This window comes from Phytophthora infestans, genomic scaffold, assembly GCF_000142945.1.
Source record: "Phytophthora infestans T30-4 supercont1.22 genomic scaffold, whole genome shotgun sequence".
Taxonomy (NCBI): domain Eukaryota; phylum Oomycota; class Peronosporomycetes; order Peronosporales; family Peronosporaceae; genus Phytophthora; species Phytophthora infestans.
Window position 1 is genome coordinate 960,846 of NW_003303737.1, and position 70,713 is coordinate 1,031,558.

Below are 70,713 nucleotides of genomic sequence, written 5' to 3' on the forward strand. Positions count from 1 at the left end.
TCAAGGCACCAGAGAGCTGGCGGAAATGATGGCACCCAGACTGGTGAAAGACTATCAAACATACATGGGAGGTGTGGACGTACACGACCAGCTACGTCTACAGAGGTAAGTGTTGTTATTGAATATGTACGGTTTAACATGGAATGCTTATCGTGTCCTATACGTAATCTGTATTTAGATACTCACTGCAGCTTTCGCGTCGATACAAGAAGTATTACAAGTCACTCTTCCTTGGTCTTATTGACCTGGTCATAATCAACGCGTACATTCTTTTCAATTGTCGCTGGACTTACGATGGAAAGTCAAAGGTGTCGCACGTGTACTTCCTTAAAATGCTTCACCTGGAGCTGTGCCAACTACAAACGGACGATTGGAAGCAAATGCTACGTCATCGCGGCATGCAGCCCACCCCCACCAAGTCCAGAGAAACTGCCAACAGTCACGTTCCGGTGCAAACGGATGCGTGGCGTAAAGGTAACACAACGGATACCAGAAAACGCCGCCAACGCGCCTGTAAGGTCTGTTCAGTACTGAAGTCAGCCAGTGAATCGCGTGGAGGTGAAAGTACGTTTTTCTGTGGTGGGTGTAAGCTGAAATCGTCGTCCAAGCACCAACAAGCGGCGCGAGTCTTCCTGTGCAACAAAGTCAAGCACACAAGCAACGGGCAGGCACTCTCGTGCTTCGAAATCTGGCACAGACACTGGAAAAATGGTACACGCATCCCTCAGGCGCGCGCGAAGCGCCATATTCGTGCGCGTAAGCCAGCGCAAAGCAATACGGGAGACGGCAGTGATTGCAGCGACGAAGGTGACGTCAGCGACAATGGAAATGAAGCTCCAAGCAGCCTTCGCCAGCGAAAGCGTGCGCGCGCTGGTGATCACGGCAGCTAGAATCGTCTGACTATCTTCTGGCTCTTGTTTTTGACTTGTTTTAAATATACATGTATATCAGCTGTCTACAAACTCTAAATTTCAGCAAATATGTGACCCGTCTTGCACCTACTACTGCGCTGTCTGTGCACTACACGGACACGTTATTGTAAATATCCTGTATCGTGCAGACACATTTACCGGATGGGTACATTGCTATACACGATACGAAAGTAATCAAGGCGTGGGGTTTGGGGTGTGCCCTGGCTGTGGCCAAGACATGATAACTAGCTTAACTATGTGTTCCCATCTTTGAGATAAATAGTCTCGTGTATGGGGTTTCGGGAAATGGGCGCAGCCAGAAGCTCTCGCGTTGGGGGGGGTTAACAACTCTTAGAAAACAATGGTTTACAGCAGTAACACATATGAGTTCATTTTATTCAATCCAAAACTATCTATTTATCTTTATATATCAAGTGACAATGTTTATTTGCGGCGTTTTGTTCTTACGGCCAGCTTCTGTTGTACATGTACTACGATTTGGCAGCTCAGTCAGTTACCTCACTCTCAGATAATTTATTAATATTTCTACAACAAAAGAGCTGTAGTTGTTATAGTCATTGTAACTTGCAGAAACTATTAAGTGCAGAGTATATATTTTAGTATAACCTCGAAAACACGCACGCTAAGCACCTTGCAGCTTAGGAAGCGTCTTCAGGGGCTACTTCATTTGAGAATAAGAAGCTCTGTCTGTTTAGCACTTAATATTTAACGCAACATGCATTATTTATAAAAAAAAATTAATACTTCGTAATATTAAAATGATGCCGCCTTCGGATAATGGATAGTCTTGTGCAAATCTCCATATGTGCTCTGTGAACCACATGAATTCACTGATGTAAGCTACATAATTCTGTTTAACGAATCGAAGCCACCTTCGATCCGCTCGGCAGCCCATGGGAAGGCTAAAAAATCTGAGCGTTTCGTGTGACGGACGGACGGACACCGTGCTAGCATTGATACTTTAGACTAGCCGTTCGCCGTCGCTACGCGGCGGAGTGGCATGGTTTGTTGGAGCTGTGGTTTTCAGTTTTAAGTGCTTCGTGGTGTCGCGTGTTTTGTGAGAGTCGCTCACCCCAGTAGATCTTGGCTTCGTGTACTTAATCACTTACCAGCCCGTTGTCTCATCTGAACCCGTATAATATCCTTGTTTGGTACGCTTCCGTTACCCCGTTCTACAGGTTGGATGTCGTGTTCTACAGTGGCCGGCGCTTTCCGTGATCTTCCTGGCTTCGTGGTTCCCTGCTCACCCGTGGCCCACGCTGCTTAGTGATTGTCCTGGATTTGTGGACTCATTCTCTCACAGTGCTTAGTGGTTGTGTGCTAGCCTTTTTGGTCTCATGCGCTTCCGTAGTACGACCCTCTTTCGTGGCTGCTAGATATTCCGTGTTCTCAAGGGTTTACGTGGATTCCACAGGCTTCGTGTCAATAATCATTCATGGTCGCGTTCCATTTCTGGTACACTCGCCAATGAGTGATCTTCCGAAATTTTCTGTCACCTGTGTGCCGCGCACCCCTGTGGTGGCTCCACCTACCGCGTTATCGCGCCATCGTGCAATCGCAATGTGGTTATGCTGTCTATGCTATCGTGATCGCATAATATATATGTTTTGCCAAAGTTATCGCGTTCTACCATGGCTCCGTGCTCCGCGTTGTGCAATCGTGGTCTCCAGAAGCGTTTCCCCGCGATTTGTCGGCCGTTCGGGTAAACGTGTTTTAATGAAGTATCGTCCTCAGTGGCCCGGCGATCTCAAGTTCTACAGTGCTATCGTGCTCAGTGATTTCCCGTGGCTGTTTGTTCTCCCATGTATTAGTGGCTGTCCCATCGTCCATGCTATCGTGCTATCTCTTGGTGTCGCGGTTGGTCTGTCGTCCAAGCTTTCGCTATCTACAGTAGTATTGCGCTCCCCACTGAGCTCCGGTTCTACCCTGGTATCGTGTTTCAATACTCGACAACCTCCCGTTAATGGTCTTCCGCGGCTTCATATTTGGTCGGTCGAATGTGCTCCGTGTTCAACAGTGGTGCTATGGGAGAATTTCCGTCCGCGCACTCTTACCGTTACGTGTTCTACCGTGGCTTCGAGCGTGCGTGCTCTTTCGTAGCCCGTGCATTTCGGCATGCTGGGGTGTCTACGTAGTAAGTTCCCTTCTGTGACCCGTACGTTTAGCTCCCGTCATATTCTTGTCCTTCTGTCCTTTTCATGGCTACGTGCACTTCCATCTTTCACGCTACGTAAAACACTTCGTGGTATGCATCGGCTAAGTCTTCTATCTTTCGTGCTTCGTGTTGCTCTTCTATCCCATCGTCTACACAGGGTGGGTCGATGTTCCTTCGGGCTTCGTGTTCTTGCTTAGTCACGTGCCTCCGCGCTAACTTAAACACAATAGCTGTTCCCATTTTGTTTGATGTATGCTACATATATTGTTGGAAAGTTTGCAGAATATCTGAAGGTCGCACACTACGCGCGCAAATACAAAGGAAGATGACACTTTTTCCCGGAGGCAGTGTGGGGTGCAGGGGTGTAAGCCACAATAGTCATATTTTTTAGCTTTTTCACATTAATAATAATAGTAGCAAAATTGTAATTCATTATCTAGCGCTGATCTAATTATTATGTGTACTACTACTACAAATGACTGCAAGCAAATATATGAAATTTCTTTAGAATAGTACTACGCAAAACAGTATTGTAAGTTTTAATATTAGAAAGTACTACGACGGCTAAAATATCATTATAAATCCAATAAGTACTAAAGTTTCGATTGAGGCCGAAATATAAGTCACCAAAGCCTACAATTGTTTGTAACAGCTCCTACGACGATATAGTACGTGTGTGCTCATCGGCGCCTTTTAATTATGCTAACTAACGCGCACACAGGTAGCGCCCTTTGCGTGGCCTTGCAGACCGCAGCGGAAAATAAAATTTAGGCGGTGCGTTTAAGTACGATGTGTAGTCCACATAATGTGTGTACAAAACACAATACCGATTTTAGCCAATGGGGCCGCCTTCGCTGCGCTCGGCAGCTTTTTAGCGAATCGAGGCCGCCTTCGCTGCGCTCGGCAGCCAGTAGAACGCCCGCATTTGCGTTACATGAATTAACCCTAGCCGCGAACGGAATGACGGACGCAGACCACACTCCACTAGAGAGGTAAGACTAGCCGTTCGCCGCCGCTACGCGGCGGAGTGGCATGGTTTGTAGCTGTGGTTTTCAGTTTTAAGTGCTTCGTGGTGTCGCGTGTTTTGTGAGCGTCGTTCACCCCAGTAGATCTTGGCTTCGTGTACTTCATCACTTACGAGTCCGTTGTCTCATCTGAACTCGTATAATATCCTTGTTTGGTACGCTTCCGTTACCCCGTTCTACAGGTTGGATGTCGTGTTCTACAGTGGCCGGCGCTTTCCGTGATCTTCCTGGCTTCGTGGTTCCCTGCTCACCCGTGGCCCACGCTGCTTAGTGATTGTCCTGGATTTGTGGACTCATTCTCTCACAGTGCTTAGTGGTTGTGTGCTAGCCTTTTTGGTCTCATGCGCTTCCGTAGTACGACCCTCTTTCGTGGCTGCTAGATATTCCGTGTTCTCAAGGGTTTACGTGGATTCCACAGGCTTCGTGTCAATAATCATTCATGGTCGCGTTCCATTTCTGGTACACTCGCCAATGAGTGATCTTCCGAAATTTTCTGTCACCTGTGTGCCGCGCACCCCTGTGGTGGCTCCACCTACCGCGTTATCGCGCCATCGTGCAATCGCAATGTGGTTATGCTGTCTATGCTATCGTGATCGCATAATATATATGTTTTGCCAAAGTTATCGCGTTCTACCATGGCTCCGTGCTCCGCGTTGTGCAATCGTGGTCTCCAGAAGCGTTTCCCCGCGATTTGTCGGCCGTTCGGGTAAACGTGTTTTAATGAAGTATTGTCCTCAGTGGCCCGGCGATCTCAAGTTCTACAGTGCTATCGTGCTCAGTGATTTCCCGTGGCTGTTTGTTCTCCCATGTATTAGTGGCTGTCCCATCGTCCATGCTATCGTGCTATCTCTTGGTGTCGCGGTTGGTCTGTCGTCCAAGCTTTCGCTATCTACAGTAGTATTGCGCTCCCCACTGAGCTCCGGTTCTACCCTGGTATCGTGTTTCAATACTCGACAACCTCCCGTTAATGGTCTTCCGCGGCTTCATATTTGGTCGGTCGAATGTGCTCCGTGTTCAACAGTGGTGCTATGGGAGAATTTCCGTCCGCGCACTCTTACCGTTACGTGTTCTACCGTGGCTTCGAGCGTGCGTGCTCTTTCGTAGCCCGTGCATTTCGGCATGCTGGGGTGTCTACGTAGTAAGTTCCCTTCTGTGACCCGTACGTTTAGCTCCCGTCATATTCTTGTCCTTCTGTCCTTTTCATGGCTACGTGCACTTCCATCTTTCACGCTACGTAAAACACTTCGTGGTTTGCATCGGCTAAGTCTTCTATCTTTCGTGCTTCGTGTTGCTCTTCTATCCCATCGTCTACACAGGGTGGGTCGATGTTCCTTCGGGCTTCGTGTTCTTGCTTAGTCACGTGCCTCCGCGCTAACTTAAACACAATAGCTGTTCCCATTTTGTTTGATGTATGCTACATATATTGTTGGAAAGTTTGCAGAATATCTGAAGGTCGCACACTACGCGCGCAAATACAAAGGAAGATGACACTTTTTCCCGGAGGCAGTGTGGGGTGCAGGGGTGTAAGCCACAATAGTCATATTTTTTAGCTTTTTCACATTAATAATAATAGTAGCAAAATTGTAATTCATTATCTAGCGCTGATCTAATTATTATGTGTACTACTACTACAAATGACTGCAAGCAAATATATGAAATTTCTTTAGAATAGTACTACGCAAAACAGTATTGTAAGTTTTAATATTAGAAAGTACTACGACGGCTAAAATATCATTATAAATCCAATAAGTACTAAAGTTTCGATTGAGGCCGAAATATAAGTCACCAAAGCCTACAATTGTTTGTAACAGCTCCTACGACGATATAGTACGTGTGTGCTCATCGGCGCCTTTTAATTATGCTAACTAACGCGCACACAGGTAGCGCCCTTTGCGTGGCCTTGCAGACCGCAGCGGAAAATGAAATTTAGGCGGTGCGTTTAAGTACGATGTGTAGTCCACATACTGTGTGTACAAAACACAATACCGATTTTAGCCAATGGGGGCCGCCTTCGCTGCGCTCGGCAGCTTTTTAGCGAATCGAGGCCGCCTTCGCTGCGCTCGGCAGCCAGTAGAACGCCCGCATTTGCGTTACATGAATTAACCCTAGCCGCGAACGGAATGACGGACGCAGACCACACTCCACTAGAGAGGTAAGACTAGCCGTTCGCCGCCGCTACGCGGCGGCGTGGCATGGTTTGTAGCTGTGGTTTTCAGTTTTAAGTGCTTCGTGGTGTCGCGTGTTTTGTGAGCGTCGTTCACCCCAGTAGATCTTGGCTTCGTGTACTTCATCACTTACGAGTCCGTTGTCTCATCTGAACTCGTATAATATCCTTGTTTGGTACGCTTCCGTTACCCCGTTCTACAGGTTGGATGTCGTGTTCTACAGTGGCCGGCGCTTTCCGTGATCTTCCTGGCTTCGTGGTTCCCTGCTCACCCGTGGCCCACGCTGCTTAATGATTGTCCTGGATTTGTGGACTCATTCTCTCACAGTGCTTAGTGGTTGTGTGCTAGCCTTTTTGGTCTCATGCGCTTCCGTAGTACGATCCTCTTTCGTGGCTGCTAGATATTCCGTGTTCTCAAGGGTTTACGTGGATTCCACAGGTTTCGTGTCAATAATCATTCATGGTCGCGTTCCATTTCTGGTACACTCGCCAATGAGTGATCTTCCGAAATTTTCTGTCACCTGTGTGCCGCGCACCCCTGTGGTGGCTCCACCTACCGCGTTATCGCGCCATCGTGCAATCGCAATGTGGTTATGCTGTCTATGCTATCGTGATCGCATAATATATATGTTTTGCCAAAGTTATCGCGTTCTACCATGGCTCCGTGCTCCGCGTTGTGCAATCGTGGTCTCCAGAAGCGTTTCCCCGCGATTTGTCGGCCGTTCGGGTAAACGTGTTTTAATGAAGTATTGTCCTCAGTGGCCCGGCGATCTCAAGTTCTACAGTGCTATCGTGCTCAGTGATTTCCCGTGGCTGTTTGTTCTCCCATGTATTAGTGGCTGTCCCATCGTCCATGCTATCGTGCTATCTCTTGGTGTCGCGGTTGGTCTGTCGTCCAAGCTTTCGCTATCTACAGTAGTATTGCGCTCCCCACTGAGCTCCGGTTCTACCCTGGTATCGTGTTTCAATACTCGACAACCTCCCGTTAATGGTCTTCCGCGGCTTCATATTTGGTCGGTCGAATGTGCTCCGTGTTCAACAGTGGTGCTATGGGAGAATTTCCGTCCGCGCACTCTTACCGTTACGTGTTCTACCGTGGCTTCGAGCGTGCGTGCTCTTTCGTAGCCCGTGCATTTCGGCATGCTGGGGTGTCTACGTAGTAAGTTCCCTTCTGTGACCCGTACGTTTAGCTCCCGTCATATTCTTGTCCTTCTGTCCTTTTCATGGCTACGTGCACTTCCATCTTTCACGCTACGTAAAACACTTCGTGGTTTGCATCGGCTAAGTCTTCTATCTTTCGTGCTTCGTGTTGCTCTTCTATCCCATCGTCTACACAGGGTGGGTCGATGTTCCTTCGGGCTTCGTGTTCTTGCTTAGTCACGTGCCTCCGCGCTAACTTAAACACAATAGCTGTTCCCATTTTGTTTGATGTACGCAACATATATTGTTGGAAAGCTCACGTAATATCTTAAGGTCACACACTACGCGCGTAAATACAAAGGAAGGTGATATTTCTCCTGGAGGCGGTGTGGGGTGCAGGGGTGTAAGCCACAATAGTCATATTCTAAAGTTTTCACATTATTATTAATAGTAATACAATTGCTATTTATTATTAAACGCTGATATAATTATTATGTGTACTACTACTACAAATGACTGCAAGCCAAAATATGAAATGCCTTGATAATAGTACTAAGAAAAATAATATTGTAAGCTAAATTAGTACAGCAGTACTACGAAGCCTAAAACATCATTGTATGTCCAATAAGTACTAAAGTTTCGATTGAGGCCGAAATATAAGTCACCAAAGCCTACACTGTTTTTCAGCAGCTCCTACGACGATATAGTACGTGTGTGCTAATCGGCGCCTTTTAACTGTGCTAAATAACGCGTACACAGGCAGCTCCCTTTGCGGGCCTTGCATACCGCAGCTGAAAATGAGAGCAAAATGAAATTTAAGTGGCGCTTTTAAGTACGATGCGTAGTCCACATATAGTGTGTAGACCACATAATGCGATTTTAGCCAATCGACGCCGCCTTCGCTGCGCTCGGCAGCCAGTAGAACGCCCGCATTTGCGTTACAGTAATTAACCCTAGCCGTGGACGGACTGACGGACAACACACTCCACTAGATGGGGTAGACTAGCCGTTCGCCGCCGCTACGCGGCGGAGTGAAATGGTTTGTTGGAGAAGAGGTGGCCGCAAATTTAGCGCTCTTGGCTTCGCGTGCTTTGTCAGCGTCGTTCACCCAGTAGATCTTGGATTCGTGTACTTAACCGCTTACCTTTCCGTAGTCTCATCCGGCCCCGAATAATATCGTGGTTTGGTACGTTTCCGTTACCCCGTACTACAGGTTGGATGTTGTGGCCCATGCTCTTCCGTGCTCTTTCTGGCTTCGTGGTTCCCTGCTCACCCGTGGCACACGCAGCTTACTGGGTTATCGCCCTCTCTTTTGGGATCATGCTCTTTAGTGCGGCCTTTTTGGTGGCTGCCAGATATTCCCTGTTCTCAAACGTTTACGTGGGCTGCACGGGTTTTGTGGTACGTAGTCTTTCGTGGCCATTGGCCTCCCATCGCCGGTACTCTAGCCGAAGGGTGCTCTTCCGTGGTTTAGTGTCTCCACGCAGTCGTGTTATTCCGTCGCCCGTGTATCGTGCTTGCCTGGTGAGGCTCCATCGACCGCGTTATCACGCCGTCGTGCAATTGCGGTGTGGTAGTGATATTTATGGTATTGTGCTCGCGTAGTGCATCTGCGTTGCCCGTGTTATCGTGCTCTACAATGGCATCGTGCTCCACAGTGTGCAGTCGTGGTCACCCCAAGCGCCCCCTCCCCGTTTATTTCGTGGCTGGCCCGCCGTTCGTGCAATTTAGTTCTAATGTAGTACTGTCCTCCGTGGCTCGGTAAGCTCAGGTTCAGCACTGGTATCGCTCTCCGCGGCTCGACGATTTTCTGACTATAGCTCCGCGGCTGCGTTCTCCCATGGCATAGTGGCCCAGCCCATGCTATCTAGTTATCTTGTGGTGTCCCGGTTGATCTGCCGTTTGTGCTTCGTATTTTACCGTGCTTCGTGGTCTACCGTGTTGTATCGTAGGTGAGTTTATTTCCGTGCTCTGTAGCAGCTACGTGTTCTAGCCCGGAAATTCTAACAGAGTCCGTGACTCTTAGTGCTTTCATAGATTTACATGTTAATTGCATCGGCCCGCTTCCGTGCTTTGTAGCTCTGTGTCCATATTTGTTTCTCCTCCATCGTACATACTGTTTCTTACTGCCCTACAAATCCAGTTCGATAAGCTCGCACCTTCTCCTAGGCTCACGCCCTGTCCTAAGCTCCCATACAACGCACCTAAACACGAAAGCAATTGTGACCAATGGAAAACGTTTATTTTTAGCCAATCAGTTTTTCTGGTGATTACGCGGATGTTTGTTGCGCTGGCGAGGCTTCCAGCGACGGCGGCGGCGATTAATGCGCTCCTGGACAACACGCCGCGGCGGTTGTGGGGGGGGGCATAGCGGCGGCAACTAAGGCCAGGCTTTGTTGGCGCAAATCAGTGGCTGGCTTCGGTTCTGGTGTGCGTGGGCGGTGCCAAAACGCCTGGCTGTATGCACCTGCGGGCACCCGCTCGAGCCTCGCCCTGTGCGAATGCATCCCATGCTAAGAATTGTTCGCAACAGGCGCACAGCCGGAGCTGCAGCCCGAGACCGTCTGGCTCGAGCGGGGGGTGCACAATGACCGCCTGGCACGTCGATCACATGGGAGGTAAACGTTCCATTGGAGAAATGTTTTATTAGAAACGTTTTTATTAAATTAGTAATATTATTTTTTAAGTATTAAACTAAGTATTTCGAAGTGTTGAATTACTACTTTGCTAAAATGCGATCCAGTGGTGTCGCCAGGGTCTAAAAAAATCAACAGCGCCTACGACGATATAATAGTACTGGTGTGCACGTCGGCGAAGCCTACCAATGCAAATTAACCCGCACACACGCAGCGCCCTTTGCGTGAGGTGGCGCTCCAGCGCTAAAAACGGGGGCAAAATGAAATTTGAACGGTGCATTTAAGTACGATGTGTTGACCACATACAGTGTGTACACCACATATTGCAATTGTAGCGAATCGAGGCCGCCTTCGCTGCGCTCGGCAGCCAGTAGAATGCCCGCATTTGCGTTACATTAATTAACCCTAGCCCGTGACAGACAGACGGACAGACAACACACTCCACTAGAGAGGTAAGATTGTTCATTAGCAGAATCGAGTAAATGAATCGGCCAAAGTATTGTTTCATCCTGTCTTGATCTCCAGGGAGTCGGCAAGTTAGTATCTAGTATTATTTATTGAAATGCAAAACCGTTTTGTTTGCAACCTAATACGGCATTTTATTTGAATGTGATTTTTTTTATTATAGATTTCTGTGATGGAATGAGTCTCAGCTATCACTGGCTCCGAGAGCCGACACCTCGACCAGAACGATGAAAAGAGCCGTTCATTTCCTGATGTGATGCGTTGAGCCCATGCCGCGAAAACGCGCGCTCGCAGAAGATCAACCTGCTAGAAAGCAGCGGCCCCAGCGGGGCAAAGCCCTCAGCGACGACACTGCCAAATTGTCATCGACGCTGGATATTAATGGTGTGTGGAGAGAGCTAAATGCAGAACGGAACGCCAAAGCGGAGGAAAAAGGAAGTGGGAACGCGATGAGTGCCCACGGTTGGTCTGGTGAGGGACACGACAGTGAGACAAGGGAAGAAGGTGGGGGGGTGGTCGTCTCCACTACTGTCCGAGTCACTATTCCAAGCCGAGACCTACGAAGAAGACAAGCGCGCGCCTGGTATCGCCGGTGGCGGTGACCAAGAAGATGCCTGCGTTAGAAGAAGTAGATGCTTTCCCGCGGAAACTGGAACGCCTCGCTCAGCCGATTCGGGAGAATGGAGCGACGCTGAAAGGGAAACACCTAGCTACGAAGCAAATGTACTGGGGTTAGTGAAAGAAGCCCTGTCAGAACCTGAGACGCCTGGGTAACGAGAGTGGTTGGGTGCCGTCTTGGAGCATTTCGCTCGGCGACCTGGCCAGAGTGAGAAGCTGAAAGCGCTCGTGTCGGGGGCGCATCGAGATATGGCGCTCTCGTTCGACCCGTCGCGCTCTGGACTGACGCCCCTCAGGAATGCTGGGAGTACAAGGGAGGCAGTCACTCCGACGAACGTGACAGCGGAAGTAAGGCTCACAGGGGGAAGGACGACCCCGGGAACGGCTACACACCTTTCGGAACGGCCTGATGGTCAGGTAGTAGCACCAGATCGATCAGCGACAACGTCTGCGAGGTCGTTGTCCACACCAGCCCGATCGGGAGCAACACCGGCTCGGTCAGTGGCGACGCCTGCCTGATCGATGACGGCGTCGGCAAGGTCTATGACCGCACCTGCAAAGTCTGTGTCGACGCCTGCCAAGTCTGTATCGACACCTGCTCGATCGATAGCAGCGTCCGCCTGGTCTGGAACGCCGTCCAACGACTCGAGACCGCAGGAGCTGGAACGCCATGCTCACGCGTGGCGGGACCAGAAGCACGCTTCACGCCTGGGTCGACCCGACTAGAACGTACGAAGCTGGAACGGCCTTCGAGCGCTCATCGAATTGAGTACCAGAGGCCTCCGATTCCTTGAGCCCCGACGCCAGCTAACGCTTTCGTGGTCAAACGCGGCATTTTGCCGCGTTCTACAAAATCCACACCTTGTTTTGTTTTAGCCAGTCAAAGCTTCGGATTACGGCTTCTGATGGGTCCTTCTGTGTCGACTGGGGAAACTGAGTTGTGAATATCGCGAGAGCGCGTTTGTTTTTCGGCCAGCATTGCGTCATATTTGCGGTTCGGCTGGTAGCCGCATGAAACGCAAGGGAAAAAGGTGTTGTAAACAAGGCTAGCAGATCCTAAAACCTATCATGAAAATTTGGTCGAGGCCTCAGCCCCAGAGCCACTAATCGTGCTGGTTTCAGCTATAGTATTCCTAGGCTACCTGCATGCCTTCTCTCTCAGTATGTTTTGCTATGCGGGCCAACTTCACAAACGCACAAGACAAACGAATTGTAGCGCTTGCACTCGAGTATGAATCCCAACACAAGCGAGTAGAGTGGAAAGAGGTGGTACGGGCCATGAGGAGTACACATTCTGTCCAAGCGCTTGGGAGCCGGCTGCGTGTTCTGAAGCGCACGTATGGACGTGATCTATCTAGATTTCCACGTCGACGCCAACATTCTCTCACAAGCAGCATCTTCGTCGTCTAGAACCGAGCCAAGCAGAAGGAGCTATTTGGAGTGGTATCGCAAGACGCTGGCCTCGACGGGCGCGGGTTGCGGGTTTTCTTCGAGGTGTTCATTGTTTGCTAGCGGATGCACCAAGGCTGCTATTACTCCACAACGTGTTTTTGAGCCAAGGAGACGTTTTTGATACGCGACTTTCGTCGCGCTTACCATTTCAGCGTGCATCAATAGTTTTTCTAAACGATTTCCTATTTGATGAATTAGCAAAGCAGGCCGTACAAGAGCAGCTGTATATGATGCCGAGAGTACATTTGATCGTTTCTACGTCTCGCTATTGTCCTCGCCATCGCGATTCCTGCCGAAGAAGTCTTTGCTCCAAGTGGAGGTTCGCGAGAACCACGTATGGACGGAGTAGCTGGAAGTCTCCTCCAATCCCGATCTACATGTACACGACTGTCCAGTAACTGGAGATTATAGTGCGTTGATGCTGGGGCGGTCATTGAGGCAAGTATCACGGGGACAAGGCAGGCAAGTGGCCGAAGACGAGCGAGGACGTGGCCTTCTTCACGCTGTCGGTCAAGTTTAACAAGGCACTGGACAGCAAGGGCAAAGACATGTTCCTGTCTTACCTAGACCAGCACGAGACGAAGGTGGCCTATGGCAGCTCGTACGTGAAGCTGTTTTCCGCGAACATGGGCAACGTGTATGCCAAGCTGCCACCCGCGGGCGTGGACCACGCGTACAGCAAGCGGCTCCCCGCGGGCGTAGAGCCCGCATACACAGGCGGCGAGTCGCCGTAGGTGGTCACGTTCGAGCTGGTCATCTGCGGCAGCACCCAGCGCCTGCGCTCGCTCGTGCTCGGGAAGGTCAGCACGCACGGGTCCAAGACCGACGGCAAGAGCGTCACTGAATGAGTGCTGGTCAAGCAAGGCCCGGTCCTTCCTACCGAAGAAGCAAGTCAAGAACCTCAACCTGTTCGAGACCAAGGACAGGGTGGACGCCAATCACGTCCCAGGCCCGCAGGACAAGAAGCCCGCGGACTACGACGACACCCCAAGACCATCTCGGACCTGGTCGATGAGAAGCCCGAGGACTGGTACGATTAGGACGACGGCGAGGGGAGCCCACCATGATCGAGAATCTCGCGTACAAGAGCGAGTGAAAGCCAAGCTGCACCATGTTCGACGACAGCCTGATCATGGACAGCGAGAACAACTTCAAGGCCCACGCCATGACGAAACCATTGGGGAGCGAAATGCCACAGCAGCTGGCATAATACAGTTTATCTAGAACAGAGACAACGGCGGCAATAGCTTAATCAAGATATATTCACGTTTACGCAAAATTTTGCCGTGTGACTCTACTCTGATGGTTCGGTGGGCTCTGCTGAGGTTGTTATCTGCTTTCACTTTGTTGCCCTGGTGTCCGGTGCTAATACAGAGTATCTAGAATAGAGACAACGGCGGCAATAGTTTGTTCAAGATATATTCACGTTTACTCGAAAATTTGTCGTAAGACTCTAGGGATACGGAGTATCTAGAACAGAGACAACGGCGGCAATAGTTTAACCAAGATATATTCACGCTTACACTAAAATTTGTCTTGCGACTCTAGTCTGTTGGATCGGTGGGCTCAGCTGAGGTTGCTGTCTGCTCTCACTTTGTTGCCCTGGTGAACGGGGCTCATCTAATAGGCTGCGTTGACTCGCTAGATCGTCTCCGCCTGGTTTGGTAGCGCATTTGCATTCTACGTTGAGCTTGGCCAACGTTGAGGACCTACGCAGACTCCCTTTTTTTGTTGAAAAGGCCACTTTGAAGATAGAAGCGGTGAAACTTGTCCCAGCAGGTCCAAGTGCTCTGTGGGCAGTTTCAGCGTCACCGTGCACAACTCGGCAAAGGCACGCGGTATTAATTATACAGTAATCAGTTACCTCAGTCGCGTCTCTTCCTTCATAGCGACAGACAACGCACCCGCGCTTCCTCCTGCTCTTATTCCTGTATATTTGCTTTGACGATATCGCCTCACACGCTTCTGTGGCAACGCTGCTGCCGAACTGCATTCGTTTGTCACTGAGCGCTTCTCGCCATCGATCCGAAATGAGCTCTGATACCAAATCCGTAACAAACATCCTGTGGGGGTCCCGATCTCTTGACGTATCGATTGCCATCCGCCGAGTCAAGTACGCGTTGGAACGTGCGATATCCACGAGTGCTAAGGCCAATTTTTTGTGTCAACGTTTGTAGGAATGACCATCAGCGATTGAGAATCTAGCACGTATCTGGTCAAAACGGTCAACACCTTGCATGTGTTGATTGTATTTTAAAATACAGGTGGGAGCAGGAAATGCACAACTTGAAGCTCCAATTCGTCGTGTCACCATAGTGGCGGTAGATGAATCAGCATTGGTGACCATGGTGACAATGTTGCCGTCGCACCATGACGCCGCCAGCATGTTATGGTTGACAGCCACTGACGGCTGATAATTACATCGAGAGCACTCCTCTTTTTGCAGAACGGTGTGCTTAGGATAACGTTTGCTTCTGCCCCGCACTGTTCCTCGCCCGTACAATCCCTTCAGCTCTAAATCCAGCAGCAGTTGGGCGCTTGTGTAGTAGTTAGCTATGTTTATAATCCGTCGAGAAAAAAAGTATGGTCCCACCAATTCAAGTACATATTTGCGTACTTGTTGGACATCATCTGGCTCCTCACGGAGTTGTTGCATCTCCTCTTGGCTCACCACGTTCTGCAAAAGATCGGCAATTTCGCTATTGCTGCAATGCAGACGGTAATTTAAAGCAATCCATGTGGTCGAGCAGCAAACTACATACATTCGAAAGTGATACTTTCCACCAGGCTTTTTTGGATTGAGCACAATGAGGTGACGGCCGTGACGTGACCGGCAAGCAACGCTGGCTTCATCCAATGCAAGGTCACGGCCTACTTCGACGTAGCGGCCTCTGGTACACTTAAGCAAATTCAGCAAGGGTCGGATACGGGCGGCTGGATCTCTACCCATGGGCGACCCCGGTTCAGCGCGAAAGCTAAAACACCGACGAATCAACTTGAACCGACGTAAACTCATCACGTTGGCCAAACTTGTAGATGCTCCGCCAAAAATCGCGTCTTCAGTCTGGGCTCCCCAATAGTTAGAGTATTCACCTTTGTCCGTGAGCGTCATGTAGAACATGATTCCCAAAAAGACCATGAGCTTGTCCATAGTGATGGGTGTGATGATCAGAATCTGCTTGACAGCGGCATACCTGTTTGACTCCAGGACTACTTGTTTCCAAAAGTAGACGGGAATGTAGGCAAAGAAGCTCGAGCTAGCGGAATGGGCAAACAGATGATCATAAGCTGGCAATAATCGCGTCTCAGTAGTACTATCATCTGGGTGCTCGTACAGATCAGCCGGGGCTTCCATATCCGTGACGGGCTCGAATCGCATATTCTTCACTGCTTCTATCTCTGCAAGACTCACTGGCAAAACTTGCTCGGGATCGTACGTCTCGTACTCTCCTTCGGTCGACGCCACTTCAAGTTCTTCAAGTGGTGCGCCCAAATTCAACTCCTCTTCAGTGCCCTTGTCGGTCAAATCTTGCCATGCCGCTTGATTAGGTACACGCACTAGAGCTGGATGGTTCTCGATACCCCGCTGCACAGCCGTCACAGTGACGGCTTCCACCGCGTTTTGAAACTGACTATCAAGCCACATCAATTAGAGAATAACTCCATTTTTGGGGTCTTGATACGACGACATACTCGACCAACGATGTAGGCCGCTCCTACACATCTGTATACCTTATGTGTCATCCACGGCTCTTTCGACGGCAAAAAAAACGCCACCAATTTCTTGAAATAAAGCTGTTTAATCGTTGGTGTACCTAGGATACGACTGCGGGAAGTGCTGGTTCTTGGGGTGTTGGTGCCTGCTTCCGGAGTCGCAATACTTTGATTGGTGCGGCTGAGATCCTGCCGACTTGATTCATCAAATACACGGCTTAAACGGGCAAGACGCGCTGGGGGTCGTCGCCGTCTGCCACCTCCACTGACCGATCCACTGTCTTGGCTACTCACAATGTCCACGGCATCAGCGCTGCCAGGCCGTCGTCTTTGTAAGGTAGCAATCTGCCCACGTCCACCATTATCTTCTGTGTCTGCAGCGCCACCATTGCCTTCACCACAGCTTGCTTCCACATCCACACCACACGTTACCACGCCACAACCATCGTGATCGGCAGCTCGGTGGGGGCCAACACCAGCTCCAGGAGCAGATAGTTCAGCGACAGAGTACTGAATGGTAGTAACGGCTTGGTCGAGGTCACGAAAAGCTCCGGTCTGTACACCTTCAGTACCACCACCATCGTCATTCCCACCAACGCCACCATCTTGTATGGCTACTTGTTCTTCGCTGCCGTGCAACCCCCGGCGCACACGAAGACCACCTCTAGTTTGGTGCTCCTTCTGGCTGCTTGTTGTGGACTTACCACGGTCACTATAAGCACCAATGGCACGACGGACGTGGTCTCTTGGAGCTACAGATAAAATATACATTGAGTACACACATCAACACAGCGTACTCTGCAAAGCTACTGGTCATACTCATACCACGAGTGAGGGATGCACCACCAATGTTTTTGTTTTCCGAGCGTGCGACTAAGCTCTACGCGTTGTCAGCTACAGCCGCTACTACGGCTCCATCTCTGCACCATTCGTCGTGGTCGGCATTGACTGCAGTCACTTGAGCAGTGTGAGAAGCATGGCCATCTGCGTGTTCGTGTCCGCCGACAACTTGTACGACACCAGGGTTACCTACAACAACGGTGGAGGGTTTAATTAGCGCGCAAGGGGGCTCAAAGTGGCTCCGGAGTTGATCAGGTTACGATTAGGCCAAGCTACCAGAGGGGACGCTACGGAACGTGTCGCTGCGTTGACCGACGTGAGGACTGGGGATACACTCGAGATATCATTAGCAGCCGGTGTATGTACAGGTTGACCCAGTACCGGTGTTGCCGCTGGAGACGTCGAAGCTGGAAATGCCGGCTTGTCGGCAGCTTCTTCCCCACCCAGCGTGGATACACACAGTGCTGTGGGATGGCCCACGGCGAGGAGAGCAAGGACAGGCGGGTGTCGCGCGTTGTTAATGAAGAAGGGCGTCAGCTCAGTCGACGCGTGTACCGCGTTGTTCAGCGCGAGCTCGACCAGAGGCAGTAACGAGCTCTAGCTGGAGAACGACGTCGTGTAGCTTGTATTCGAGGACGCGATTTACGCTCCGTCTGGCCGTCCGTTTCCGGATGGGCTGCCGTGGACATCAACAGCTTCGAGCCCAGTAACTCGAAGGGCTTTGACCAGAAGGCCGACGTGAAGCGCGGGTCGCGGTCGGAGACGTTGGATTCAGGAAGGCCATGATGGCGGAAGACCGCATTGATGAAGTGCATCGCGGTATCTGCCGCGGTGATCGAATCCGACACCGGAATCAGGTGAAGCATCTTGCTAAAGCGGTCGACGAGCACCAAGATACCTGAACGTCCTTTAGCATCGGGTGGGAGCCCGAAGATGAAGTCCATCGACACCGAGCGCCAGGCCTCAGTGGCCACTGGTAGAGGACGCAGGGGGGCCTGCGACGGCGAAGCGCTTTGCCTCCCTCATAGTAGAAGATGTCATCCTGATTGACTGTCACGATTACATGCCCCCAAAACCACGTCAGTTCACATTCGATTGAGAGGATCGAAGACAAGCGAGAAGGGTGAGCCGACACTTCGAATACTGAATCGCTCGGGTCACGACTTTCTCTTCCCGTTTTTGGTGCTCTATGTCTGCTCAAGGCAAGACACTCTCTGCCGGCAAACATCCCGAATGTCTGTTTGTACGGCCATCCAGACTACGTGACGTCATCCGTGATAACAAAGGTGACCCTCCAGGCAGTGGTGGAGCGGGGCGACAATCCAGCAGACTTTAATACGCACTAGCCGAGGGCGGCGGAACGACACACATGTACTGAGAGACTATTCTCACTATCCAGTTCTACGGGCGGTGGGCGTCCGGTACCTTCAAACCGAGATCACATGTATGATGGTCAGGTGAAGTGTTTGTCTCTGATATATGTATCTCTAATAGAGTATAGAATATCGGAATGCACCAGAAAAAAAACAAAGCAAAACACCGTTTTTATTTGTCTTTAACCTGTAAAAATTAAGGAAGACTATCACAGGCGCAGAAGCCGCAAAAGTGCCGGGGCGGTTTTGCCGGAGCAGTGATACCCTTAATGAAACATTTTAAAACCGCGAGCACCATGTCACCACAGGCTGCAACGTTTGGTTAAAGTGTCTTTGTTGCTTTCTTGGTATCCATGGTAAGGCACATTTCGCCAAATAGTCCTTTAGTAACGTCACGTGTGTCTTGTAGTACTTGGATGTTTGATTATGCACTGGGTCGAACGCCGTGATGCACTTCGTCTCAGGGCCAAAATCAAACGCGATCCCGCAACAGTGGTTGTTGTTCTCACGCAGTACATCAGCACCAATTCGTTGTCAGCGTTGAAGGGGCCTTCCTAAAACAACGCGATGTTTGACATTTCTCCCGCGGAATCGATCAAAGGTGGGATCAATAATTCCGACCTTGTGGTTTTCAGTATACAGCAGCGTCATCACAAGACACATAGAGGAATCGCCCAGTCATTCGTTTTGACGTAGGGTCAGAAGCGAAATATAGGGTAATGTCTCAAACAACGTAGCTCAGCTACCACGTAACAGTGTTCGCTTGGTTTCCCCTTCACGCTCCTGCGCGCTGTCACTTACTCAATAAGAAGGCTCTGCTGGAACGACAGTGCGCTTGCTACTCGTGTTGACGTCCCCCATTAATCGCAGCTACAACTTTCTCGACGCTCGTTCAAGAACGGTGCCAACGATCCAGAACATCGAAGTCCCTGAGCTGGTAAACTGGTAGGAGAGAATGCGTCCTACTAGGTGTCCTAAAGTGTCCTATTGTCCTAAAACCTGGGATAAAAAACTGGCAATCGGTTCATAAACGATCCAATATTTAGGACACCACAATGTGCTTTAGGACGAAACAAGCCAGGCTCCGTGTGTCCTAATAGGACACTCAACAACTCGACACTTATTATGTCCTATTAGGACACACAGCAACTCAGACTACTGTCCTATTAGGACAACATCAAACCCAACATGCACTGTCCTATTAAGACAACGTTACTAGTTTTCTACTGTCTTATCAATATAATTCAATTATTCATCTATAATTCACAAGAGCATTGGTTGAAAGGTTTGGGTACCACCGAAAAGGTGCCGTCTATGAAAAGGGTAATCTTCGGATACCGCAGTATCAGACCCAAATCAGGGTGCCCAAAACCGATCATGCGATGAATTCCGGTGGTCGTCTGTGTGGGGTACGCCACACTAAACTGTAGAAAGGACCTGGGGTCCTTGTCGCTTACACAGCGTACTGATTGAGAAAGTATGGCCTCGTACACATCACCGCCCGTACACTCCTTGCGTGTCTGCTTCACTATAGAGACGGCAGGTGCGCATGGAATGATAGTGAGCGTGGCGTCGTCGGCAGCATGGCGGCGCTTGATCCCGTCGTACACCTCTTGCCAGACAACTGGTGGAGGGGTAGCCATGTTGCTGACGCTGCGTCGCTGTAGCTCTAGGCGCATTTCGCTGCGCACATCAATGACTTGTGGCACCGCCTCGTCGCACGTATGTAGAACCCCGTCTGCTACAACTGCACCTGATCGGACAGTTATCTTAGCCTTGCATCCTTTGCGGAACCGCTTGCAGACGTAGTAAACCGTGCTTGTTTCAGGACACGAGCGCTTGATGCAGAAGGAGTAGCCGCGATGGTCCATGGTGCTTAGCTGCCGTGGTGGAGATTGATAAATGGTTGGTAGTGTGCCTTAGGACAGTAAGTAACGCTAATGTGTGTATTAAGTAACGCTTATGTAATTTTAAGTAGAAGGTCCAGAAGAAAGTTAATATTTGAGTTTTAGGACAATATGGAGGACACAAATTATAATATTCTGTAGCGAAGGATTAGTCGCTTTTTAGGAAAATCTCCCTGTAAAATTTAGGACAAATAGGACACTTTAGGACGTGTCTTAGGACGCATTATCCTACACCGGTAAACTCCAACACGTACACTTACCTAGCTACCGTCAGCACAATTGACCAAAAGTGTGGAGCTGCACGATATCTGTTTGCGTTTTTATCACAAGCCACTGCAGGGAAAACGTCGATTTCACACTTTGGGGGAGTAAATATTCCAGCAACAGCTTTTTTGGACAGTGGGATCAATCTTTCCGATAGTGCCTGCATTGCTCTATGTATACCCAAGCAGCTGTGGTCTCGTTTGAATCCTTCACGAGATTGGAAAGGCTAGGTACCCGGTGTCAGTGTTTCTTGTACAGACTTTGTTTCCCTTTTCTTTTCACGAGAAGTTCGACTCTTCTTCTCCGCCACTTTTTGATGCTTCCTCATTTTAGGACGACCATGACGCTTTGTGATTTTGCTGATGGTGAAGACCGCAGAGTGAGATGTGTTCAAGCTTTCACCAGCTGATCCCGTTGGACTTCGCTTGGTCGGCACACTTGCTTCCTCAGGTTCGTCAAACATAGATCCCATGCTGGTATCTCCAATCACCACGTCCGTATCCGCGATCACCGCTTTAGTATCTCCAGGCACCGGGCAGCCATCTCTAGGCACCACTGTGAGCTGTGTTTGTGGAACTTCATCGGTCGGGGGTATTCTGCAAGATCGAAGGCAGGTTCGGAATGGCTATGATGCTTGCTAGCCACAACGGACACCTCCCCATCCTTGATCGTCTCCTCGAAGCTGCCTAACGCACCCAGCATCTTGCTGGAAACTGAAGTCCAATTCCTGCTCAGGATATCTCCGTTCGATGTCTCTCGGTGAGTAGCCGTATTCAAAATTCGTGGTACCGTCGTGAATTCGATGTCGGCTTGCCACCGCCGGAAATTCTTGAATCTAAAACGATTTGGGGGGGGGGCGTCATATTTACCTGTCAGCTGGCTCAGCTTCCACGACAATCTCCACCTTTGCGCAATGTATCGAATAGGTTTTTGCCAACGCAGACTTACACGTCGTAAACCATGATCGAGAATACCTTGTACTTCGATTCATTCATGTTATGAGGGATGTCTACAAAACGCACCTCCGGAAACGCCTTGAATCAATGCCACATCTGGCGCATCTGTATCGTGATCGTCTGATTCAATCATTTATCGTCGACAAACACGGCAGCCCGATTTCCACGCCTCTCACAAAATCCTCGCAGGCTGTTTTCCAGTCGTTGCTCTACAGTGCCACTACCTCGGCGGTTCTCTCGCGTATTTTCCACCATATTGTGAGCGCCTCGAAGCGTCACATGCTGGCCTGTAGTCAGCGATGTTTCAAAACAAGTCACGTACAATTTAATTGTAATTAATATACACTTGACCTGTCCTTTCGCGCAGAAAGTGCATGTTCGTTTGAATTAGAACCATACGACTGCATCACGTTTACGAAGGCCAAGAGCATAGGGTCATCAACATGCCGGGCAGCGGGATGGTTCTCGTAAACAACCCGGTCTACGCGATGGTTATGCTTTGTACTGTAGCCGGTAACTCGAATAATATACCTGCGTTTGTCTGTATTTCACGTTGCGGGGGCCTTGATGTCAGCTGTACACGCTGTTGACTTGCCGAAGCAGCTCTTGCGCTGGCCTGTACTCCGACGCTTTCGCCGCCACCCGATCTTCATCCAATATGTCTTGAACTTCTCAGGGATAAGTGACGGAGCCGAATCTGAAGCATCAATAGGTGCCACGATGGTGCCAAATTGATTGGCGAGGTCCTCGCTTTGTCGACGCCCAGAGGTCGAGCTGCGAAGACGAAAGAGCTGGTGTGTATCTACCTGATACCCTTCCAGGTAGGCGTTGAAGCCCTTTCAGGTTTTGTGCCATTCCTCGGTGACTGGCGAAGCTTCCCAAACGCTGGTTGTAGGTACGTGCGCCTCTTCCGAACGTGGCCCTTTACATATTTAGTATAAAATACGGAAGTATTTCATACAGCATTTCTGTAGCCTAGATATAGCATATCAAGTCGGAGATGCCTACGTTAGCACTTCGCAGCTGAATGTTTGCCGTTTTGCATGTTGCTTGAGTACGCTATACTTCTATGGTCCGGAAAATAAATACCGAGTTCTCTAAATTCGCGACAACTTCTGCTGTACAGCTTCAATGAAAGCGTGGTTGACCTTCGTTCGCAGCAGCTATAAAAACTAGCATTTTTTATTGTGGTCACTACAGTTCTTCAAATGTGATCAAAATTGGCCAATCAACGCAGCTTGCCGAGCCGCGTCGATTCCTTTAAAAATCGGACCAAAATTGACTCGTCGGCGAAAAAAACCGCCCTGGTGGGGTAACACTAACTATAAGAACAAAAAACGCCTTTTGCGCTTTCTATCGGCTATAGGCGTTTGTTCCAAGCTGTTTCCATGCAGTAGTTTTTCCCAAAGCCAGGTGCACTAACCGACGCAGTTAAACGTAATTCGACGCACTAGATGAAAAGTGAGCGCCCCGAATGCTTCATATAGAAATTGGCTCGAGAACGCACATTGACTCTCTAAGACTTTCCTGGCAGCGATAAAGTAACTAGAAAGCAACTACGTTGGTAGTACGCTACGACTAGAGTCTGGCTAGCGTCTTACACCATTCTCTCGTAAAAACATGGTTTTGGCGCGCAACTTACAACTCGAGCCAAGCGTACCACTGTTTTATACGAAGTACTTGCTTATCGTTTTGAATGACGTTGATCAGAGAGTAAAACATGAATAGAGCCGCCCTTGGGTAGATACCTGTACTCTATCGCATTTAATCACTCTCAGAGCGCAGCCGACAGACATTGCAAGCACTAGGTACTTGTTATTTTACCTAGAACCAATTTTTATGAGTAGAATACTCCAGCGAACCGAATGTATCCGGGTTTCCGAGCCAACGTCTATATGAAGAACATGGAGCGCTCACTCTTCTTTTAGTGCACCGATTTTTAATACGTTAAACTGCAATAATTGACATTTTTAACTTTATAAAAGAGCAATGCATGCCAAGAGCAGGAGCGATCGCCTTTTGCCGAGTAAAAACGCAAATGTACGCCTCTGCAGCTTCGTCAGTTCGGCTCCGATTTTGACCACCACTGGATTTGTATTATTAGCTGCGATTATTGGCCAATTTTCAGAGCTTGGGGGCGTGATTGGTGCACATTCTGTGTTGGGGTTGCCAGGGCAGTATTTTACTAACGTTACCGTCGTACCCAGGTGTTCCGATAAAAACATTGCAATAATATTATCACAGCCCTTAGAAATAAGATATTGCTCTTCTGAAATCAACAGCGAAAATAAATAATTGCAGCCTAAATAAGCCTTCCATATAAAAAGGATTTTTAGTTAAAAACACGGAAAAGGATACGAAAAACAAAAATGGAAACGATAAATAATTATTAGTGATATCTAGCATTTTAAAAAATAAATAATTTATTGTTTAAAATTGTATTGAAATTCCAATACAATGATTATTGGCCGATGCTACAGTCCATGCGTCGACTCCGGTTATTGTCCCCAAGTAATGTCCATGTGTCAAAAAAAAATTACTTACCACGTTTTTTAAATCCATAGTGAATTGAAGTTGTTAGACCTAAGCAGACGGAAGCCCTCTAGCATCTCTCGTAGAAATACAGAAGTCAGAAGGTCAACCTTACGCACGAGCATTAGACGGATCGATATCAGTTTCTATGGAAATGAGATTGTATTGAGTTGTATTATGGCTTGCTTCCGTGAAGCACAATGTGAAGGATGTGAAAGCGTAACAGCGTTAGACCAATCGGAGTTACGTCCAGCGACACACTCTTGTCTACATATCGCCAATACCTCAACATTACGTAGAATCCGCAGTTGTATCCGTTTGTCTGGATCGGTGCGTTGACAGACACAACTTTGGAGTCATCGCTGAGTGTAGTAGCCAGATCCCACGACAGTCGGTCCAGTACGCTCTTGTACGTCTTCAGGTTCATTAAGTCATAGTACAGGACATTGTTCTGCTTGCCATCCACGATAATTGCACAACAATGCATATTCCCAAAGTTTACAGGAATGAGCAGTACATCCGCTTCAGTGAGTAGCTCCTGGACCTTTGTCTTCATTTCCCTCTCATAGTTTTCTTCTTGTTTGACGCAGAGGCTGCCTCGACCCCGACGACGCGAACGCCGGTACCCGTCCTGTACAATCTCGCGCAAAAAGCCAAAATCAGCGCATCATTAGCCCAATGAGGCGGCTTGAGACGGTATAGCATCGCGTAGTGGTAATCGTTGCCGTCAATGGAGATGGTATCTTGGGGGGAGGCGCGTGCAATGGGGTCTGCGATGCTCTGAAACGTCGATTGTTGTGTCGCTGGTATGGCGCTGGCTGCGTCCTGTGCTAACCATTTGGAGAACACCACTCCTTCTTCACACGAACGCTTCACGTTTGCTAAGTATGCCATGGCCTCGATCTGCTCGCGTGCAAATGTTCCGATACCCGCGATGTAGACACAGTCGATCTCTGGGTTTTGTCCAGGTATTGTAGACATTTCTTCGTCTTCCTGTGTAGTTTGATTCTGGGTGAACACATCGATGGCTGATTCCTTGGTGCTACTCACACGCAGCACGGCAACACACGTGTCCAACTGTTTGGGTTGGAGTAGGTAGAGCGCATTTTCATCGAGCAGAGGCGCACTCTCCCGAGTGTACTTGGGTATCTTGCTACCCGCGTTCTTGTACTTGGTTTGGAGGGGCAGAACACGACTTAGAGTGTCTTGAAGTGGAGGCTTCTCATGTTGAAGACAGCGCGCAAGATGTACCAGCGTCACCTCTCCAAGACGTCGACTATGGGCTTCTGACTCATTGAACACCGCTTGTTTCTTCTTGTCGTCTGCTTCACTCTCCGTTCTGCTCAAAGCGGGCCTACCAGACTTCGCGGCCTTGGGACTCAGACGGATGCGCAAACCAATATCGGTATTATTCTCTTCATATTCACCAGGTGTGAGTCCAAGCGCAAGCTGCTCCAGTTCGGGCATGCTCCCGGTTCGATTTCGGTTGGTTGTCACAGGAGAGGTCACTTCATTTATTTCTGTAGCTTCTTTCGTGACTGGGGCCTTCGTTCTTTCAACCTTTACACGTTTGCGCTGCCTAATGTTCCTCCATTGCTGGACGACGAAGTCCAAATGCTCAAGGTATTCGTCGTCGTCGGAGATATCGGCTAGCGCGCTGCATATAGGCTGGAACGCGCTGACTGCCTCCTTGTACTTAACATTAGCGTTAAGTACATCGCGTTTCGCCTCCCCTGGTTTGAGCTCATTAAGCACAAAAGGCCGCGGAGTAATTGGCTGTTCAGCAGGATGTAACCACGTTGCACGAGCTGCACCACAAATCGAAATGGCCTCGGACGAAGTGCTTGATTCGCAATCCGCTGCTCCTGTCCTTCGCTGGCCAACCATGCGTGCAGATGTATGTGCGTTGGTAAGCACCCCTACGTACGGAACGTCCATTCCCTGCTTTGCTGCCGCTGTTTGACCTAGCCGCTTGTTTCTCAATACGCAACTAAGCGTTGAATGGATGCGCGTGGCCGGGCGGGGTTTTACCGGGTACCTCTTCAAAAACTCATTCCACGCCGACTAGCTGGGATACATCACGTCTGCGGGGCGCTCCACAAGCGAGGGAGAATCTATAACCTGGACAATACATGGGCGCTTGAAATCGTCCGTGTCAGGGGAGGCGTCATCCGAGCTTGCAGCCGTGCAGGAGGCTGCACAAGCCGTAGTGTCGATATCCGAAGAAGGCCCCGTATATACAAGTAGATAAGGCACGGTTAGAAACACGCTCACAGAGACCACAAACAGCAAGATAACGCTCTTCAGGCGTCGCGGAAGCGGACAGAGTCAGCGACATGGCCGGTGCAGGCAGCAACGGTTAATCTCGTGACGTAGGCTACTGCGGCTAGCAGGTAACGAAGCGGCGGTGGCGGCAACGCTCGAAGGAGGGGCGAGTTTGTGTTTGAAAAGCAAATGAAAGGCTGGTGTTTTTGGTAAAACTACCGGTATAAAGATCTGTATCGGTACCTATTACATGGATACATGGATAGAACTTCGTGGGCAATACACGGATGAGAGCCGGTAAATGCACTCAACGACTGGATTTGTTATAAATTACCGAATGTAAATATTTTACAATCATGGACATTACATGGAGCATGACATAGACAATAACCGGAGTCGACGCACGGACTGTAGCATTTCCGATGATTATTTCGGAACACCTGGTCGTACCGGTACTTGGATATTAGCATCGACATTGTCAAGAATTGGTTTTGGACTCATAAACCTTCGATGGTATTTAGCTCTTGTAACAGCTAAAAAAACTGAAGAGCTAATCGAATAATACCCGTACTTAATAATGACGCTTGCAAGCGTTATAATACGAGCACTCGGATATGCAAACCGTGCTCACAAGTGACGCTTACGCAGAAATGCAAGAGGGTTCATCTCCGGCACGGTCGGAAAGGCTACGTGAACAGCGTCGATCTTGGCCTTCACTTCTGGCGTGATCTTGTCCACAAAGTCAATTGCTTTAAGGTTTTCTTCCAGCTGTTCAGGGCGGCTCGCACCAACGAGAACGGTTGATACGTGCTCGTTGGAAACACACCAAGCTGTTGCAAGCTGAGGCAACGAGCATCCCAACTCCTTTGCAATCGGTTTGAGCTTCTCAGCAATCTCCACACGCTCGCCATAAGTAGGTACCATCGCACGGCCCGCAAACGCTGGCTTCGTGAAACGTGAGCCCTCCGGTTGGCCGCCACTGTATTTTCCAGTCAGAGTTCCGTAGGCTAGCGGAGAGAAGATTGTGAGTCCCAGCTTGTATTTCTTGTACAGATCCACGTACTCGAACTCGACCTTGTCTCGGGTGAAGTGGTTGTACTGGGATTGCTCCACAATAGGGCGAATCAAGCCAAGACGGTCTGCAATCTCACACGCCTCACGAATATCCGAGGCCAACCACTCACTGGTGCCCCAGTAGAAGGCCCAGCCTTGGTTGATCACGTGGTTCATCGCACGTACAGTCTCTTCGATAGGCGTGTAGGGTGGCAAAAAATGACGTCCACGTAGTCCAGTTGCATACGACGCAGCGAGGCACGCGCGCCTTCGATGATGTGCTTACGACTTAAACCTTGATCGTTTGGACCGGACTCCGTGAAACCCTTGTAGCCCGCGAAGAGTTTGGTGGTGACCACGAGGTCTTCGCGGGTCCACACACCGTCTTCAATGCCCTTCACGATGGCACCGCCCATATTTTCTTCAGCCTGACCATTGCCGTAGATCTCAGCGTTGTCAAACAAGTTGACTCCAAACTTGAAGGCAGTCTTCATCATCTCGTACCAGGCGTCCACTGTGTGGTACTCTTCACGGTACATCCAGCTTTCGACAGCCAGCTTGGATACCAGTAGACCCGTGTTGCCAAGGAAACGATAAGTCATCTTGGCGGGGGTAGCGAGGGCCATCGTAATTCTGTTAGAGTGTTGTACGTGATTCAAAGCAAATTGAAAAGTGGGCTTACGCAGACTCCAATGTGTTTAATACAGGGCATCACTTATATTTCATACATGTATTAACCCCCTACTTAAGTACTGGAGAGATTTAGATTTATAATGGTCGGTGTAATCAAACGAACTGCACAATCAATCGTTTGGAGTGACCAATGAAATTCAGGATTTCTAGCTTTTATTATCTTCATTCTTTTTAGATTCAGCCACCCAGCAATGATGGCGAAATCTCTGACGACACAACCGGGATGTGACACCGATCATATACTGCATAAACCACTTTGATCCTCACGGGACTGGATTCAGCCTTCTTCCTCACTTGCTAGAAATAGTGCTCAGAATTTAGTGGTTTAAACATCAACATAAAGCGTTTGGGGAAGATCTAACTTGTTATAGAGAGCTCATTTCAACATTGTAAACGCGTTTCGCGGCCACCTGGTGAGTTCGCGAATTTTGGCAGAGAATGATAGTATTAATACAGTATTAGCTGCTTGCTTCTCTTACTACTGATATTAGCGGATATCGATAATATGCTCGATATCCGCTCATATCAGTAGTAAGACAAGCAGCAAAAATTAAAACTATCAATCTCTGTCCATTTGCAAATGTACAGTTGCACAGAGTAGCAAAATAATAATGCCGGTATTAGCTGATACCAATATTATAATATCGCGAATTTTTTTTTTGGTATTATGTTCTTCGAGGTAGTTTTATTAGCTGATGTTTGTGGGTGAAGTAGTTATATTAGCAGATGTTCTGAGCGAGTATAGTACTATAATACTCAGAGTCTTTAACCCTTCTACTACGACATTACGGATAATCCGGAATCTAATTTATAGAGGTGAAATTGTTCCGAGATGTCCGCAACAACATTCGAGGAACGACAATTCGGCATATTGAATTTTGTATGCGATAAATTTAAACGGGTTAAGTGTAAGCTGCACACCACATGCGACACGGGATTGTCAGGAAGCGGTTAGGTTTACAGATATAAGGAGTCAAGAGACTCTCCCAGCCCTCCATTTGGAAATCAGCGCCGGAGAAGAGACCATCACTCCTAAAGATGTTCACCTTCGAGAAATCATTCAACCAGATATGGCGCGAATTGAAGAAGAAAGGCTGGCTGTATCGAAAATCCTCTGGCCTCAGCAACGCCCCCCGCTACCTCCCCCCCCGGTGGCAACCTCGCGGGATCGGAAGGCGTGGACTACTTTGAAGGTAAGACTACCGATGCGAATGTGCTGTTTCGGCAACAAACCGTGTACGCTTGTCAGGCGAGATGAGTCTGCTTCGCTACTGCCGCCGTAAAGGATGGCTTGCCTTCGAGCCAGCTCCACCTGCTTCGACGCCGACCATCGCCGAGCCCGAGCAGCCCAAAAATGCTCCTGGTCCGTCCGAGACTACGTCAGCACTGTCTGAAGAGAATCCCGCGCGGTCAGAAGGAGATTCCGAAGCGGTGCCTGCGCCGTCCGAGCCTGGATTAGCTGCACCCGTTGCCGCACAGAAGGAAGATGCTGCGAAGAACACTTCGATTGCTTTGCCGAGGGCTGCTGCCAAAGCCACTGCCCCAGCGAGAGCGTCGACTATCTCAAGCGTACCACCTGCACCTGGCAAGGCCAGAGGTTCTAGCAGACCACGACCCGCAAGCAAGGCAACTAGTTTGGCACACGACATTGAAACGGATCCGCAACCTCGACCGAAAGGCAAGCGCAAGGCATCGAGTACAAGAACGTCTACGAAACGACCCCGTACTGGTACGTTTGAGTTTCTGATGCTGACTGTTGCGAAATATATACTAAATTTCTTGTTACGGATTGTGCAGTTCCTGGTGTTCAGGAAACGACCTCACGTACCACGGATAATACCCCGCAACCTGTTCCGGATACCCCTGTCGAGGTTGAGGAAATTCCTGAATCGTCTATTACGGCGGTACCCACTCCGGCAGCAGTTTCAAGCACGGAAGAATCTGGAATTTCTCTAGATGACTTCGATTCGGATAACTTCTTGGATGCACTGCGACGAGACCGGCTGTTTGGGCCAACTGATGCTGATGATATAAACATTGGAGGTGGCGACTGGTTGCTCCCTCTAGATTCCGAAGCGGAAGGTGACAAAGAGTCCATTCTGGCGGACGAAAACGATGAAATGGACGAGGCAGTTGCTGTTGCTGTTGATGACCAAGTTGATGACGACGTGGCAACTGAGCGTGACGAAGTGCCAGTGGAGTTTGACGTGACTGGCCCAGAGCTTGACAGACTTCAAGCAGAGGGGTGGGAGGTGTTCGATGAACGCCACGCGGGCCAAGTGCAACACGATGCATTGCCCCTCTACGACGGCCCATCTGGTCCAACCCGAGCTGCGCTGGCATACGCGGAGAACCCTATCGCGATATTTTACTTCTTCCTGCCGAACGAGCTGTGGCGAAAGATTGCAGCCGAGACGAACAAGTACCGTACGGACAGCATCGACAGTACTTCGCAGCAAATGCGTGCACGGGCACGTCAGCGGCGCGAATGCGTCCCCTCAACAATAGTGCTGACCATTGATGAGTACAAGGCAAAACTAGCGCGCAAGCCATCCATCCAGCCCCACGAGATCATTCGGTTCATCGGTTTGCTTATCGCACGAGCACTAGAGCCACGCCGAGAGAGTCTAAGTCGGCACTGGGTCACGAAGGTCGAGGGTGCACTCGCGCGCGGCACGTTTGGCCAGTTCTTGAGTCGGGACCGGTTCCAAGACATTGCGCGATATCTCCACTTCAACGACAACGAACGACAGTCCGACAGTGGGGATCGGGCCTTCAAAATTCGGCCCGTGGTTCAAGCGTTGCAGAAGACGTTCTTCAGAGGATACCGAATGGGTGCACGGATTTCGTTCGACGAAGGGATGGTGCCGATGCGTCATCGCCGCAACCCAATGCGCCAGTACATGCCGGCTAAGCCAAACAAGTGGGGCAACCTGACGTGCTGTGCAGACACCGCCTACTGCTCCAGGTACGAAGTACGATTGTTACGGATATCTGTCTAACAAGACGGATATCCGTAGTAATTATAGTCTGTCTGGTCCGTAATGTATTCTGTATGAGCCGTTATATCTCGCTAACCGAACTGTGTTGTAATGTGTAGATTGGATATCTATTGCGGCAAGGCAAATCAAGACGAAGAGGCTGTCGCGCAGCAATCTGTGGTCAAGAATATTACCAAAGTCCTTCGTGGGCAGCCTTCACAACGCCTCATTTGCACTGACAACTTCTACACGTCAATCCCGCTATCGGACAAACTGCTGAGCATGGGCCATCGCCACGTGGGAACTATCAGGAAAGATCGCAAGGGCTGGTGTGCGGCCATTGAGTTCAAGCAAAAGAGACGACCGAAGCGTATGCCGCGCGGAACGTGCAAGATGGCTGTGTGGAAGAGGCGCCGTGACTTCGTTGCGCTTACGTGGATGGATAATAAGCCTGTTAGATTTCTGGCGACGGGGTGCTCAACACATACCACTCAAGTCTCCCGTAGAGAGCGCGATGGCTCCATTTCTGCTGTGCCATGCCCCTAGCTTGTGCGAGACTACCACGAGGCGATGGGGGGAGTAGACGTTCACGACCAGCTACGCCTGCAGCGATACTCCATCCAACGCTTGATTCGCATGCGTAAGTACTACAAGACGATATTTCTCGGTCTCGTTGATATTGCAATGGTGAACGCGTTCATCGTCCACAAGATTGCGATGCGCAGCCGCGGGAAACCGGTGCCGACCCATGCGGCATTCATGCGGCGACTGCATACCGATCTGCTGAATCAAGCAAGTGAGGATTTTGCTGCTGGTGACGACTTAGCAGATCTAGTTACAGAGCCTCTCCCATGTCAACCTCACACACTCGAGAAGACCGAGGAAATGAACGGCGTGAAGCGTCGTCAGTGGCTGTGCAAGGTGTGCTCAGCGTACGCTGGGCCCGGCGTACGGAGCTACGAGACCAGCTACTTCTGTGCTTCGTGCTCAACGGTCAAGAAGGGGAGAGTCACCTTGTGTAACAAGGCGCGCAGATTGGAGCACGGCAGCGCTCTAACATGCAATGAGGTGTGGCACCAGAGCTGGAAGAACGGCATGACCAATTTTCCAGAGGTACAGCACAAGATCAGGTTTGTTAGGAAGCGTAGGCCCGAAGTTGAGAGCGAGGTTGACGAGGAGTAAGTGAATGAGCAGTTGTGTGAGTGCTGGCTTTCTAGTGTAGTCTCGTTGTTGCTGTACGGTGTAGCGGTTTTGCAGGGAGATCGCAATTGAAAGTTTTATGGACAGGTTCTGTTCTGCACATCATTCACAATTAGCCAATCACATGCCATAATCTGGACACGTGTCACGCGAAACGGCTCACAACTTGGTAAATTGTACTGATTTTCGGGCATACGTTAACTTATATATTAGGAATTACGGATACTCCGGAATAATCTTCGGATTAGAGGGGTTAATTGGAGTTACTGACAATGGCCACAAATCATCACCTGGGCCTACGGTACAGCACGTGAATCGCTGTAGGCCCAGGTTTTGATTATGAAGAGATGATGATGCTTACAGCTTCAGATGTCACAAAAGACGGTGCACTGTCATCGCAGACCAGCTTCGAGCTCGCTATTTCGTATTTTGTTTTATACTTGACAAAGATCGTCTAATACGCTGTTGGTCATGGCTACGCCTACCAAGATGCCATATCGCTTCCTGGGTGACTCGAGACTCCTTGTGTCCAAACTTGCACTCAATTCGTGGATGTACACTGACCAAACCCAAACCGTCGAGGCTTGGTATGAGATGATGAAGACCGCCTTCGCGCAAGGTGTCAACTTCTTCGACTCGGCTGAAAACTATGTACTCGGTCAAGCGGACGTGCTCATGGGTGATGCTATCAACAAGAGGATCGAGGAGGGCTTGTGGGATCGCGAGGATTAGGTAGTCACTGCCAAGATCTTTAGCGAAACCCAGGGTTTCCGGAATGGAACCCCCGGGTCTCAGCTGCAAGCACTTAATTGAGGGTACCCAGGCCGCGCTCGCGCGTATGAGAATCGACTACGTCGATGTCATCTTCTGCTATCACCCCGAGCCATGCAATCCTATCGAAGAGACTGTGCGTGCCATGAACTACATCATTGAGCATGGTTGGTCCTTCTATTGGGGCACCAGCAACTGGCCCGCGAGTTCCATCCTCGAAGCGTGTGAGATCGCTGATCGCTTGGGCTTGATACGTCCCGTTGTCGAGCATTCTCAGTACAATTTCTTCTCTAGGGACCGCGTCGAGAACGAGTTTACGACGTTGTACAAGCGGTATAAGCTCGGAGTGACTGCGTGGTCGCCTCTCGCTTTCGGGACGCTGTCTGGCAAATACACGGTCGATTTCCCCGAAGGCTCGCGCTTCACGATGGAGCCGACCAAGAGGAGCATGTTCGGAGGTGAGACGTTTACTAAAAACGTCGAGAAGGCTGAGAAGCTCAAGGTCATCGCCGAGAAACTGGGCTGTTCCTTGGCTCAGATGTCGCTCGCGTGGTGTATCACAAATCAGAATGTGGCAACGGTGCTGGTTGGGGCAAGCAAGACGGCGCAGCTGGAGGAAAACCTCAAGGCGCTGTCGTTCGTACAATATCACTCCAGAGGTGAAGGCGGAGATTGACGATATCGTCCAATACGTACCAACGCAACCATGGGTCAACCACCTGCAGGATATCCGCATGCGACACCTCTAGTTGTAAATGAAGCACTGAAGTAATTGTACCAGTCTCTGTAGCTTTTCAAAAAACGTGTACTACCGGTACCCGGCATAGGAGTAATGTATTACGTGTTCGTGTAACCACATATATGTAGGAGTAGTCGCTGTAATAGATAGAAGTGCTGTTAGAATTTACAATGTGTACTTCAGTAATTGGTGTTGAAAAGTATTATTATTTCTTCAAACTTAAGTAGTAGCAGTTTAATACTGAGCCGGTTTCTAATAAAATCTAAAAAGAGAAAGAAAGAACGCTTCGACGCCACGTGATTTTTACCTGTCATCCTCGGTAAGTTGAACCTAAGGACTGTGTCATTTCGGTACTGGCTCCCTTTTCACCATGTCATCAGCCACCGCTGCTACCAAGATGACGTACCGCTTCCTGGGTAATTCGGGCCTCCTCGTATCCAAGCTCGCTCTAGGGTCGTGGATGTTCCAGGACGAGAAGAACACGGTCGACGCATGGTATCAGATGATGAAGACGGCGTTCGCGAACGGTGTCAACTTGTTCGACTCGGCCGAGAATTATGCCATGGGACGAGCTGATGAGTTGATGGGCGGATCGATCAAGAGGGGGGGTAGATGACGGTGTTTGGAGCCGAGAGGACCTCGTCGTGACTGCCAAGATCTTCAGTGGAACCAAAGGTTTCCACAACGGAACTCCCAACAGTCAGGGACTCAACCGGGAGCACCTGATCGAGGGAACGAAGGCGTCGCTAGCCAAAATGGGGCTGGACTACGTCGACGTGATCTTCTGTCACCACCCGGACGCCTTCACTCCCATTGAGGAAACTGTGCGGGCCATGAACTACATCATCGAGAAGGGGTGGGCGTTCTACTGGGGAACAAGCAATTGGTCTGTCAGTGAGATCACTGAGACCTGTGAAATCGCCGATCGCTTGGGTTTGATTCGCCCCATTGTGGAGCAGTCTCAGTACAGCATCTTCGAGCGAAACCGAGTTGAGTTCGAGCTTGTGGATCTAATCAAGACGCACAAATATGGGATTACAGCCTGGTCTCCACTTGCATTTGGCACCTTAACCGGCAAATACGGCTCAGGCTGTCCTGAAGGATCGCGCATGCACACAGAAGACATGCGTAATGCGATATGGGGAACGGACTTTGAGGAGAGAGTCCAGAAGGCTGATAAGCTAAAGCCGATTGCGGCGGAACTGGGCTGCTCGCTGGCTCAGCTTGCTCTGGCGTGGTGTGTCGCCAATGAAAACGTGTCAACTGTAATTGTCGGGGCAAGTCGCCAATCGCAGCTGGAGGAAAACCTCAAAGCGCTCGACTTCGTAGAGAAGTTGACACCTCACGTGATGACCAAGATCGATGCCGTAGTCAACTTTGTGCCTGGGCACCCTGTGCCAGATCGCCTGCGCGAAATCCGTGAGCGTCACTTGTAGTCTGTAACCTTGGCGTTTGCCTATTTTTAAGTTTCTTAAAAAAACAAGACCGCTGTTGCAGGCACTGAATGGAGTGTACATAATCGGGGCGTCGTGTTACGCACCATAGGCACCGGCGTGCCTTAAGGCACTTTATTTGGTGCAAGAGGTACCGATTCCAGAAAAGGGGGGTAATATAAAAGAATACATTTCAAAAATTTTCTCAAATTTAGAGATTGCGATGAGTGGTGGTGGTGGATTGAAATACAAGGTGTTACGCGAAGGTTGCACAGTTTATAAAACACATTGTGAATGTTGATCGAATGTACAGATAACTTAGTGATTTTTTGGACATTGGCTTCCAAACCATTTTACGGGGCGCCTATGAAGGAGATTTTAGGCCGCTTGTATAAGAGCTTCGAGCGTCACTTGTACTATGGAGTTTCCAATTTGAAGAAATGCCACCGATGAGTTACAGTGCTCCTACTTATCTCAAAGAGCAAACGGCTACCCTGATGAGCTGTCATTAACTCGTCTTACCAGTTTATTCCTGTAAATGATACTGGACACGTGAGATATCAACGAATTGTGTTTTGTACTGAAAGGTAAACATAGTGCTATCATCTGCAAGAGCGCTACGGTATACACTTCAGTAGATAGCGCAGCCGCATAAAGCGCAACATTGCGGGGCCTGGCTTGTTGGGCATAGAAATACCACGAATGTAGCACTCAAAGAAGAGGAGTACCATGACGCCGCAATTGGCTCCATCTGGCTGGCGTGGCTTGGTTTCCTTCTTGAGCCTCATGTTGGCACGCAATTCTCCGAATAGATCCTTTAGTAAATCATCGCACATGCCGTAATAATTGGTCTTCGTAGCTTGCAATGGGTCGAATATCGTGACTGATCTGGTTTCAGGGCGAAAATCAAACACAATCCCACACCAGGGCGCCCACGGCTCTTCGCACTTTTACTGATCTTGAATGTCGCCGGTGTAGATGTGTCAGAGTTCTCGCTAGCCGAGCTTGTGGGTTGTCGCTTCGACAGGATGCTTGTTGGCGCCGTTTCTACATCCTTTGCGCGATTGGTATCCTCAGTCACCGTAGGTACAGATGAACCCTTCTGAGAGCCTGTAGGCACTCCATCAGTACCTGTAGCCACTGCAGCTTCTCATGTGGTACCTGCAGCCACTCCGCTGGTACCTGAAGCCACTGGAGGTGTTCCTGTGGTACTTGTAGCCACTCCAGTTGTATTTGACGTCACGGTATTAATACTCCCTGGCACAGCATCTGTAGTTGTAGTCTCAGTATCCATAGAGTCGCACAGGTGTGGGTGTGTTTGCGGCACGTCATCAGAATAGTCACATTCAGGACTTTGTTCGAGAATTTTGGGGGAAACAGGATCCAATTCTTGATCGGATGTTGCGGTGCCGCTTGCATCGACAGCAGAAGGTAGGTCGTACGAAGAAATCGATAACTGAGAAAGTGGGTCAATCCATTGACCTTCAATTCTTCATAAAATAACGGAGAAACGGGTGCTTTGGGTCTGGGATCGCGTCCGTAGAGCGTAACTGAACGTTATCCAAGAGAAAATACAGGTACTTGAGATACCTTGTGTAATCTTCACTTGTGGTTGCTGTTCTCATCATATCCACTGCGTCTTCTACTTGATCCATGTCGAAGCTGCTTGGCCCTCCGTACTCACTCTTTGACATCTCCGACCGGATGTATTTCTTGAGATGGAAGTGACAGAGAATCACTTTAACGTTCGGAAAGTGCGCCTCCAAAAGGCTCAGCTCACCCATATCTTTGTCGATCACGATGACACGAATCTCCTCCCACGACGGATATGAAAACTTGAAAGATTCGATCGCATCGGTAAGACACTCCGCACTCTCATTTTCCATTAGGCTGTGCTGCACATACTGACCCTAGGCACGCAAACGGTAACATTAGTACCTTTCGGTACCTACAGGTACATCTAGGGTAACTCTTGTACATTACGTGTCTATAGTCACCAACAGGTACCTCTACACCTTTGCCAATCCAAACTGGTGGTAGTGTAAGCCAAAACGGAGTGTCCCTTATTTAGATATTTATTTTTTAAATTTTTTAGAAATCCCCAAAATTATTCCAGACCAATACGGATTTAGTGTAAAGCAAAATGATGAATATATCTTGTTCGATGGTCGCCTCGATAACAGTATCTTGTCTTCTACAGTACTTAAAGTACTGCACTGTGCAGTACTTTGCAGTCTGCACATGCACCACGTACATTACATTGGTGCATTGGATATAGCCACGAGCGCCCCGCACCGGACGCCGTAAGAAGTGTAGAGCTCTTCTTAACGCTGACCGTCCAGGCAAGCAGCCCCAACACGAGCGCTTGATGGCACGTCAATCGCTGAGCGCCGTTTTTGAGAACGAAACTCAGAGCTGCAACCCTTTCTCCTTCCATTCCCCACGGTCTGCAAGTGCAGCCCAAAGCTCTCATCCTTGATGTACTCTGTCTAATTGGGTTGCTGGCCGTCTTGGCCCCTCTGTCGATGATTATGCAGGCTGTACAAGCTGAGAGGTCACTGTGTGCACCCACAGTCTCGTGTTCTGGCGCCCATACGCAGCTTTCACGCCCCCTTACATCTTTGTGTGTACCCCAGTCCGCAGCGCGCCCGTAGTTCGTATTGCTGGATGTGTCGCTCGCGTTCTTGCCAGTTTGCACTATACTAAATCTGCATTGCTCTAAAAACTAATTTTGTAAAATTATTCCTCAAATTTAGATGTTACTTCGGTTACTTCACTCCGTTTTGGTTTACACTACCACCAGTTTGGATTGGCAAAGGTGTAGACACGTAGACTTACATGGCCGTACACATCATGTATCATGAACGAGAATAGCTTAAACCTCGAGTCGTTCGTGTTGTGCGTCGCGTCGATCAACAGCACCTCCGGAAAAGCCTTGAACCAGCGACGCATCTGGCGCGTCTACAGCGTGATTGTCTGCGCCAAAGATTCGTCATCAACAAACACAGAAGCTCGGTTACCCCGCCGTCCACAGAATTCCGGCATTAGAGATTCATATCGCTGCTCTACGGTTCTGGAACCGCGCCGCTTCTCTCTCATTCTGGCAACCATGTTGTGGACGTCAAGGAGCGTCACGTTCTGACCTATAAACGGATTCATCAGAAATAGAAGCTAAAGCAAGACGAAAGTCATGTATACAAACCCGTCTTCTCGCGCAGAAACTGCATGATCTGCTTATGTTTCGAACCCGACGCTTGCAACACGTCCACGAACGCAAGTAGCATTGGATCCTCGACACGCCGCACCGACGAATGGTTCTCGTACACAGCTCGGTCGACGCGATGATTATGGCTGATGCTGTAGCCAGTAACGCGCACCATGAATTTCTGCTTATCTCTGTTCCACGTCACAGCAGCCTTGATATCCGCCTTGCACTCAGTCGATTTGCCGAAGTAGCCCTTTCGTTGACCAGTACTGCGACTTTTTCGACGCCATCCGTGCGTGCAGATAAGTTTCATCCAATAGGTTTTGAATTCATCTGGGATAAGCGAGGGCGGTGAATCGGACGTCTCTCCCGATGTGCTGTCAGCAATAGCTCTGCTCTCCGTGTTACGACGGGCCACCGACGTCTAACTACGGAGTCGAAAGAGCTGGTGTGTCCTCTCCTGATACTCGCCCATGTAGCTGTTGAATGCGTCCCAATTTTCATGCCATTCCTGGTCGATTGGTGAGGCCTCCCACACGCTGGCGGATGGCACGTGCGCCTCTGGTTCGCTTTCACTCATAGACCGTCTCCTGTGCGGTTACAATATCTCTTAGCAGCAATAACAACCAACACAAGCGCAATAACTTAACGTACACAAATAGCGACCCAAGGTCGACTTGAGGTCTAGACGCGCGAAAATCCAAATGAGCGGGACCAAATGAGCGGCTCTGAACGTTTTGCGGAGGGACCTAAAGGGGGGGGGTGTCTGATTATAGATTTTCGAAATTTTGAAATATCTGGTAATATATCAAGGTAATTTACCGATTGGGTACCGTAAAAGTCCTTTTAGGTGCGATCTCACTCAGTGCCTCTATTCACTCTCAAAAAACAATTGGTACCCTGTCTATTATTTTGTGTTCCATTTGTGGGCATACTACTGTACGTAGCCCATACTCAATCCAAATGATACATTTGTTGGCACAGATTCTTGATGCTCGCCCGCAGTATCACCTCAGTTGGCAGACCTTTCGCACGCACCAGCTTCAGAGCGATGAGCCGCATGACCACGGACGCTGACAACAACATCGTGCTGTCCCCAGAGAAGCCTACAGCTGCGGTCAGCTCACTTCCCTTCCCACGTTGAACGCTACTCAGCACATTTGCTCAAACAATAATTCATTCTATGGACAGGTGGTTTTCCTGCACGGTCTGGGCGACACAGGCCACGGCTGGAGCGACGCCATGATGATGCTGGCCAAGGGTTTGCCACACGTCAAGTTCGTGCTGCCTACGGGTACAGTCCGCCCTGATAACGGTGGTAAATTGCCAATCATTTTGCAACTAACCACCTGACTCGCAGCTTCATCGATGCCGGTGACTCTCAACATGGGAATGCGCATGCCTGCGTGGTACGACATCAAATCTCTGGCTCGCGTGAATGGAGACAACGCTGACGGCATCGACGCCTCTCGCGACCGCATCATGACGATCATCGAGAAGGAGGTGGCGGCGGGGATTCCCTTGTCGCGCATCGTGCTGGGGGGATTCAGTCAGGGCGCAGCGCTATCGCTCTTCTCGGGTTACCAGACCAAAACAGTTGTGGGAGGGATTATCGCAATGTCTGGATACTTGCCTCGCTACGCTGTAAGCTGCGCGTGGAGTTTTGTTTTAGTAGGAAAAGTAGATTTATTGATGAGGATCTGTTTTGGGGTTTAAATAGTCGTTCCAGCTTGCCCCGGAGACGGTGGACGTGCCGCTGCTTATGTGTCACGGCGAGCAGGACCCCGTGGTGCGCTTCGACTACGGCAACATGTCCAAGGAGAAGCTGGAGACGGCAGGTGTGAAGAACATCGAGTTCCACTCGTATCCGGACATGGAACACGGCGCCTGCATGGAGGAGCTGGACGACGTGACCAAGTGGCTCCAACGCGTTATCCCTGAGACACAAAAGTAGAGACTTTGACACACTACAGTAGAAATGCCTGTCGAGTCTTTTGTGAAGACTGAACCAAATGCACTTTTGTGTTGCTGTCGTTGCATCAGCAAATCCTTGGAGACAACTCCTCACTTGTCTCGAAAGATTGCGTCAGCTCATGACCCACGAGAGACATTTTGTGTCATTTCCGACAGTTCGCCATGAGCCTCTCGTGCGCATTCCTCCATTTGCTTCTCCTCGCACTCGTGTCCAGCAGCCGCAGCCCTACCATGGTCGTCGACAAGAAGAACACTGTCGTCTACAGCCATGAGAATCCCAGCGCCGTTTTCTTTTTCCTCCACGGACTTGGAGACACGGCACACGGCTGATCTGACGTGTTCCGTAGTGTGGCAAAGGACATGCCACACGTCAAGTTCGTGCTCCCCACGGGTAGGTGCCGAAGGCTGCTCTAGACCTGAAGGCGTAGCTGACATTAAAGATCCTTACCAGCCACTCCTCGACCTGTGGCCATCGCCAACGGCCGAGAGATTCCTGCATGGGTAAACACGAGATTCCTGTTTCGGTGAAGGAAGTTCATAGCGCTGATACGTTTCTTGTTGTGCAGTATGACATTGAGGCATTTGTTGGAGGAGCGGGGTATGCTGCTGGAATCGAGTAGACGCGCGATGCTGTGGAATCTTTGATTGCCCAGGAGGTAAATCTCAACGTCATTTTTTAATCTTTGGTTGGATGGAGTTGACAAATTTTAACTTTTTTTTAGGTCGAGGCAGGAATTCCACGGTCGCGTATTGTTGTCGGAGGCTTCAGTCAAGGTGGTGCAGTGTCTTACTTCACGGGCTTCCAGACCAAACAGCCAATCGGTGGCGTGATGGTGCTGTCGTCGTTCATCCCGCGTGAAAAGGTTCGTATTCAGCTCTGCGGGATTAGTGAGATACACTGATTTGTTTTTTGTGTATTTCTGAGTAACAGGAGTTCCAATTTGCCCCGGAGACGGCAGGGGTGCCTCTGCTCATATGCCATGGCGACGCTGACTCGCGAGCTCGCTACGAGTGGGCGCTGAAGTCAAAGCAGAGACTGGCTGATGCTGGGGCCAAGGACATCACTTTCTACACATACCCAAACATGGATCATACGTCTTCTCCTCAGGAAATGAAAGACGTCCGAGCCTGGCTGGGTCGTGTGCTCCCAGCGATTTCACAAAAGCAAGAACTGTAAGTGCAGGCCATGGAGAGAATTATGGTGCAAACAAATCACATTATATCGCACAACTGAAAAAAAAAACAAGTTGATAGGAGCTGTTTAAAGAGTTATTACACATCGAGTAAAACATCATGCAAGAACAAATCTAGACATGGAAACTCAGCGGTTTTGACAAGAACTAGCAGATGATATCCAGGAAGATCCGAATGAAGTTTTCCATTACAAGTTTGAGTTTTGTATGTAGCTTATTCTTTTTTGGCGGAATACTTGGGTACTTACGCCTTTCAACACATTGCGGATTTTTTTGCTGTTGCAGTCAAAGAGTTACGTATCTGCCGTTGCAATCAGTGAATTGAAGTACATTTCCGCTGTATCCAACAGAAATTGCACGACTCGGTACGGAATCCAGATGCACTACGTCGCACTGTACGACTCGTACATTTAAGAGCGATCAAGAGATTGCAAAGGCCCCTACATGTATTAATACGAGTAAATACTGGTATGTTGATTCGGAGCCTCAAGAAATTAAATCCGTCGCAAAGTCACGACGATGGTATTGTCACAGTTGGAGTCAACTTGCAGTGCACAAATACCGTGAGTCGCATCTTGACGTTCGGGTAAAGATGAAGTGCGCCCAGGTTAAAGGTGTCTGCCGCGCAGAGTCGCCAATGAATTCAGCTCCGGGACAGTAGGAACAAAGTTGACGATAGCGTCAACCTTCGCCTTCACTTCGGGCGTCACCTTGTCCACGAAGGCCAGCGCCTTCAGGTTCTCCTCCAACTGTTCCGGACGACTAGCACCAATCATCACAGTCGACACCTTTTCGATTGCAACGCACCAGGCAAGAGCAAGCTGCGGTAACGAGCATCCCAGCTCAGCTGCGATGAGCTTTATCTTGTCGCTCATCTCAACACGCTTGTCGAAGCTAGGGACCAGCTGCATATCCTTAAACATTGGCGTCGCAAACCGCGAGTCCGATGGTCTCCCAGCGCTGTATTTGCCGGACAGCACACCGAAGGAAAGCGGCGAAAACGTCGTGAGTCCGAGTTTGTACTTTTTGTACAAATCAACAAACTCGAATTCCACTTTGTTGCGGTCGAACATGCTGTACTGGGACTGCTCGACAACGGGGCGGATCAGACCCAGACGGTCAGCGGTCTCGCAGGCCTCCTGGATGTCCGAAGCGAGCCACTCACTCGTTCCCCAGTAGTAAGCCCAACCCTGCTGGATCACAAAGTTCATCGCACGCACTGTCTCTTTAATAGGCGTGTACGGCTCCGAGCGATGACAGAAGACCACGTCGACGTTGTCGAGTTCAAGGCGGCGTAGTGATGCCTTGATACCTTCGCTAATATGCTTCCTACTAACACCCTGATCATTCGGACCGGCTCCCGTAAAGCCCTTGGTCCCAGCAAAAAACTTGGTGGTCACGACCAGGTCGTCACGGTTCCACACGCCTTCTTGGATTCCACGCTTGATGGCGAGGCCCGTGAGCTCCTCGGAATATCCGTCGGTGTAGTTTTCGGCGTTGTCAAAGAAGTTAATCCCGTTCTTGAAGGCAGTAAGCATCATCTTGTACCAGTTGTCAGCGGTGTATCTCGGGTCCGATTTATCGAAAAACATCCAAGCACCAAGAGAAAGCTTGGAAACGAGGAGACCTGAGTTGCCCAGGAAGCGATACGTCATCTTGGTGGTGGCCATTGTGAAGGTTTTTGATTGGCTAGAGTTCTTAATTCTGATAAGAGAGGAAAACAAAAAGTGAGCTTTCAATTGCTGCACACACCGTGCGCCCCGCAATCAAAAACGTTTACGCGCCAATAGCAGTGCCCCCACAATCCAATTGCGCAACATCAAACACGTGAGAAACTTAGAATTAAATCCATAAATTGCTGCATTTAATTATTTTTTCCTTCTGTTTCTATCCCTCATTGTTTGTGTAGGGAAAAACTTCGGAGCTCGAGTCTAGCGAGGTGCCCAACTTTAGAAATAGGGCTACATGATATACCCAAATGCATATTGCGTTCTCGACATCGAGTTGTCAGGCTGGACCAGCTGCCAAAATCGTACTACTGTACAATATACCTATCAGCACAACTACAATTTTTGCATGACCGAGATGGCAGTGTTTATTAGAAGAAGCTCTCCATTGGCGAGGCTTCCCCACAGCCAATACTAAATCCTCTCTTCTTTAAAGTCAGGTTTCATTACAGTCATTTAGCGTCCTAACGACCATGAACATACCTGTCACTACGACATTGACCTTCTTTCTGCTGCTTAAATTCCAATCATTCATCTAATCAGTTCGGGAGGTAGACTATTCTATAAAATGCAATACGCTTCGACTGCAGCGTTGTATACCAGATCTGTTCTCCGCATAAGTGCCGCTCCTCGTCCATGGGCCCCTTCGTAGGTTTAGAGAGCACTGGAGTGGTCTATTGTTCTTTCTTGTGATATTTGTGTATCTGAGCAGTCTATGAGGGTATGCAACATTTGTTATTAATACGTAGTCGATGAGCACTTTGCGTCATTGGAGTGGCCAGACCATTCTTCTATACAGGTAAGTGGATGAACGGGATAATACTACTTAACCCCTTCAACCCGGTAGCTGTATAAGCTGCGTTTGAAATCAGCTGTTACGCTGTATATACAGCGTAGTGGTTTTATACCTAAATAAACTATACTTGTTTCTGACAGATTCACAAGGTATACAAAAGCGAAGATTAAAATTTGAGAGCCGGAAAATGTATCTTCCTACAGATGAGTCTAAAGAGAGAGAGAAAGGCCGCTTCTAATTTCTCGATTTTTTTAGATATTATAAGTGCCAGGTTTGGCACAGTCTTTCGAAGCAGTATACTTTTTGGGAGGTAAATTTCGCGCCCTTTTCGCAAGCTTGAGCGCCAGTCAAAGATTTTCTGCGGTGGACACAAGCGGTTGAGAACTCGTGATGGTGGGGACCCGCGAAACATCTCGAGGGAGTTGTTCTGGCGGAGCAACTCCCGGTACCTGTGCCCGTGCGGGGGCCTGACAGCTTCCGCGTACTCTGGGCTGGCCTTAAGTCGGCTGGGTGGACCGCGAAGCCACCATCAAGCCGAAGCCTAAATCATTTCTGGAAGTACATCAAGCCAGGCGGTGATCCCAGTGGAAAAGAGGGAGTGGACTACTTTCTTGGAGAGCAAGCTCTATTACTGTACTCTCGAGAAGGTTTGCCATACTTTGAGTTGTTTTGGTTAGTCTTTATTGACGTTGCTAGTTGTATTACATTTGTGTATAGTGGTGAAGAGAAATCACGAAGCTCGACTCCAGCAAGAGCGACAAATCGCAGAGGCGGATAAAGGTGTTTCTCCTTCTGCGGCTTCTTCTGCGTCAGCCGCTGTTCCTGTTGCTACAGCTCCTGTCGATGCTGCTGCTGACCAGCAACTTGAAACGCTACCTGAACACCCAGCACCAGGTGATGTGGTCGCTGAGAGTGCGATATCCGCACCTGTGCCAACTACTCCAGGTAATGTTGCCTCGCGCTTTGTACATTTGATATGCTGTATCTAATGATGTATAAGCTCTTTTTGCTGTATCAGCCGTCATGGCAAGTGCAGTCAGCGACTCCCGGCCGGCGCAACCTCCCCCAAGGCGTGTAGCTTTGTCAACTACTCCAGGTGATGTTGCATCGCGCTTTGTATATTTGAAATGCTGTATCTAATGATGTATAAGCTCTTTTTGCTGTATCAGCCGTCATGGCAAGTGCAGTTAGCGACTCCCGGCCGGCTCAACCTCTCCCAAGGCGTGAAACTTCGTCAGCACCTTCGACTTCCGTGTCCCGTGCGCCAGGTGAGGAACAATTCAGTCGATTCTGCGCTACGATGCACTGCTAACTCGTTATTCAATGCTGACTGTGTGCTACCGTTAGCCAATGCTAGTAGCAAACCAAGCGGCTGTCGCAGCAATGATAGCGACTTGCAGCAACCGAGACGACACCATAGTCCTCTTCCTGCTCGTGGAGAAGATGAAGAATCGAAAGAAGAGAGTCGTACTGGCGATTTGGGTAGGATTACTTTCTTGAGTTGGATATACATCGTACATCATACGTCGTATGCCTAACACGTACATTATGCTGTATTATTTGGTGTATTAGGTACCCACGACGTCGTTGACATGCTAGGTGACGGTGACGACGACTTGAACGCACCTGAAGGCAGTGATGATACCTACTGTGTGCTAGACTCGGGGACCGAATCAGAGGAGATAGACCTGGACGATTTGGATGTCAGTGACGCTGACTCGTCAGGATCAGATACGATCGATGAAGAGGACGATGACATGTATGCAAAGGAAGAACGCCATTTTGCAGACAGTTTTCTCAACTCAATCGGTGGCCACGACAGCGTTCTGGCTGGTGATATCATCGGACCTGCACTGAAAGATCTCGGTACTACTGGATGGCATGATCCCGAGACGCCCAATGTCACGCAATATCTGCAAACACCGTACACTCCTGTTCCATCTAGCGACGAGTATCCAGATCTGATGGGTGAACGCGGTGGACCGACTGAAGAGGCTTTGAAGCGTGGAGCGTCGCCTATCGCACTATTCTTCATGTTCATCCCAGTGGCGCTGTGGCAGCATATAGCAGAGTGCAGCAATCTTTACATGCATGAGCAGCTAGATGCCCGTGTGGATGCCTATTTTGAGAGAAAGGAGCAGCAAGCACAGAAGGCGCGACGAGCTGGACGCGCAGTACAACAAGAAAAGAACAAGACAAGACGAGATGTACGCCAAGAGTTCCATTCGGTGAAGCCGATAATGCCGCACGAGCTGTGCGTCTACATCGGCCTGTTGATAGCTCGAACAATCATGCCAAATCGCGAAAAACTAGCGAACCACTGGAGGCTGTCAGAGCAAGGGGCACTTCCAAGAGGCACATTTGGGAAATTTCTCTCACGAGATCGATTCATGCAACTCACTCAAAATCTCCACTTCACGAGCAACCAAGACCCACGTGCAAAACCGATCGCGTATGGAAAATTCGCTCTGTAGTGAACGTGTTGCAGCAGACGTTTGTGCAGTACTTCAATCCTCCAGCAGAAGCTTTCGTTTGATGAAGCCATGCTACCGAATAGAAGCTCGTTCAATCGGACAAGAGTGTACATGAAAGATAAACCCCACAAATGGGGTACAAAGCTTTTCATGCTCTGTTGTGCTGTGTCCGCTTATTGTATTCGGTAAGAATGCTGTCTTCGTTCTGCTGTATGCGTTTACTTATGATCTGTATGCTGTGTGACAATGTACAGCTTCGAGGTGTACTGCGGCAAGAAGCAGCACATTGCTGAGTCAGGTGCTGTGGACATGAAGTCCGGCCCTGCTGCCGTTGTTCGTAACCTGAAAGCTGTGTTTGGAGATAAGCCTCCAGAGAAAGCGATGCGACTTGTCGTTGTCGATCGGTTCTACACGTCTATTGTGCTAGCCGTACAGCTACTGCTCATGGGGTTTTACACAATTGGTACAATCATGACAAACAGAAGAGGCTTCTGCAAGGCGGTGGTGTCTAGCAAGAAGACTAGACCGAAGGGTATCCCGAGAGGAGCGCTCACGTTTGCTCGGTCTAAGCATGTAAAAAAGATGACTTCGATATGCTGGTGGGACAGCAAACCTGTGCATTTCCTATCGGTTGGTGGAAACCTGGAGCTAGACCGTGTGGTTAGAAGGGAGAAGACCGGAGAACAGAATGAAGTGGCGTGCCCCAAGGTCATCAAGGACTACCATAAGTTTATGGGCGGAGTTGATGTGCACGATCAACTCCGCCTGCAACGGTACTCCGTTCAGCGCTCGATCACATTCCGGAAATACTATAAGTCACTGTTCCTGGGGCTGGTTGATCTCGCGATTACAAACGGGTACATCGTGCACAAAGCATATTGCAAGCAGAGGCAGATTCGAGCGATGACACACGCGCAATACATGTGCAAGCTGCACAAGCAACTGATCACACTTTCCGTGGAGATATGTACGAAGAGAACACTTTCAGCACAGGTAAGCACTATTTGGTTGACATGCCTGTATATACTGTTTACATTAACGTGTATATACAGATGGCCTACACTTCCAGTCGAGAAGCGCGAAGTCCGTCGATGCCAGCGGACACGTGCCGAAAACTAAATGAAGAGTGCGAGACCATTCCGGACAGAGGAAGCGAGTGCAGAAGAACTGCAAGGTATGCACAATTTTGACCGAAGATGGCAAGAGGGGGGCCACCACAACGTACTATTGCGATGGGTGTGGCTTTCCGGGGCCAATATACTTGTGCACGAAGCCGAAGTGGCCAATGAAGGGTACAATCAAGAGCTGTTGGGACGTGTGGCACAATGAATACAAGAACGGCGCTGAAATTCCAGCGCACAAGAAGGGTAAGATCCGAGTGCGCGCGGCAAAGACTACAGGATCTCCTGGCAAGTCTCCTGCCAAGCGCCGCCGTGCCGCTGCTGCCTCCCCAGGATAAATTCTGTGTGATCAATGAAGTAGCTTCACTATTTGCGTCTCTCTTGATGTTGCGACTGCCATCCCGTCTTTATCCACGTTTTGGAGGTGTGTGGATGCACTTGTTTGATGACAAGGAGTATGTTAGAAAGTTTGTATGCACGGCAGTCTCGACATCAGTTGATTGCAGGAAAATGGCACTGCATTTCAGTATGCCAGTGCAGACGCCCTGTTTGTGACACGTTTTTCACATTATTAGAGATTTTTTCTGCTACCCAAGTGGCACACACCACACTACAAGCTGTATATATACAGCGCAATCCCCCCATGATATACAGCTTAATCAGTGCTCGAGATGACTTGATCATTTTTTACCCGCCTATCTTCTAATCCTTTCCCGCGTTTGTATACAATTTCCTATATGTTAATGCGATGTATATACAGCGTTAGGGTGTGGAAAATCAGCCGGGTTGAAGGGGTTAAGTATCTACCAGTGCTGCTGTGGTTTATGAAGGAATAATCCTGACAAACACCATTACAAAAACAAAATCAAGGAAAGCTCCAGATTTCCTACAGAGGTATAGCGCTATATAAATATTGGCTTCTTCCCACACGGTGCAGATATCCTAAGGCTCCCCGCGTAAAAATCTAGCTTTTAAAGACCCTTGGCTACTTGTAATTCAACGAAACTCAACAACACGATTAACTTTTTATGTGTCAGCGTACGATTTGTTGGTCTAGTTCGCATTCAAAAACGCCGAAGTTCTCGTCTCATTTTGGGTGATCGATGAATCACTAAGCAACCGACTAGCAAATCTGAGGCGTAATATGGCTACGTAATATATTACAATACTGAGCGAGGCAAACTGCACTCTCTTGGCCTAGCTCACGACATTGCAATTCTATGAGGGTCTACAGGCTGTAGTACAGCGAGACCTTTGAATCGTTTTTTTGGGTACATCATATAGCCCTATTTCTAAATATGTGTACCTTGAGCTCCCTAAGCTCGAGCTCCATAGTTTTTTCCTTTGCGTACGGTGGCTACAACTACGAAAATGCGATGGTGACTTTCCCACCACTCATGTTAAATTTAGGGCCTTAAGTTTAATTCTACTACGTGTATCTTATTAGTGGTAAAATTTGAATGCAGTTACTGGTTTCTTCAAATTTTACCACTACGTGTATTACATACATGTAAGATAGTAAAATAAATTTAATCCTCTATTTTCTATTTTATGATGAAAAGCTAGCTATTTCAGAAAAGCATTGCGTTGAAGTTGTAGATCTTGTTTTGTAATAGTTTCTGGGAGCTGGGTTTATGCTGTGATCAGGCGCAGGAGTATTACGACGTCGTCGACAGCAACTCACTTCTTGAAGTCTTAAGAACTATTGTTGTTGCGCCCCCAAATGCTGAGAATTCTCGTCATAACTCGACACTGGAGATCCACTCACATCCTGCACATAAGAGCTTTCAAGACAGGAGTCCGATAACTAACGTATAATGCAGCGTGTTTCGGTCGATCCAGGGGCACCTGCTTGACTCTTAAAGCAGAGCCGCATCTTGGACGTGGAGATTGACAAGCTCACATTAGGGTTGGTTAGGGGGTACGACTGCCATGCTGCTTATGCAAAACCTTCGGGGTTGTCAAGAGCCTCTACGCCACGAACAATCGTGTGCGCAGCAGCACTGGTATTCAAGAAGGCCACCCTGAAGCATTTTCTCGCTACTTGTGAGCTCCATGAACGACTGGGTATGAGCTGGTTTTATAATGTCTGCTGGTACGCTGCAGATGAACTAAAATTGCTGCTTCTGACTCGGGACAACAAGCCCATTGAGCGTCTTAAAACACAGAACAGATTGAAAAAGCAAAATTACACCGAGGCACTCCTTTAAAGTACCGGTATTTAATTGTGTTGAAGTGAACAATAAAATTAGAAATTGCGACCTTCCTTAAACACGCTCACTATTGCCAAGTGGCGATAGTTTTAAGTAAAATTACTGGAAGCCGTGGTGGTCAGCGGTGATCTTTCTTTATTAATATTCCATACGTAATTTTTAGCATACGTGAAGCTCTCTTTGAAGTGAAGGGCACAAATATCTCACCATAAGATCTTAAATTGAGATCATCTCGATCGATATCGGATAGTATTAATGCCATCGAAACGAGCATGTTTCTATTGAGACTCAGTAGGCCGGGAAAGCGAGCACAGTGGAGCCACATGGGTGCAGTCTGTGCGCAAAGAAAGTCTCGAAGGCTGTAGTATTCCATTTCGCGTCGCCGCACTATTACCGTTTTGCTACATGTGCAGTGCTAGTGCGTATGGGTGAGTGGACGTCCATGCTACAAAGAGCTACTACAGCTGACTGACTCAAGGATCGCACCGATCTTTCGGCGGGCGGGACTTCGTTGCACGTATCTTGTGCCCCGCATCTGAACATCTATTTTATAGATGGCGCTCGCCGGTGAAGTGCTCCCCGCCAATAAGACTAACAAGAAAATTGTAGCAGCAGCAGCTGCATGGCAGACCTTGACACCATTGCCCAGTTAATGCTTGTCAATAATGGCCAGTATTTGGCCACTGGTCAAAACCTTGGCCTTCTATCCCAAGGCGCCATCCCACGCGAGCGGTCTCCGGAGGTGGACAACGTGCGGACGTAAGCTGCAGCTGGGCCAAGCCAAGGTCAAGTCGAAGATATCGCGCGTCAGACGCATCACGCCTTGACACCGCACATTCCGCCGGCGCGGCCGTTACTTGGAAAATGGAACACCAAGGCATTTTAACCTGCGGAGAAGGGCCAGGGAGAGGAGCAGGAACCCAGGCCTTCGTCGAGAAGAAGGACGCACCCAAAGTAGTGCTCATTTACAAATTCGACGCCGAGAGCTCAACCGCGACCAAAGCAAACTTAGTCGGACCTGCCGTCGTCTTAGTCATGTACTCCGGCATGGACCGCTCAGACTGGCAGCAGCCTGCCTACCCAGAGCGCGCCTCGCCCCCACCGCAATCCCAAACAGGATGGTTCCCATTGCAAGACACCGAGCAGCAGCAGCAACAGTCTCCTGTATCGCATCATTCACCAAGTGGATGGCTACAGGACGCTGCCGGTAACGCAGGATACGCCACTAGTCCCAGTCATGACAGCCGAGGCTCGTTCGTATCTTCACCAATATTTTCGTCGGTGCCGCCGGCGGAATCGCCCCCGTATCTGTGGACGGAGCAACAGGCGCAGCCGCCCCCGGCTCGGGTCGTTCAGTTCCTGCCGTCCCCGACCTACCAACGGCCCATCATGCTGCCCGATTCGGAGCTGTGCCAAGACCAGAAGGCTCACGTGCAGACGGTTCTTCGCCGCAACAAGCAGATCGCCATTGGCCGCTGGAACAGTGAGGAGCACCAGTGGTTCCTCAAGGGTCTCGAGATGTTCCAGGGGCCCGCGTGGGGCGAGATCGCCCGCCTCATCGGCACCCGCACGTCAACCCAAGTGCGAACCCACGCCCAAAAGTTCTTTACCAAATTGGCCAGACTCAATCAGACCATGCCCTACTTCGAGGTGCAGATCCAGAAGGAACGAGCTCGACTCGTAGCCCAAGGCGCCAGCGTCACCCCCACCGCGCAAAGCACTTCACTGCCCGCCACGCTATCGCCTCGCAAGCGGCTGGCGTCAACCAGCAATAGCCCCAGACAATCGCTCCAGCGATACAAGGAGGAAGTAGTGACATCTCCGACGTACGCATCGGCCGCCCACGCCAGATACCCACAAGAAGCCTATAACGCCAAACCGAGAGTGTACGCTGGAGGGTACACATCCGCTGTGTCCCCTTCAAGCGGACCTGCGATGCGCCCGCAGCAGTGGACATCGGATGACACCCGACACTGGCCCCTAGCCTCGCCAACATCCACAGCTGCATCGTTGCGGCTCACACAAATGCAAATGGCGGACGTTGGACAGCAAAGTAGCCCCACGGCTGCGTCCGACGCTGATTCACTTCCATCCATGAACAAATTGCTACATCGAAGCAGCAACACCGCCACGACAAGTTGAAGCAATCGTCATTGTCGTCCGTAGCGTCCAGAGTGAGTGAAGTGAAGATGTATGTTACCTATTACCTGCCCACAAAATGAATTAGCTAAATAAGTGTAGCCATGTCACTTCAACGTCCCATTTAATTGGTCGAAAGGGCGACGCCACGTCACACACACATCTCGGTATTTCTTGACGACAATGCGGCGTCGACCGTCACCTAAGAAGCCACATGCCCCCCGCCGCGAGCCCGCGCGCCATGCAGTCGTGATGGTGCTGGGCGACGTGGGTCGTAGTCCACGCATGCAGTACCACGCGCTATCGCTGGCGCGGATGTCCCCGAACCTGCGTGTGACGCTGCTGGGCTACGCTGGCGAGCACTGTGTGCCCGACGTGGCACGTCAGAGCAACATTGAGCTATTGGCCTTCACTCCACACTTGCAGCGACTACCACGCAAGTTGTTCCTGCTACTGGCGCCCGTGAAGGTTTTACTTCAGCTGCTCCAGCTGCTCTGGCTGCTCCTGGTCAGTGCCGGCAGCATTGACCTTGTGCTGCTGCAGAACCCGCCGACGTAAGTGCCATAAGATCGGTCATGGAGACCGGTATATGTACAGGTATTGATGTGTGTATTGTTATAGGATCCCGACGTTCGTGGTGGTCTGGCTCTGCTGCCGACTGAAGGGCGCCAAGTTCGTGATTGACTGGCATAATTTGGGCTACAGTTTGCTAGCACTGTCACTTGGTAGTGGACATCCATTGGTCAAGGTAAGGTGAAGATGGGAGAGTTGGGATATTAATATGCTGATACGGTGTACTGCTGGAGGACAGATCGCCAAGTGGGTCGAGCGCGTCTTCGGGCGCAAGGCCGATGCGAATTTGTGTGTCACGCACGTGATGCAGACGTGGCTAAAAGACACCTGGAGGATTGAAGCGACGGTACTGCACGACAAGCCGCCGCTCTTCTTCAAGCCCACTCCGCTCGAAGCACAGCACGAATTGTTTTCTCGGGTCGGCGACCAGTTGGAGCACTGCAACGATGTACGAAACCTTCGTGCTTTATTGTCGCCTACTTATCACTTATTCTGCTGTCGCTATTGATGCAGCTGGTGACATGGGGCAAAAACCAGGCTAACCTTGAAGAAACTCTCCTAACACGGAAGACTCGGGGGCTTAATGGGAAGAAGGGCAAGACTGTCATCCAACCTCGTGAAAATCGACCCGCTATGATCATAAGCTCTACGAGTTGGACTGCAGACGAAGACTTTGGCATTCTCTTGGCAGCACTGGAGCTTCTGGATAGGCGCACGTCGTCGCTCAGTGTGTCCGAGTTCCCAAACCTGCTCGTGGTGGTGACGGGCAAAGGGCCGCAGAAGGACATGTATCTCGAGAAGATCAAGCAGCTCGCCTTCCAGCGCATCCGCATTGCCACGATGTACGCTTTGTTGCTCTGATATAAAAACTGTATGGCTTATAGTCTGACGTAGTTTTTTAATCTTCTTGTCTAGGTGGCTCGAGGCAAGCGACTACCCGCTCGTCTTAGGCAGCGCCGACCTGGGCGTGTGTTTGCACACTTCGTCCTCTGGTCTGGATCTGCCCATGAAGGTGCTCGACATGTTTGGCTGTGGACTTCCAGTGTGCGCCATTGGATTCAAGTGTTTGGACGAGCTCGTCAAACATGAAAAGTACGTTTGGCATTCTGGACGAAGCATTGGAATCTGCACCAATTTTGAATGTATTGATATGCACAGGAACGGCTTGGTGTTCGACTCATCGCAGCAGCTATCAAGTCAGCTCTACGATCTTCTCAAAGGCTTTCCGACGGATACTGCACAGCTCAATCGTCTGCGAGCATCCCTGAAGACGGTGGAGGTGAGCTTGAACCTACTATTGCACTTTCTATCGGCCGCAAACTTAATCTATCTAATATTTCCCTTTCAGCATTGGCCGGAGAACTGGAACCGCGTTGCTGCACCAGTCTTCAAGAAGCAGCTTCGACTCTGCTAGACCAAGTTGAAGTGTCTCTCGAGTGTAGACGAATCAAACAGTTTCCAAAATGCGTACAGTACTTGTAGCCATCTCAGCCATTTTTCACCATAAGTACGACCTTTTACTAACGTATTTCAGTACAAGTGTCATCCAAAATCTTCCAAACAAAAAAGTTTTTCAAAATATGGCGACGCCCGGAACCTTCTCGCTCGGCATTTCCCCGGAGGAGAAGCTCGCCCTTCCTCTCGGTAAGAACTGCTGACTATTTACTCCGGTGCGCATGCTGCCTCTCTAACTTCCTTCTGTCTGCAGACACGTTGATCCAGAAGGCGAAGAAGGAGAAACCCAAGGGCAGAGCGAATGACAAGAAGAAGCCCAGCAAAGGCACCAAGGCGCCGTTGAAGAAGACGCAACTGAAGAAACCCACGAAGAAGAGTCACAAGCAACAAAATGTCAAGAAGACGGTGATCGTACCCGTGTCCAAGGCAGCTGTACGTTGAGCGTCGCCGCGGGAAAATCGTAGAGACTGACATTCTTCTATGGACTCTGATCAGCGCGCGAAGGCAAACGCGGCTGTGGCATCGGCCAAGCGCCAGTCGGTGATCAACAAGCGACGGCCTGGACTCGTGCTCGCCGCTAAGAAGGGCAAAAAAGTCGTCCCCACGGTGCAACTGCGTCCTCACAAGACGTCGGCAGCGCGCAAGCAGAAAAAGAAAAGCAAGCAGGCGACCCAGGGAGGGCTCGACGTGTCCAACATTATCAACCACTTTCGCACGCATCCCAAGAAGTTCGACGTGCCCAAGGGCAGCAATCTCCGCATCACCATCAAGTATGACAACTCTTGCGTCCTGTGGGGGTGGACACTAGCTAACTGGAGTGATTTTCTTGTTTGTGTGGCAGCCTCAACAACGTCAAGCCCGTGGTTGGCGGACAGAAGTAGTGCAATGTATAGCTGGGCAGAATGGGTCGCTCCTTGTCTTGGCGGTAGCTTTCACCACATACGCTTTTGTTTCCTTTTTCCAGATCGCGCTTTTTTGAGTTTGTAGCTTTCGTTGACGTGGTGTTGTTTACTACGAATGGATATTCTTTCCAGCTCCAATTTGATTATTTCTGCTTACAAAGAGAACAAGCACAATCGCGTCCTTAGCTCGCATGCCTTACTCTTGGAGTGAAAGCGAGACGCGTACAATTTTTTAGTGCAAACGGGTTTTAGAAACACGTTGGGGGGCTAAAACAATTTTTTTCTTTTATATTTTATGTTTTTGCAAAAGGTTTTAGAAACGCCCTGTTTTCTTAATTTAAAATTGCGAAATATTAATTAAGGATACAATTAATAAGAAGTATCACATTTTCATGCGCATTGCAAACCCACTAAACTGAAGCGCTTTCTGGTGAAACTGCAGCAAACGCCCGAATGAATAATTACCGGATCTGAGAGCCTTTGAAGCTCAGTTGATTTTAGTTTGAGCTTCGGACGGCGCGTTTTTATGCAATCTGCAAGGAGAACGCGGGCCAACCAGAAGTTCGTTTCGAAGGTCTAGAACACTTCAGTTTGACAACTGTTTCTCTCGGAGATCTTCAAAACTGTGGTCGTGCACCATCCTGAGTATGAGAGTGAGATGTCCTTGGTTGCAAACATTGTGAGCGAACATGCGTGTGAGCTCATCCACATGCAATATTCGTATGCCCTTGGACCGGCTGCGTATATCTTTTACGAAGGTTGCCCTGGGGTGTATTTCGTCAAGAGTGTGTGTGAAGATGATGACGCACTGGATGAGCTTAATGCTGAGTATTGTGTCACCAAGCGCGACTGGTCTTGCTCATGTTTGTTCATGAGCACGCGTTTGTTACCATGCCGACAAGTTTTCTTCCTTCGCAAAGCTCTTGGTCAAGAAACAATTATCCCGACGCTACTATTAAACAAGCGGTGGTTGGTTTCAAACGTTCGCTCAGCACTGGAAAATAGCACTTCAAGTAGCGCTGAAAATGAACCCAGCTCATTTGAGGTGAAGACTGTTCTTCCTGGGCGCGAGCGCCCTTGGGATTCGAATCGAAAGTTCCGAGAAGCATTGCCCATTGCCTCGGAGATCTTTGACACGATGGCTGGTCTAGGTATGACCCAGTATCGACAGGCAATGCAATATCTCCAAGAAGTGATTGGTCGGTTCAAGGATGGTAAATTTGAAGATCCTATTCGAGAAACAAACCAGCTGGAGCTTTCGCAAACGAGTGGGCAGCTTTCCGATATTATGGTGCCTCTAACACAACTATATAGTACTACCCACGCACCAGAGACTGCTGTTGGGAGAAAACCACATCAACCACTTCTCACTGGCCATGCCCACAGCACGAGTGGCAATGAGTTGCTTACCGATCTAGTATCAGAACCTGAAGAAGTCGGCCTATTCAACGAGCCAAGTGGCGTTTCACCGCAGTCGGGCCAATCGGGTGCAGTCGAGTCTGAGTCGGAACCTCCACATGAATCGGGCCAATCAGTCCCAGTCGGGTCTGAGTCGGGGATTTCACGAACTCTTCCAACAGCAACCGAAGAAACGACGTTCGTTATTGCCAGCCCACCACGATCGAGAGGACGCCCGAAACAATCTGCTAAAGCGGAGAAGGCGGCACGTAAGAAGGCGGTTGCTGTTGCTCAAGAAGACTCCGAGCTTCATTCGTTGAACCTGAGCCTAGCATCCGTAGAAACCGCAATGTCGGGCGAAGCTACCTATGCATCTGCGGCTGCAGTTCTCAACAAGTTTAAGGTGATTGAGTACGGCACTAAGTTCAAGGCCCCGACTGTACGAACAATAGCATCGCTACCACCAACCAAGCCTATTATCCCTCCAGCCTCCATCACGCGCATACTGCGTCCTGAACAAATCAGCATCTGCAACCAAAAAGTCACAGCATTCCAGTCAAAGCACAAAGGTACTGCCGAAAAAGATCTGGTCGTCGATATACCTGGCTTCGGCGTGTACTTGACAAGCACAATGCGGACTATGAAGTCTTGGCACACAGCGATGAAGACCATCAACCAAGTGGGAAAAATGACGAAGTGGGTGAACACCGTCGACTTTTCATTGCCTATGCCATCCTCATTTCGGGTGCAGGAGCAGCCAGACGTGACGACGAAAGCAAAAGCGATTCCTGTGTCTTCCAGAAAGGTATAAATACCTATCACTGGCCTGCTTCATCATATTATTCTGATTAACTATTGTATAATATGCAGGCAGCCATTCTGGACCTTGTAGGTAAAACATGCCTTAGTGAAGACACCATGAACATCGTTATGGCTAAACTGTTTGGATCACGAAGTGATGTAATCATCGTGGATCCAAGTATAATCGGCTCTGTTGAAGGCGAAGCAATGCCAGGGATTGCCGCCGTTTTTGCTGATGTTTCCGCCAGTGTCACGAATGAGAAAATCTTCATTCCCGTATGCTGCAGTAAAAACCATTGGTGCGGCATATCGTTGGACCTGGAAATGGCGGAGGCGGCTGTCTACGATTCAATGGGCTCGACCTATGCACTTAAAGTCCGAGCACTCACGGAGGCCCTTCTAGTGCAGCTACCAGACTACGCCCCACGAAAGTTTCGAGTCCGCCCGTACCATACAGACCTCGTGGTTCAAGTCGACAGCTATAATTGTGGAATTTACGTCCTTGTGGCGTTTGAAGAGATTGCCGGTGCAAAAGGTCTCTGCATGCTATCCAGAAAGGAACTTCAGTATCTACGTTACAGATACATTTGCATGTGCGCTTAGTTAACACTCTAAACAAGTCAATCTTTGTGTTTGCCCTTACAGTTTGTACGTGCCGCCACACACTATCAGCGTAGAACACTGCAGAATCCCGCAAACACTATTCACACGCTCAGTGCTAAGTCTTTCACATGCCGCCACACACTATCAGCGTAGAACACTGCAGAATCCCGCAAACACTATTCACACGCTCGGTGCTAAGTCTTTCACATCCGAATATACGTATAGCAGCCATGCGCTTCACACGATTGCTCAACCGGCTCTTATATTGAGTCGGGCACTGTCGGTCATCGATCGGATGTAGTTGGGTACCGTGAGCCTGGCTCTTTCACATGAATCGGGCGAAATAACGAGTGCCTTTATGAATACCCTCGGCAATAGTAGACGCGCTTCTAAAGCGCCTGCTGAGTTTCACAAGCAAAGCATAGTCTCGAGGTGCATGGGCTGTATGTGCTGTCGGTGATTCGACATCGTGTGCTTAACAATTCTGAATAGCCGCTCAGTTGCATTGAGCGTGGGTGGGATGTACTTCACCCCATCCAAATTCTTCCATGCCGTGCGGAAAGAGCGTGAACAGCACCACATATGTCTGACAATCACGACAAATGCAGATTTTACACAACTAGCAACTTAATGGCATCACCTAAAGCAGATCAGCACAACATAATTGGAGGATTCACAAGAAACATAAATTTTCCACGTGAAATTAGCGAATGCGCACAAAATCTAACGCTTTACCTACCATTCATCAATTTACAAGACCCCGTCCCCTCAACCAGCCCAGCTAGCTCAAGATCCAACTATTTTGCGTAGCACACACGCAATTACCTGTGATTATCCGAGGTAGACGCCAACGCTTTGCTGGTGAATATGAAAGCGTTCACGGCGTCGAAAAGCCATCTCTGTCGTATATGCAACAGCCTTCTATCGTGTGCGCGCAAGCAGTGCTTACCTGTAGCGCCATTTTCCAAGTGTGTCTGGTGTGGCAAGAGACTCACGTGCCTCGAGACAAACACGGTGACGCTGTATGAGCTCGAGACGCACTTTTCGATGGCAATTCCACGCAAGAAGCCCGCCATGTCACGCACTCAGAAAGCTTTCATTCATGATATGACCAGAGAGAATCTAACGCCTCTGCGCATTTGATATACAATGTCTCGTAAGTTGGTAAGCCCTTACAGGAGCTACCCAGACTACGTCAAATTCAGAATTCGGCGAGCCACTATCGTCGTACAAAGCTGAGCGGCAATGACCGCGTCTAGGATCTGGTCTCTCGAGTCAGTGCTGCCTCCTTCAGTGACCGAGAGGCAGAGTACGAAGCCTTCACGTTCACGCACACCACCAATTCCAGCGGAAATCCCGTTGTCGGCGATGGATTAGATGTTCGACCGTTTGTAGTTGGCATAACGACCAAATCGTTGTTGCGTTCGGCAGATCGGCGAGTTCAGACACCTTCGTTCTGCACATTGATGATACTTGGTAGCTAGCAGAGGCTGGTACCCTATCATCGTTTGCGGAATGTCAGACGGCGCAAGGAAATTTCAGTTGCTCACACTCTCTATAACATCTTCGTTAGAAGAGCAGCACTACACTGAAGCCCTTTTGGGCCAGCAGACTATGTGGGCAAAAGTGGTGGGCAAGCGAATAAATGTGCGGGTTGTTATGGGCGGCGCTGATAAAGCACAGTTTAACGGTATTAAGAACATTTTTTGTGCCTTAGGGAGGTATACGTTTCTTTTGTGCGTTTATCGTGTTGTGGCCAAACTGTGTCTTGCACTTAAAGAGCCGACTCATCAACAGCATACTGACGCGGTTGCTGGGGTTTATCGAGGACTCTACGGTATCCACTTCTCTACAAGCCAAACTGAATTCTTAGAGCGGAAAGCAAAGGTCCGAGAAGAGGACCGGTCCAGAGCTGGATATGTTTCGCAAATACATGAAAAAGCAGTGGCTATAATACCGGTACTGGGAAACTTTTGCATCTGGGAGATCTATCTGACCCGGATTTGCATCAAAGAACAATCCATGTGAAACGTTCAACAGAGCGTTCAAGCGTTACTACACGCAAAAGCGGAAGCTCAAGCTCGCTGTACCTCTCCAGCACATTATGGACTGCTGCAGCCACCACTCGATGGCCCCGATAGCATTTGAGCAGCGAAAGATGGTGGACAGGAAATTAATTGTTCGCTCGACAGATCTACGCAGGAGTGGATACCTCCGCGAATACACATTCTGCCGTAGCAGCATCAGTTTCCTGGTCGATGATACAGCTGTTGTCCGGGTTTCTGAGCTACCCCCTCTGAGGTTATTTGTTCCATCGCGCGGTCAGTCTGCAGAGGTGTTCGATGTGGCTGCCCAGTTTTCAGCCAATTACGGGAGTGTAAAGATCGAAGGGCAGCCTAGCTCTGAATGACTCTGAATGGGCTGTATACTCGGCGAAAAGTACTGCCCGTGTCGCTATTACGCTAAAATGTGTGACAGCGTCCACCTCCAGTACACCCTTCACCCATGCAGTTATGTGGATGGAGATGGAAAGTGATTCATGGTAAACCGCAGTAAAAAGCGCGACCGTGATGCAAACAGTAATCAAGCTGCTCCGAAAACTGCTGGCCGTCGTCGACACGTGCTCCGCTACAGAAAGATTCAGGCTCTTCGTAATACACACACTGTTAATACTGACAAAACTCACACCATGTCATTATCCCAGTAGCGGAGCCCACGGCATCGCTATAACACTATTTCATCTACTCTTGTGGCGGGGTCGGACTTGCCTCCAGCGCCAGCAACACCTTAGTATCGTCTTTTGGGGCGGCCTCACCTTCAGGCTCCTGCGCCAGCACCATCATCCCAACGTCTTCTGTGGGGGAAGCCTCGCCTCCAACACTAGCAACGTCTCAGTCTCTTATGGGGTGGCAGCAGCTCTAACAGGTCCAACCTCGGTGCGAGGCGCGCACTGTGAGTAGCTGTGGTAGTCTTATTTGGCTGCCCACCATGGGCACGCTGCACGTGGGCCCCACATGCTGCTCAGGGGTAAGTGCTTCTGGAACGTCCTCCCGGTGGGTTAAGTCTAAATACAGTGCATGTCAATGTAAAGAACCAAAAGTTTGATAGGCTGTCGCCTGCAGATGTGCTGGCATGCATCTTGCAGTGCTTGTCAGCAAAGTTGGGGTGAATATGATATTTAGAAAATATTTATTTTCTCCGCCGTTCGCTGCTTGTAGCGCGCAGAAAGGACTTCGTCGGCGGCTTTGTCCATGTCTGTTGATCGAGCCCACCGCTTGCCAAGCGGTGGGCTCGATCCAAGCGGCGCTTGGTGACGAGCGTCGATTGCATAGGTCGCCCCCCTCCCTTTAGCAGTGTCGTTTAATTAACGAATATTACTTTATTAACGTAAAAAGGCTTGGTAAAAATGTAACAATCATATTTAATTAGTAAACATAGGTTACTTTGGCTCATGGTTTTTGAGTGCTTTTTGATGAAGTATCGAGTGCAACGTATGTTTGAGGTGCAGAACGTGGGCCATACGATCAAATGACATTGTCGTAGACACACCAATGCACTCGAAAACGATTCGTGGCCGAGGTCCAGGACTATCGCTGGAGGCGCTGGGTAATGCCCCACAGCAGGAAGAAGACACGACCGGAAAGGAAAGACGCAGCTGCTTTAGGAGTAACAGCTCCACATTTACTCCGTTTAGCTTCATGACTCTTGTGACGGAGAATAGACATTAACACTCGCCGAGATCGATGCCCCGTTGGCCTGCATGCATAGTAGATCTGCTCGATTATCGCGTGCAATTGGCTGTCTCTTGGGCGCCTCCATCCTGTGCTCGGACAATACAATACATAAATGTATTAGTGGTTTCGCATAGCAATGGTAGATAAACAAGTGAGGAGAAAAACAATATTAAATAAATGCATAATACGTATTGAATTGTGCTCCAAAATTGTAGGTGTCTTCAGTACTATCAGCACCAAGATAAAGTCGCCAGCGACTGGCAACTTAAACTTTGAGGGAAAAAACGTCGTTTTGCAGATACTTGGGTAGCAGGATAGATTGATGATAATATTTTTCATCATTAACCACCCGCGGTGCCTGGCACCGAGGCAGAAGACTTGCTATAAGAAGAAAAAAATTCGGGTGCAGTGATCGGGATCATATAATGCAAAGAAATAGCAAAAAATATGCGAGATCGGCAACAATCAACAATTATAAATGTGGTAGAAAAATACCGATGCTACTTAATTTAAAAAAACAATTCCTAGCACTGCCTCCATCAATGGCTTAGTGACCGGCAAGATCGATCTCTACGCTGACGACTTATACACCGGTCTATTTGGTGCCACCGTCTATGCTGTCGCAAGCATCATGCATTGTGTGGGTAACTCACCGTTCTCGCTGCCTCTGACACCAGCAAAATCCGGTCAGCCCCCCGGCGAGCTGAGCGCGCCTTTCACACGGACTGAAGGGAGGCCAAACGTTGCTCTCTACGAGACGAACAGCAATAGTGAAGTGCAGCGACTGTCTTCAGATAAGCATCGAGCAGTGAAAAAATTCAAGCTTGCCGGAATCAAGCAAATCCATTTTTACGATGCTTTCGTAAAAATGTAGAAATGTAATTATTGAGATTATTAATCACTTTTTACTTAGTATTGTATATACCTTGTTACCAGATCTGACAACACTCCCCCCAGCCCGTCCCGCCAGTGCCAGCACACACGCTTCTTCAAAGCCAGGTCCTTTACGATTGCCACATCTGTGGCAAGATACTTGTTGACAACTACATGTAGAGGTGCCAACGTTCCGTGGGGAAACGTTCGTGAACTACGGTGGTACTCTGCTTCCCAAGCTTGGCTTGAACTCCCTCCGAGCTCCCACTTCCCTCACTGAACTCCAATTGAGCTTGTTGTATGGACATACAAAAATAAAGCTTATCCTGAGCAAGTGATCGCAGCTCAGCTTCACTTCATTGTCTAATGCATAGCCAGCAGCTTCGGCGGACGCCTCAGCGCTCAGAGTGTCGACAGGAGCGCCCGTCATTCCTGCCCAGATCTGCGCGAAGTCACCCGCAGTGGCTTTCGCTCGACGTGACTGTAGATGATGCTGACAGTCGTGTGGCCTCTCCTCGAGCTCGACAACCGGTACCACAACCTTCCGTTCAAATCGACTTCACTAAGCTGGAGAAGGACATTATTCGCTAGACTGTGTTGTAGCTCTTCGCCTTGAAGAGGCAAAAGAAGACAGATCATTGGAAGTTTATTCGGTTACTCGAGCAAGATGATTGCAACGTCTCCGACGAGAAGCTCACCGACGCAGACGCAAAAAACACCTTATGCTTGAAGTGTAAGTCGCTTATAAACTATAGATTAAAAACACTACGCTAAAGAGAAGATGGAGCGGTATCATTCTCGTGATCTCGCAGCTAAAATCTGGATAAAGAACGCGGGAAAGCTAGCCACCAGGGCAGCACAGTTAGTCACAGCCGGAAGCACTCTCGTGCGCAGTGTGCTGAATCTGGAAAGAAGATCCAATTCGTCCGATTACAAACGATTAGCAAAAACATTAGAACTTACTTCTCGTCAAGTGGATTGCATGTCGTTTCTGTCCTTTCGTTATCGTCGAGGACGATGGATTAAACATTGCACAATTCTGCGCACAATATTTATTTCATTCCGCTGGAGCGATAAAATCGTTTCGTCTAGAGAGTCGTCCATATCGCTGATAGCAAGCCCCGTAGGTTTGCCATGACTACTCGATCATCTTTAGACAGTTGCTCATCTTCTTCTTTCTCAGGAGATTCATTACTTTTCAATTCAACGTCGTCAGTCAATTTATGTGACTGGCAGCTTCTTGAGCTTGCCTCCCCCTTAATCAGATCACCACCAACAACAAGATGAAGCGAGTGAGCGACGCGTGACATGTCAGTAAGCCGAGCGGCTTTGTCAATATTTGATCCCCTATCCCGTAGAAAGAGCGTGCAATAATCCTTTGAAAGAGACTAATCTTCCATCATTTGAGTTAGTGATGTGGTGATAAACATTCCATCATTTGCGTTAGTGCTGCGGCGATCAGGGGTTAATAGTACCGCCAAAAAGGCGGTAGCACTATTACCGGTAATGCTAGACCATTTTTTTTCCCGGTAATACTAATAGTAGTATTGAAATCTCATCACGGTATTAATATTAGTACTATTAGTACTAATAGTCAAAGTACTATTCTACCGCTTTCGAAGAGTCACGCGACTTGCGCGCGTCTTGCTTCATCATCACAATCTTGTTCCTGTTGTGCCGCAGTAGTAGCTGCTTCTCCGATCGCCTACTATCTGTTCTGGTACGAAGCGGCCCCGTAATTATTCCCCCCGTAGAAAACACTCGCTCTTGAAACGCCGACGATGAGATCTTGCCGAGATGAATACGTGCAAGCAGCGCGATTGAAGGGTATTGGCTCTCGCCTTCGTCGCGAAACCATTGCAGGACGTCTACGTGTTGGTACAACCCCAGCAGCGACCAGCACATACCCGTCCGACTGTCCGTTGTCATTGCAGAGGACAGATCTTCCTTCTTGGTCTCAGGGTTTTGGCGCTGTGCAATCTCGAGCCACTCAGGCTCCATCTCGAGCCACTCGTTCATGATACTGTCCGCTCTTGCATTTAATTCCGACTCCTTGACCTCCTCCCTGGTCTTACTTGTACGAATAGGTGCCCCGAGCAAGAGCTCGTCTTCGTCGTCCCAGCCTGTCGATGATGGAGAAGAGAGCGGGGAATTCAAGTCCTGGCTGAGTAGGCTGCTCTGCGATGAAGTCTGCAATAATGGCATCTTGCCCACCTTCGCCATCTGCGCAAACACTTTTCGATGCTCGTCTCGAAGGAATTTCAGACCATATTTGTAAGTGGCTTTCTCCTCTTTGCGGGAGACGTTGCCAACCGCAGCAATTTTCTTGGCGCTGGACTTAGTACGAGGGTCCAGTAATATACACACCATAGCCTCCCTCGTCACTTTTGGGAACCGTGACTGCAGTTGTAGAAGAGTCCTTCGCAGGCACGTTTTCCCAGCTTCTGTGAACTGGTCAAGCTTTCTCACTACCCGTCGATGACTTGCCTCGTTCCCATCCTTTGCTCGAGGGGCTTCAATAACCATAGTGTCAAACTTGAACGATTTCAGCTTCTTCTCGGCAAGTCTCCGGAATACTACCATGTATGAAGATACTAGATTCTCGCTTTGCACCTCAACCAATGCCAAGTTGGCGATAAAGTGCGTTACCGCTTCCATCTCGGTTGCCAGTACCCAGTCGTCTGCAGACAAAGCTGACCACACGCTAGTAGACTCCTTCGTCGACTGGAAATAAGCTTCAAAAGCCGCATGGTTAACCGCAGACCGCCTTATCAGCTTGCACGTGTACGCGACTCTAACATCTTTGTCGGTCATGGGTCTAGCTCAGGGTACGAGAGAGCTTCTTGAATTTTCTTCAACGCGTTGCGCTGCTTTGGCGACCGGAAGTGGTTGTTCAGATTGCGTAGTTTCTGAATGACTTCACCACCCTTCTCCAGAGATCCACCCGGTGTAACTATCGTAACTACTTTATCCCATGAATGGCAGGCAGCATTCCACACACTGTTGGTTTGTATGTTGTCCTTCAATCCGATCCCATATCCGATACACAGGTTCAGCAGATGCATCGATCAATCTTCTTGCTCGCTGTCAATATGGTCAGCTACATTGCGCGCTGAGGGCGTCGTGTCGGACATGGTGAAGCGAGTCATTGCACGGATGTCGATGTCGTACTTCGCCTTAAAACCACTTTTGATCACTTTAGCCACAAGCGGAGCGTTGTGTCCGTCGTTCTTGACAGTAGCTAGCATTGCGATGAAGCGAAATCTCCACGATGTATCAATAAATGCCACGGACGCACCAACGATACTGTCTTTTCCACAGCTAGTCCAGATGTCATGTATCAGATTCAGGTACTGAAGATGACACGCCTTTTCGAATTCAGAAGTGAGGAGGTCTCCGACAAGATCGCAAAATAGTTGAAACTGTCCTTGAAGCAAACGGTCGTGCCTGTCACGACTGAGCATAGGGAATGTTGAATTGCCTGTTGCCGCACGCATCATCTCTTCGAAGGGGCCTGACCTGCATGCCGGAAAAGGAATTCCTTGCGTAATTAGCCACTTCGAAATCAGCACGTGTAGCGTCTTCTCATCAGCCTTGAAGAAACGTTTTGCCAAAGACTTATTCCCCGCAGACGAACCAGTAGTAATAGGCGCAGAAGTAGTAGCATCATTCTCACCACCACAAGTCAAGTCTAAAACGACTCGGGTGTCATCTTCCGCACTCATGACATCGTCTTTCGCCTTTTGAGCTGTTGTCTATTCTGCTAAAATCGCCAAAGGATGGTTCGCATGTCTCGACTTGATATGCTCCTTGGCGTTGCTCGTATTCTTCGTGCTGCGTAAGGCATCCTCCCAGCTGTAGGGCGTGGTATTCTTCCGTGCCTTAATCTCCTCACAGCACATCAGACAAATGTTGCGGTACACTTGGGTGGAAGGCTTCCACGGATTTCGCTTTCTGTAGGGTTTATCCAATACATGAATTAGGTCCCAGACAGAATCAGTAGTACCAACCTTCCTTGAGTGTGTCAATGAAAGCGGGTCCCCTAAGTCAGAAACAGGAGAGGCCGGGGGAGGAGGCAGCACACTACGTAGGTTACCATCCAGAGGAGGTTTAATGGCCTTCACCTTGGCCACTTTCCCTTTCGCCACAACCTTCCGACGCTTCACTGGACGCACAACCTCAGTATCCGATGCCACGGCGACTTCAGGAGACGGCACGAAATTGGAGTCGGATCCAGCCCAGATATTCCTCGACGCAGAAGAAGATGTAGCGGCGGGGACCGTCGAAGAGGCCGTCACGGCTGGTGTAGAGTCCTTAGCGGTCGGGTAAATCTTCTCTACACATGGTTGACTGCAGAATCTGCGTATCAACAGAGAAGAGGGTTAGACGTGGAAATAAGACACAACAATGAGCAAATTACCTTTCATTCAACGACGACGTGTCTCCTTCAAATACCCCGATTGCACACAGGTGGTGAGTGGCCTTTCCGCATACGGTGCAAGGGTCTGTCTTGAGCTCAGGACCTTCCACACAGATATGAACTGCACAAGGCATCTTCAGCCGTCGAATCCTGGTCGATCGCAATGGCGGTATCCAGTTCTTTTCTGAAATGGCAAACGACGCAGGACAGCCACAGGTTCGATGAGTGCTCAATGAGGGGCAGTTGCTTGTTCACTGGCTTTCTGGTAAAATAGTACTGTTCAGAGTACTATAGTATCGCCTCACCTGAGTAATACTAATACTAATAGTGAATACCACACTATACGGTATTAATAGCACTAATACCTAAATAGCATTAGTAATATTATTACTCTAGATTACTAGTTTGTCAAATACCCTTAACCCCTGGCGGCGATAGACTTTCCATCATGTATGCCGGTAGTTCCCGCAATTTCAGTGTCCAGTTTTTCGAGTAGAATTATCATCAACGTAATGGATCGTGAGCGAAATGTAGCTACGCGCATTACGAGCACTCCAAATATCACTCGTAAGACGTATGTGCAGACCGTAGCGATACCCCTCTTTAATCCATGTCCGGATATAAGCTGCGAGAATTACTATTTCGGTGTGCGTTTAGGCAAATCCAAAGTCTCACGACCGAGATCGTAATTTATGTAGTAAGCAAAAGCGATGTTTCGAGCACTTGCCGAGTACTTCAGGCAATTGCCGAAGGGCCGTTATCGTTTTGGTGTAATTCAAGCTCGGGAATTTGGAATAAAACCCCATGAAACTGTTAATCTGCAGGTGGGCTGCCCGACGCGATGGAATAGCTGTCTGCTGATGCTCCAGCGTTTCATCGACTTGTAGCCTGCGTTCGTGGCACTGTTTTACTCACATCACGTATTGAAGGGCCGCAAGGAGTCTAAGTACATGGAACCGAAGCTACGAAGACCATAGGCGGCTGGATGGCTGGTAATCAAGTGTCTAGCTACTCTTCTCCATCCATTTTCAGAGGCCATCCCAGAACGGAGTGGTCAGAATTACCCAATTATTTCATTGGTTCTTCCAGCTCTATCTGGCATTTGGATAAAGCTAAGTCGAGATGACTTGTTCGTTTCGCACGGGTCCGCTGCAGGTGATGAAAGCTACGTCGAAGAAGTTCTTCTCATGATGAACGAGTGTCGCAAGATTATACTAGAATTGTTCAATAAACAATTCAGTGTAATTGAAAAGAACAATCTAACTTGGACTTCGTTTTTGGACCCTCGCGTTGCAAAAAGAATGTCACATTGAAGCCCAGCTGATGCCCCCCCCCCCAGGCGTGTGAGGACGTTGTGCGTGCGGCGGTTGAGTTTGCTGATAGAGAACACAACACATCATTCCGGTTCGAGACTAATCAGCGCCACACTACATCGGTTCTTCCAGCACAAGGGGCTAGCTTCGATATCCATGAGTACATGTCTGGACCAGGCGAAGCTGAGTCACAATGTATCGCCTGCGCTAATGAGCAGCAACTGTATCTCGCTGATGTCAAAAATACCGTTATTAGCGATACGGATCCTTTTAAATGGTGGAGAGTACACAAGAGCGTGTATCCCAACATGTGCAACCTTGCGCGAAATTGGCTTGGCACAGTGGCGACTACCGTAGTGCTCCATCCGAGCGCGCTTTCTCAACTAGCGGATGGCACAATCATACGCATGGCGAAAGACCCGGCATCGAAGATTACGTTGACGGATGAGTTGCGTGCGAATTGTCTGGTCTGTGCGCAGGGCAAACAAACGAAGAGCCAGTCGCGGAAGAACTCGGGGGAGAACTCACTAATAGACGTCATTGGTGTCATCGTCTCCGACTTACAGGGGCTAATGACTTTGCGCGATAGTCTCGAACACCGGCATTTGATCAACGTTATAGATCACAGAGCCAACTATTGTTGAGTGTTTCTGATCAAGAACAAGGACGTTGCAGCGATAAAGTTCAAGTACTTCATGGCTTCTTTGAGCGAAGGTTCAACTACCGTATTCACGTACTGCGGACTGACGGACGGGAAGAATACAAGACGCTTGATTAGTTCTGCAAGAGACGGGGATTGAACGTCTCGCAATCAGGCCAGCAACGGTAAAGCTGAACGTAGGCACCGCACAATCATGAACATGGTGCGGAGCATGATCTTTGCTTGTGGGTTGCCACTCAGTTTCTGTGGCGACGCCGCGGAATGGGCAGTCTACATACTGAATAGAAGTCCAACCAAGGCAATCGCAGGATCGAAGTCATCGCTGCAAATGCTGACAAAGTCTACCCCAGATCTGGGAGACATAGTGGTCTTTCGCTCGCCCTGCACGGTGCACGTTGACGCCAAAAACAAGTCGCTTGGAGCACGAAGCAAACCGGGCATGATTGTGGGCAAGCGCGATGAGACTAAGGGATATTGTATGTACATTCCCAAGGACAAGGTGGTTTTAGTGACCCAGCGCGTGAGCAACGTGGAGACACTCAATAAAGCTCAGAATGGGCAACTTAAACGAGTGCATCTCGAGGAGACGCAACAAACTTCGAAGGAAAGGTCGAAGCGCAAGAAGAAGCGTGGCATGAAGAGTAACCGCTGGACACGCGACATAAACCAGACACGCGCGGCTGCGCAGAAGGCTGCAGAGACGACAGCGAGTCAAGGTGATGGTGGGGAAGAAGCCGCGTCGGGTTCGGACGTGGTGAACAGTGTACGCGAGGCGGATTCGAAGAATTATCACCAAGCTGTGAGGAGTCGACTGTGGAGAAAATGGATGATAGCCATTGCAGAGGGGATCAAAGCACTGAAGGAATACGAAGTGTGGATAGTGGTGGTACCGCCAGTAGGCAGTCATATCTTGCATACTAAATGGGTCTTCAAGACGAAGACAGACGCTGACTGATCCATAGAGAGGTTCAAAGCGAGGCTGGTCGCGTGCGGAAACGAACAGGTGTTCGGCATCGACTTCAGCCTCATCTTCTCAGCGGTAATGGAGCTGAGCACAGTCAAGGTGATCCCGGCGTTTGTGTTGCGTTGGAGCAGGCCGACAAGGCACGGAGATGTCCCCAATGCATACCTGAAAGCTGACAAAGAGCTGCACCTGGCGATCTACCTGAAAATCCCGCAGGGAATGGAGATTGACGAGAAACTGTTGCGCTAGCTGGGTGTTAGTAACAAGGGCAAGCTGGCCCTGTGTCTGAAGAAGTCACTGTATGATCTATGTCAAGCAGGCAGGCTCTGGAGCAAGTTATTGCACTCCAAGTTGGAGGTGGCAGGCTTCATGCGCTGCGTCTCAGACATGCGCCTGTATTACAAGTGTCGTGGGAAGGAGATGATTGTCGTGAGTGTGTACGTCGATGATATACTCATCACGTCGTCGAAGCCGTCTTAGGTGGACGCGTTCTTCCGAAGAACGCGTCCACCAAGAACTTCTTCGCGTCCATGAGTGTGTTGTCCATTAAGGACCTTGGTGAGGTGCGCAAGTTCTTGAGGATGCGGGTGGAGCTGGATGAGAGCGAGGGATATTCGCTGGACCAGTAAACGATTATTGGGGAGCTACTTGAGCAGAACGGGCTTACGTGCGCAAACGGCGTGCGGGTACCCATCCGCGAGGAGACCAACGATGTTGAAGCCAAGAAACCGGCGCCGCTGACGAAGACGGGAGCACCGGGAGTCCCGACAGTGCGCAGTTTTAAGTCGCTTGTCGGGAGTTTCCTATGGATTGCACGTTGCACATGAACTGACATTGGTTTTGCAGCCCACAAGGCTACACGTTGC

The 70,713-nt window shown here is 49.4% G+C and overlaps 9 protein-coding genes across 9 annotated transcripts; 7 read left to right on the forward strand and 2 right to left on the reverse strand.

Annotated features, from left to right (window-relative positions):
* Positions 1–12,308: 12,308 nt before the first annotated feature.
* On the forward strand, positions 12,309–12,985 carry PITG_11640 (uncharacterized protein; the record flags this gene model as incomplete). Its single annotated transcript, XM_002901136.1, has 2 exons — positions 12,309–12,501; positions 12,630–12,985. 2 exons carry the CDS (start codon positions 12,309–12,311, stop codon positions 12,983–12,985), a joined length of 549 nt encoding a protein of 182 aa, XP_002901182.1.
* A 14,080-nt stretch (positions 12,986–27,065) lies between these two features.
* On the reverse strand, positions 27,066–28,030 carry PITG_11641 (voltage-gated potassium channel subunit beta, putative; the record flags this gene model as incomplete). Its single annotated transcript, XM_002901137.1, has 2 exons — positions 27,066–27,680; positions 27,722–28,030. The coding sequence occupies 2 exons, from the start codon at positions 28,028–28,030 to the stop codon at positions 27,066–27,068; spliced, it is 924 nt and encodes a 307-aa protein (XP_002901183.1).
* Positions 28,031–32,836: 4,806 nt separating this feature from the next.
* On the forward strand, positions 32,837–33,885 carry PITG_11642 (voltage-gated potassium channel subunit, putative; the record flags this gene model as incomplete). The annotated part of the gene is made up of 3 exons (XM_002901138.1): positions 32,837–33,078; positions 33,161–33,688; positions 33,765–33,885. The coding sequence occupies 3 exons, from the start codon at positions 32,837–32,839 to the stop codon at positions 33,883–33,885; spliced, it is 891 nt and encodes a 296-aa protein (XP_002901184.1).
* Positions 33,886–34,245: 360 nt separating this feature from the next.
* On the forward strand, positions 34,246–35,311 carry PITG_11643 (voltage-gated potassium channel subunit beta, putative; the record flags this gene model as incomplete). The annotated part of the gene is made up of 2 exons (XM_002901139.1): positions 34,246–34,412; positions 34,504–35,311. 2 exons carry the CDS (start codon positions 34,246–34,248, stop codon positions 35,309–35,311), a joined length of 975 nt encoding a protein of 324 aa, XP_002901185.1.
* A 4,253-nt stretch (positions 35,312–39,564) lies between these two features.
* Positions 39,565–40,467, forward strand: PITG_22946 (acyl-protein thioesterase, putative; the record flags this gene model as incomplete). The annotated part of the gene is made up of 4 exons (XM_002901140.1): positions 39,565–39,630; positions 39,705–39,807; positions 39,874–40,157; positions 40,234–40,467. The coding sequence occupies 4 exons, from the start codon at positions 39,565–39,567 to the stop codon at positions 40,465–40,467; spliced, it is 687 nt and encodes a 228-aa protein (XP_002901186.1).
* Positions 40,468–40,847: 380 nt separating this feature from the next.
* Positions 40,848–41,664, forward strand: PITG_22947 (acyl-protein thioesterase, putative; the record flags this gene model as incomplete). The annotated part of the gene is made up of 5 exons (XM_002901141.1): positions 40,848–40,878; positions 40,939–40,988; positions 41,054–41,071; positions 41,210–41,350; positions 41,419–41,664. 5 exons carry the CDS (start codon positions 40,848–40,850, stop codon positions 41,662–41,664), a joined length of 486 nt encoding a protein of 161 aa, XP_002901187.1.
* A 624-nt stretch (positions 41,665–42,288) lies between these two features.
* PITG_11646 (voltage-gated potassium channel subunit beta, putative) lies at positions 42,289–43,387 on the reverse strand (the record flags this gene model as incomplete). The annotated part of the gene is made up of 3 exons (XM_002901142.1): positions 42,289–42,442; positions 42,488–42,640; positions 42,704–43,387. 3 exons carry the CDS (start codon positions 43,348–43,350, stop codon positions 42,289–42,291), a joined length of 954 nt encoding a protein of 317 aa, XP_002901188.1.
* A 7,659-nt stretch (positions 43,388–51,046) lies between these two features.
* PITG_11647 (uncharacterized protein) lies at positions 51,047–52,153 on the forward strand (the record flags this gene model as incomplete). The annotated part of the gene is made up of 1 exon (XM_002901143.1): positions 51,047–52,153. One exon carries the CDS (start codon positions 51,047–51,049, stop codon positions 52,151–52,153), a length of 1,107 nt encoding a protein of 368 aa, XP_002901189.1.
* A 249-nt stretch (positions 52,154–52,402) lies between these two features.
* PITG_11648 (chitobiosyldiphosphodolichol beta-mannosyltransferase, putative) lies at positions 52,403–55,218 on the forward strand (the record flags this gene model as incomplete). The annotated part of the gene is made up of 10 exons (XM_002901144.1): positions 52,403–52,704; positions 52,772–52,898; positions 52,962–53,171; positions 53,237–53,565; positions 53,639–53,815; positions 53,882–54,002; positions 54,166–54,367; positions 54,432–54,610; positions 54,674–54,948; positions 55,020–55,218. 10 exons carry the CDS (start codon positions 52,403–52,405, stop codon positions 55,057–55,059), a joined length of 1,962 nt encoding a protein of 653 aa, XP_002901190.1.
* Positions 55,219–70,713: the final 15,495 nt, after the last annotated feature.